General features: G+C 36.5%; 3 protein-coding genes and 1 long non-coding RNA gene across 4 annotated transcripts; 1 reads left to right on the forward strand and 3 right to left on the reverse strand.

The window, feature by feature from the left end:
* Positions 1-17,628: 17,628 nt before the first annotated feature.
* On the reverse strand, positions 17,629-22,451 carry LOC133877967 (double-stranded RNA-binding protein 2). The gene is made up of 3 exons (XM_062316431.1): positions 21,903-22,451; positions 18,926-19,145; positions 17,629-18,541 (listed from the first exon to the last, which is right to left on the reverse strand). Exons 1-3 carry the CDS (start codon positions 22,146-22,148, stop codon positions 17,838-17,840), a joined length of 1,170 nt encoding a protein of 389 aa, XP_062172415.1. The 5' UTR covers positions 22,149-22,451; the 3' UTR covers positions 17,629-17,837.
* A 6,020-nt stretch (positions 22,452-28,471) lies between these two features.
* On the forward strand, positions 28,472-30,327 carry LOC133877364 (uncharacterized). Its single transcript, XR_009901734.1, has 3 exons — positions 28,472-28,636; positions 29,822-29,866; positions 30,160-30,327. It is a non-coding gene; the product is annotated as an uncharacterized LOC133877364 (long non-coding RNA).
* A 5,648-nt stretch (positions 30,328-35,975) lies between these two features.
* LOC133877987 (vacuolar fusion protein MON1 homolog) lies at positions 35,976-50,780 on the reverse strand. The gene is made up of 14 exons (XM_062316464.1): positions 50,034-50,780; positions 46,609-46,688; positions 46,406-46,477; positions 46,236-46,275; positions 42,143-42,244; positions 41,667-41,788; positions 40,827-40,959; positions 40,562-40,653; positions 39,381-39,462; positions 39,123-39,187; positions 38,603-38,896; positions 38,397-38,488; positions 38,043-38,107; positions 35,976-36,150 (listed from the first exon to the last, which is right to left on the reverse strand). Exons 1-14 carry the CDS (start codon positions 50,538-50,540, stop codon positions 36,055-36,057), a joined length of 1,842 nt encoding a protein of 613 aa, XP_062172448.1. The 5' UTR covers positions 50,541-50,780; the 3' UTR covers positions 35,976-36,054.
* An 11,442-nt stretch (positions 50,781-62,222) lies between these two features.
* On the reverse strand, positions 62,223-63,158 carry LOC133878651 (protein S40-4-like). The gene has a single exon (XM_062317227.1). The coding sequence runs from the start codon at positions 63,034-63,036 to the stop codon at positions 62,524-62,526; it is 513 nt and encodes a 170-aa protein (XP_062173211.1). The 5' UTR covers positions 63,037-63,158; the 3' UTR covers positions 62,223-62,523.
* Positions 63,159-72,089: the final 8,931 nt, after the last annotated feature.

Genomic DNA, 72,089 nt, shown 5'->3' on the forward strand with positions numbered 1-72,089 from the left:
AATCCCAAAAAGAGGTAATTAAACAATGAGAACCAAAAAGAATGCCAAATGAAGGAGGAAATTTCAATTAGGCATTTTGTCGAACACTTGGTGTTCATATCAAAATGTGAGAAGAACAAAGCTATGTGTCACACCATTGATTTCCAAGCATTACATTAGAAAATTGATTCCCAACCACAGTACACAGGTAAAAGAAAGAAAAACAAATCATGTTAAAAATAAAATTAAAAATTAAAAATTAAAAAAAATATATTTAGAAAAAAGGGGTTTTAGAAAACCCAACAATGTAAATATCTTAGCCCTAGAAAATCCATAACCACAAAGTCTCAAATCAATCTAAAAACACAAAACTAATGGTATTCAAGCACATACCATGAAGATTTGATGAAAAGAACTAACAAGAATATCAAGAGAAAGCCCCAATAAATCGGTCAGCAACAACAAAAGATGAGAAGGCTAAAACAACTAGTCAAACAATTCTTATCATGTTGCACTGTCCCTCATAGCTTTTCCTAGAATAGGAACTATCATGCTTGAAAATAAATATTGACTTCTAATTTAACCAAGTGTGTGTGGTTGTGTGCAACAAAATATCTTAAATGCAGAATTTAAATAAGACAAGATATTTGTTACGAAGTAGAAACTCTGTGAAGAGAAAAACCACTCCGGGGAAGCCAAACCCAGGAACTTCACTATCCAAAAACAAAGCTAGTTACAAGACACTCGTACTCACATACCCTTATGCAGTAGTCATACCTTTAACTTTGACACGAAGCCTATCGTGAACACTTCCCAACTAGATCTCTTACCTGAAGGGGTTTTTGATGAATTCATTTACCTTAAGGCCGACCCTTAACATAAACTTCACACGAACTGTTGAGCACACACCAGCAACGGCTTGAGAGCTAGCGGATCTTCAATTCTCCCTAAACACCCTCTCAAAGCTAAGAGAATTCGATACCGAATTCTGTACAATTGACAAGCCTAGGGCCCTCTATTTATAGGCTTACAGAAAATCTAAAACTGTTGAGATTCGGACTTTGGCTGTCGAGCGTCCGGATGGAAGTTAGACACTTCCGGACGGTCGTCTGCGATTGCCTTTCGGAAACAGCGCAATTCTATCCTCATCAAGTCCATGTTCGGACGGCTTGGCCGAGCGTCTGGATGGTCTTCACTATAATACCTTTCTGCTTTCAAACGGAACACTGGAATATTCTGAAATACTGGACAGCGTCCAGACGTGTTGCCACGTCATCCGGACAACTTGCAAAGACTTCCCTAATAGTGTCGACTTCTGAAATCCAACTCCGTGTTGAATGATGATTGACCTAGCGTCTGGACAGCATTGCTCTATCATCCGGACGTCTTCAACGTAATCTGCTAGACACTGTCGGGCGTCCGGACGCCTTCAAAGGCTCGTTCGGACTATTGCACAGGAATTGGTTGATTTGGCTTGGAATTTGCACGGACTCTTCATGGACATCTTCTAGAAGCTTGTGATCAGTCACATGCTTTGATTTGAACACTGTCTGAATACATGAAGATTCTGAATTGAGAACCGACCATCCTGTTAATTCGCAACCATTACATAAAGTGGTTTTTGTTATCCAGAATATAACCAATATAAAATACTAACAAACTCCCCATTTGGCCACTCTGGGACAAAAACACTTGACCGGATTTGAAATACATTCCTGGTCTAAATACCAAAAAATACTCCTCCTTTTTGTCACATAATAACAAAGGGTAAACAGAGTATTAATAAAAACATAAGTGTTTAAGAAATACACAAAATGTTATCACAAATTAAAATAATAATAAGTAAGAAAAATAAAAATCAGTCCTCATCATCAGGCTTGGGGTGATGATATTGCAGGCACTCCTTGATGTCAATCTGACACTGTTCAACACGCTCTCCTATAAGATTAACTTCACCCTGGAGAGCTCCCATGGATGACATAAGCTAAGTAAATGCAGCTTCTATATCAAATGAAGGAGGCATAGCCTGTGATGATGATGCAGTTGCTGGTGGGGGAATTGGTGGAGGCTGAGGAACACCACCTTGAACCTCATGCCCCAACTGTGCATTCGAATTCATGAGGGTCTGAATGCCAAGAGGATCTGGAATCCGTGATCTGGGCTCAAAGTCTGAAATATCTGTCACGACCTAAAGACAAATTTAAGTGATTAAACACCTAAAAGACAGACTTGTGTTCTTCTTGTCTCGAACCTCGAGCATAGTGTGCAAGATGTGCTTGCACAAGTAAAAAGGAGTTTGCATCACAATGGCATAGAGAAGGGTGGCCTTCTTGAGAGTAAGCAACTCCGACGAGCTTAAGGCCAAAGGTTTGTCACAACAACCTTTGCTAAAAATCGGTGCATAGGAGCAAAAGTATCGATGTTGATCTGGGAGTGAGACTTGTCCTCTCTCTGTGGTCTCATCCCAAAGAAATCACGCAGAAAGCCAATGTTGGGTGCCTCATCACCAGCAGGGAAAGGAACGCCTGAGACTGGTAAAATAGGGACTCCAATCACAGCACTGATAAGCTGTGGATCAATCTGAATCGACTGTCCTCTGACCATGGTCTGCATAATCAGTCCTCTATCATTATCCTGGATGATGATCGTGTTGCCATAAAATTCCCTCACCAGTCTGGGAAAAGCCGGGCAGGCACAATTGTACAGGTACTCCCATTGGTTCTCCAAAAGCATCTGAGCAATGGGGAGTAGAAATGGATCCCTCATATCTAAGCAGAGAAGATTCCGCTCTGATAGGACCTGCCGTGATTGCATGCGATGCAGCCTGTCAGCAACTAACTCTTCAGTTCTTTGCCTGACTCGGTGAGGAGAGTCATCTGAAGACATATTACCTGGGCTAAAATAAAATCACAGAGAAATCCATGAAAACATTAATTCATGTTAGTCCAAAAAATTTGGGCATTATGATGGCTGTAAAATGGACTATCCCAGAAATTACAACTACATAAAACTCAACCAAACAATATCAAGATATCACAATTTAGAAAACGACAATATCACAACCCAACAACAGAGAATATGAGCATAAAAATCACGTGTTTAAACCACATAGACCCAAAAATAATTAATCCCTTAGAAATAACTATTATAAGCATAAAACTGATAAGAAAATAGTAAAAAAGGAAAAATCATACCTTAAGAGGAGAGAAATTGCAAAGAGGACAAGCGCACGTGAGAAGCACACATAAAAAGCAAGGAAAAAGAGCACAAGACAACAAAAAGTAGCAAAAAAAAAATGAAATGAGGAGACTGGGGCGCGGGGGGAATGCGATATAACCCTACAGGGTTCACCGTTCAGACGAGAGAGAAAAATTGCAGAAAAATATTTCCCAAATAATTTCTAGAACACGCATGTATATCAAGCTGATATCTCAGTTCAATTAGCATTTCAAAAATATACCAAGATATAATTGAGAGTTAAGAGTCAATAAGCACATAAATTTCCCTGCAGAAACATTTTTCAATAGTAAACTTAACTCAAGCAATGCGTGTATGTGTGTGAAGGCTTTCTCAAAAAGCTATAAATTTCACTGATATGACTTAAATCACCCAAATTTTCTAGAGAAGAGAGTAAATCAATGTTAGATCAGTCAAAAGTCAAACCTTATTTTACTAGGGCCTAGCCACCCACATCTGATACACTCCCTCAAAGCTGCAGCACTTTTTCTTTTATATCGTCCTTTAGTGACCGTCTTTTTCCGCAATGATTTGGTCATTGACTATTTCTATAGGGACAATTTCAAGAACAGATTTATAGTACATAAGCCGTGGATCTTTTTATTTATCCATATTTATTCAGTTTTGAATGCTTTTTATCACTTGGTACTGTAACCTAGAAAGAATGCCAGAATTTATGGGTTCTAAGTTCAACTAGCGAGTTGGTCATTTTGACCATCTTAGCAAAAACAAATCTCTCAATAGAATTTCCAGAAGCTAAAGGTCAGAGAGGAAAAATGTACCTTAGGGGAGCCTTGGATAGTACATAATTTCATCGCATGAGAAAAGTAACTATCTAGTATGGATGCAACTGGAAAACTTTACGGATATCAAGAAAAACTCTTAGTTATATAAAGGCAAAAGAATAAATGCATCAAAAACTAAGGCATCAGTTAAACATACATAAGATATCTGGAGGTTATATAATGGAACAACAAAACTCTGCATCCTTTATCCCCTTTTTTTATTTTATTTTATTTTATTTTAAAAATAAAAATAAAAACATGCTTCATAATAAAGAGGATAGTATAGTACAAGCATGTAAGATAAAAGCAAACCTGACCTCGAGGAGAAAGGTTTGACAGTACCATGATAGAAAACCAGCCGCTCAACGTGCTTTTTCTATCATCCATAAAAGACAAACAAGAGGGAATATCGGGATAGAAAAGATGGTTCCATAACAACATGCAAAGATTTCATATGATGTTATAAAAATGCTATGCAAGTGTACCTGTCATGCTCTAGGATTTAGGAACCAAAATCCTAGGCATGTGTGACCTCACCTACTGGGTAGGTCTGCTCCCCCTTGGGGGTTGGATGTCCTCTTTCTTGTCCTGTCCTTCCTTCTTTAGCTGTAGTGCTAGAAATCTAATCAAATCTTGCATGAAGGAACTGACAGAAGATGTTCCTTCATAGGAGATTTCCCTTCATGCAGTCTTTTGTTCCTCCATATACAGCTTCTTGCGGACCCAAGTCTTTCTTGCTTGAGTAGGCTTCTGCAGCTGCTGATGCCTTGGAACATGATTTCTGGGCAGAGATCTATGATGCCTGGGTGGCTTAGGTGGAAGACACCTAGGTCTGATATGACTGCTAACTCCACATTGGTGACACATGGGAGTTTTAGGAGCCTGCCACTTTTTCTTCCTCTGAACTTGCTGATGTGGGCATTTAGGTCTAATGTGCCCTGGCTTGCCACAGTGATGGCATGTGAGAGGGTTTCTTCTGATAGGAAGCTCGGCCAAAGGCTGAGGGATGACTAGTACTTCCCCATCCATAATAGTTTTTCCCTTATCCACGCTTGAGGGTGGAGACTCGAGAATAACTGGCTTCACAAAAATAGTCTGGAAGGTAGAAGGAATATTAGAAGCAGAAGGAGGAACATACCCGAGTCTGGTCTTATCGGTTGGGCACTTCTGAATAGAGAGCATGTGAATTAGCTTCTGGTCTGAAACTCTCTCTAGCTGTAACTGTGTCTCTAGAAGCCTCTCTTCTAAATTATTGATCTTTATGAGCATGGCAGTCTTCTCAGTCCTGAGGCTGTTAGGCTCTAGTACCTGCTACTTGTATTTCTCCCTCAGTTTTAAGAACTCTACATATTGAAGTTGATAGGCTGATTGCATATATTCTTCTTCACTATTCTCAGAGTAGTAAGATTGAGAATCCTCATTTTCTTCATAAGGGGCCATGAAGGCTAGGAATTTTTCTTCCTCAGGAGTTTCTTCTTCCTTCTCAAACTCATCGCTTAGAGTTGCATTAAAGGCTTTCCCTTTTAATTTCTTCTGATCTGCACATTCAGTCCTAATGTGCCCGAAACCTGAACATTCGAAGCATTGGGGACCCCTCGGATCTTTCTTCTCTGCTTCTTCTGACTTAGCTGTGTGGGGAGCCTTTCTTAGTCTGTCAGAGAACTTCTTCTTGAATTTATTATTTTTCATGAACTACTCGAAGTTCTTGGCTAACATTGCCACTGTGTCTTCATCAATGTCAGAGTCTTTGTTAGATGAGACTCTGGATTTCTTCTTAGGTGCCTTAGATGCTTTGAGGGCAATAGTCTTTGCCTTTCTGACTGGAGGTAAGGAGTATTCATATGTCTGAAGAGATCCTACCAGCTCTTCAATCTTCATCTCCTCCAGATCTTTGCTTTCTTCTATAGTTGTCACCTTAATCCTGAAAGGCTCTGGCAAAGATCTTAATATCCTTCAGATGAGTTTTACATTCGAGATTTGCCTCCCAAGAATCAACATCGAGTTTCTTAGGTTGCTAATCTTAGTGTAGAACTCTCCGAAGGTCTCTTCTTCTAGCATCTTAATCTCATAAAATTTGGAAATCAACATTTATAAAAGATTTTGACTTCTAATTTAACCAAGTGTGTGTAGTTGTGTGCAGCAAAATATCTTAAATGTGAAATTTAAATAAGACAAGATATTTGTTATGAGGTGGAAAATCTGTGAAGAGAAAAACCACTCTAGGAAAGCCAAATCCAGGAACTCCATTATCCAAAAACAAAACTAGTTACAAGACACTCGTACTCACATAGCTTCATGCAGTAGTCATACCTTTAACTCTGACACGAAGCCTATCGTGAACGCTTCCCAACCAGATCTCCTACCTGAAGGGGTTTTTGATGGATTCCTTTACTTTAAGGCCGACCCCTAAGATAGACTTCACACGAACTGTTGAGCACACACCGGCAATGGCTTGAGAGCTAGCAGATCTTCGATTCTCCCTAAACACCCTCTCAAAGCTAAGAGAATTCAATACCGAATTCTGTACAATTGACAAGCCTAGGGCCCTCTATTTACAGGCTTACAAAAAACCTAAAACTGTTGAGATTCGGACTTTGGCTGTTGAGCGTCCGGACAGAAGTTAGACACGTCTAGACGGTCTTCTGCGATTGCCTATCAAAAACAGCGCAATTCTATCCTTATCTGGTCCACGTCCAGACGGTCTTCGCTATAACTCCTTTATGCGTTCGAACGGAACATTGGAATATTCTGAAATGCTGGACATCGTCCGGACGTGTTGCCACGTCGTCCGAACAACTTGCAGAGACTTCCTTAACAGTGTTGACTTCTGAAATCCAACTGCGTGTTGAATGATGATTGGCCTAACGTCAAGACGGTGTTGCTCTGTCTTCCGAATGTCATGAACGTAATCTGCTAGACATTGCGTGGCGTTCATACGCCTTCAAAGGCTCGTCCGGACGGTTGCACAAGAACCGGTTGATTTGGCTTGGAATTTGCAAGGACTCTTCATGGACATCTTCTAGAAGCTTGTGATCAGTCACATGCTTTGATTTGAACACTGTTTGAATACATGAAGATTCTAAATTGAGAACCGACCATCCTGTTGATTCGCAACCATTACATAAAGTCTTTTTTGTTATCCAGAATGTAGCCAATATAAAATACTAACAATGCTTATGCTCACGGAATTTTTTCCGGGGAGCATATTTAGGCATGGAAGATTTTGTACCAACTTTACCTTTCTTGGGATTATGCTTCTTTGTCCAAGGTCTTTTAGAGCGAATCTGAAGACAGTATGGTCGAGTATGACCAATGATACCACAGTGAAAGCAAGTAGGAATGAATTTAGATTGCTTCTTAAAAGGTATTTCAGATTCAATTTTAACATGCTCATGAACAATAACATTTTTTCCTTTATCTAAACAAGCAACATGAGGCTCAGATATTTCAGGCTTAACAAACACAGTTCTAGAAGTAGAAGCAACATGTTAAGAGATGCAACAGATTTATCAAAGCCTAAGCCAGATTTGTCAAAAGAACACTTTTGATCATTTAGCATTTGAACAAGCTTGTCATTAGAAAAAAAATTCAAATGACTTTGTGATTCATTCAATTCATCTTCTAGACACCTAACTTTTTCAATCAATTTGCTTCTTTCAATTTCAAATTCGTTAAGCCTTTTCACATGTTGTTTGTTTAGATCTCTTAACTCAAAATATTTCACAAACAATTTATTGTAGACACTCTGAAGCTCATTTTGTTCAGTTTCTAACTCACTATTTTGTAGACTGTTTCAGATTACTACAATCAGCATGAATATGACCATTTCCAGAGCATTCAAAACACTTAGGACCACGGGGATCCTTTTTGTCAGATTCATACTTTTCTTGATCAGTTCCTTTAGGATTTTTAGAAGATTTAGCATTTTTATTCCTAAATTTTCTTTTGTTAGAGTTCATCATCTTCCTAAAATTTATAGCAAACAAAGCAAATCCATCTTCATCATTAGAATTCTCATCAAAGGAATTATTTTTTTCTTTTAGCAGCTTTAAGAGCAATGGGCTTAGTTTTCCTAAAGGGTGGCAAAGAAAATTCAAAAGTTTGAAGAGAGCCAACAAGTTCTTCAATTCTTATAGTATCAAGATCCTTGCTTTCCTCAATAGTGATAACTTTTATCCTAAATCTTTCAGACAGAGATTTTAAAATCTTCTTAATGATTTTAGCATCAGAAATTTTCTTACCAAGGCTTATCATAGAATCACAAAGATCACTTATCTTGGTATAAAATTCATTAAATGTTTCTTCTTCCAACATTCTAATTCCTTCAAATTGAGAAACCAACATTTGAAGTTTTGTCATTTTAACCAGTTGAGTTCCTTTATATGTGGTTTCTAGAACCTCCCATGCTTCCTTAGCAGTTTCACAATGAGAAATTCGTGAGAATTTTGATGGTGAAAGCGCTTGACATATAGCATTCATGGCTTTGTCATTCACAACACGAGTTTGTTTTTAAGGAATAGTCCATTCAGCTATTGCCATCTCTGGTGGAGTCCATCCAGTTTCGACAATTTGCTAAACGTCTATTGATTTTGAAAAAAAATCTCATGCTGGATTTCCAGTAGCCATAATTAGATCCATCAAAGGAAGGAATTGAAATTAAGGGGAAGAGACATAATAAAAAGCAGTCTAGGATTACATTCAAGAAACTAATCCAAATCGAGTGAACCCGCTCTGATACCAATTGAAAATAAATATAGACTCTTATGCAACCTCAACCAAACAGATAACCAAATATGCAAATCAATAAAGATAAATAGCACAGATATTTGATTACGAAGTGGAAACTCTTTACACCAAAGAGAAAAACTACTCCGAGGCAGCCAAACTAAAAAAATCAATTATCAAAAGAAATAGCTAAGTACAAGAAATTCGTACTCACAACCCTTTGTAGCAGTCACTCTCTTGAATTCTAACAAGCACCTACTTGTCTGCCTCTCTCCCAGACCCTTTTGGAGAGTTCTTCAATTGATCTTCCTTAACTAGAGCTCATCTCCAGTTAGAATTCAATGGTTAAACAGATACAAGCAACACTCTAAAAGAGATACATAAATCTGTTTAAGCCTAATAAACCTTCTCTTAGCACAATGGAATTCTCTACAGGAACTCTTAAACAAAGATTGCCTAGGCACCCCTTTAAATAGGCTCTGGAAACCCTAAAATAAGTCAGGAATGAGTTTCTAGGCAGCGGTGTCCAGACAGGCTAACGCGTGTCCGGACACATCAAAAAGAAAAACTTTTTATGAAGCGTGTCCGGACAAGTAGCCTTAGTGTCTGGACACATGCATGAAAAATACTTCTGTGTCCATAGGAGTGTCCAGACATCTTGCAGAATAGGGACTTTTGCTTGCATTGTATCATTTGCTCTACGTATCGGAACTGATAACATTCGAGATTATGCAGGATTATACACGAAAGATCCTTTTTTCTGGAAGTTATGTCCATTGGTCTGTCCGAAAATGTTGAAGAACAGGACCTTACTGTGACTCGCATCAGCTGGACTATCCGGACATCTTAGAGAACAGGACCTTGTTGTGACTCGTGTCTGAAAACGGCTTCTGGCTGTTCTAACACTGCAAAATCAACTTGTCTTCTGAATGTCTTTTGAGTGATCTGAGTCCTAAGTTCTTCTACAATTAAGTAACCTTTTGTCACATTCATGTAGCCAACATCAAAAGGCCAACAATGGGGATGGTTTTTAATTATGATATTTTCATTCCTTTTTCATCCTCTGTTCTTGGCTGGGAATTGGAGAGAGAGAGAGAGAGAGAGAGCTACGAGAACGAGAGTAGAGGCGTTGAAGGGAGAGAGATGTACTTTGTGAATAAACAAAAGAATGGGAAAGTTACAGTGCTACCTAATGCATTGGGTAGCACTGTAGCGTTCCTAATGTTTAGGAACATATGAGGAAGCTGCTGTATGGGGAATTTTATGGTTCTTTTGATATTTTCTTTATATTTAAGGAATAGAAGAGGCTATGAGGTATCTGTTGTGGGTGCTCTTACTATTATACGGGTTATTCCTTATGGTTAAGTGTTTATAATTTGTTATGATAGGCTTGGATCCACTGATTATTTTGTGATCAACGCACCATGCTTGAATGGAGGTCATGGTTACAAATTTGCTAGTAGTGTGGGCCACCCAAGGTCAGACTCAGTCTGGCTGCTAGTATATGAGGATATGCGTACATATCCGGTGCACCGATGTTGTATTATACGTCCCACGGGATAGCGCCAACTCCACCGAAAAATGGTTAATATCCTAGGTAGAACATATGAGACAAACTATAACATATATGCATACAAATATATTTTTGCATGATTTCCTTTACATTAAACTCTATGTATTGTCACTGGAACTATGCCTCCATAACTATTTCAAAATAAACCTTGACCTTTTAATGAGAGCATAGTAATGGGGGAAATACCCGTCATTTTTGCAAAATATTCATGTTTATGTTTTAGCAATTAAAAGTTGGTGCTTAAGGCTTATTTCATAACCAGTCTTGTAATGATTTATTTACTAAGTCATAGACTTACTCAGTGTTATCCTCTGTCTCGAACTCCTCTGTATGTTGTTAATTATCAGGTTGACCTTGGTTAGAGTTGGGAAGTTCACAATGATAAAGATGCCAAGTGAACGATCCCTTAATATCATACTTGTTTAGATTAGAATCAGTTTTTAGCTAACTCTCGGTCTATATTTGATGATAGCATTATTTAAGGTTTAACTACTTTTAGATTCTCAGATTTCATATTCTTTCATTTTTCACTTTTCTTTCACTCTAATTAGTTTATGGAGGGTGGTTCCACTAGGCAATTACAAGTTAACTTTTCTAGACGTACTACCAGTAACTCTCTAAGTTAAGTAAAACTATTACCTAATTTTGTGGGTGTTACAAAAATTGATTGAAAGTTTTGGTTTAAGTGTTTGTAATTGACCATATGATATGTTTTCTTTCCTAGATAATGATGTTACTTGTTGTGCACAAAATAGTGATGTGTTCTATAATCATTGTGGCATGACTATGAGCATCTAGAGAGCACACACATATTCACCTTGTATTCGATGTCATAGTGAGATGGTATTCACACGAGAGGACCTTTGGCACTTAGGTAGTGAGTAGAGATGAGAAATTGTGTTCGCTGATGTTTATGGAGCACATAGAGTTAGTTGACATATAGAGTTATGGCTAAGATGAGGTCTTTATTTTTTTAAGACTGTGCATAGATAGCCTATAATCCATGTGGCTTGTGATTAACTAGATATGAGACCTTAATTTGGTGCCAGAGGTGGTGAGCAAATGGAGGACTTGGGTTAGGCGCTTGGGTAACGACTAGACTAAGATTTGTACGGTGTATTGAATTTAGACATTTTGGAAAGATAACTCTAGCATAGCATGAATTTCATACTACATGTGCTTATTCGACTTACAGTGAATGTGAGTGAATTAATCATTGCTTCCTTACCATGTGAGTTCCATAGGTCATTGTTAATGACCTTATATATGCCTTATGTGACCTTTGACAATGTCAAAAGGTCTATGTTTTAGTGTCTGCTACTTTAGCATGTTGCCTATGACCATGTATGATGCGGTCTAAGTGGGCATTGCTCAGAAAGCGACTAGACCAAAACTGACTAACATAAGGGAGGAGGAAAGACTATCTGGTAACACATTCTTATTGTGTTTGTACTTACTACTGGCAAGTTGTGTGACTTCTTGGATGTTGCGACATAAGTGTGGGTACATCATGTTTTGTGGAAGTTAAGCATTGTTCTGAGATATTGGACTCGGGAGGGATTAAAGATGCTTAATTTGATGTGACCAAATGAGTCGGGGTATAATGCGACATATATAGGGAGGTTGCTATGTTGGTTGTCACAAGATTTGGTGTAGTGCTCTCAATTTCTTTTGCAGGTGTGCTCGGTGGTCACATAGTCTATTTGTCAATATGAACATGATTAAAAACAGAAAAAGAGATGCATGGCTGGGTCATGGGCCTTGTGCTCACTATGTGCTAGTGGGAGATGTAGCAATAAATTGAGGTGGTGCCCATTGGTTGGGAGCGAGCTTGAGAGAGCTTTATATGTACACAATGAAAAATTATTTTAGGCTCTATGCTATAACGTGGGAAAATACATCTCTCTCTTTCTAGTTTTCTTAAGTGTGGTGAGACATTTATACTGTGAATTTTGTAGGTATCGCTCTAATAACATACTTTCACCACTGGTAGAAGAATATGCTTGAGACTCAAAAGCTAATGCACGTGGAACAATGCAAATCAGATCCAGTTTCAGTGCATGAAAGGTACTAAATAATTTATATTTTTTGTTGTACAATTTTTTCTAACACTAGCCAAATGCCACATTAGATGATTTTGGTATAAAAACTTAATCTTCTTCAATACTTAGGATGTAAAATATTGAATTTTAACTCCAAAATATAAAGAATGGCTCCATTTCCCCTCTCCCCTCTCCTATATATTGCTAAAAAAGAAAAAAGAATGGCTCCATTTTCTACATAATAATTCTTATTTATGGAGGATTTATACCAAATTTAGATACATATCAAGTTGCAATGATATTCAAGTAGCTTCCTCCAACCCAATCTATAAAAATGACATTGTCCATTTGCATGTGAGAAGCACATACTGTTTTTAATTGCAATGGCAAAATTGGAAGAGCAAATGTATTTTTAATACATTTTCTTCCACTTTTGTCATTGCAATTAAAAAAAAAAACACGTGGTTCTCACATGCAAAAGAACATATGGCATTTTTATAAACTAAGTTAGAGGACAACTTTGTCCTTCTTAGAATGTTGTTAAATACTTGTATTAGTTATAAGACTCCTTTAATTTATTGTATTAGTTATAAAGGGCTCAAAATGGTCTGAAAATTTTCTAGGCAAAAATTTCTCATTGTAGATTTGCATGTTGCTAAACGTATATGTAAACTATAGTTTAAAACCAAATCGTTAAAAAGAAATAAGAACAAATGAAAAATTGGTCATTGTTGTTTGATGTTTTAACAAATAGCTCTCTGGAGATTAAAAAGTGATCAAACACTCCCTAGTTAAGAAAAAAACAAATAGGTTACTGCTGTTAGAAAAGTTGAAAAATTCATTAATGAGCCACATCAACACCAACCATATTGTAACATGTTTTATTGACAATAAAAATTAAAATATTAAATAATATGAAAAAACGAAATAATATATATATATATATAGCCAAAATCACCTCCCCCCGGCGGCCATTTAACCATTTGGGGGTGGTCGAAATCACCTTATGGTCATTTGGAGGTGGCTGAACCACCCTCCAAACATAGGGTTCTTCGACCACCCGCAATGTTTATATATATGTGTGTGTGTGTGTGTGTGTGTGTGTGTGTGACATGTGTCACAATATAATTGATGCTTCATTAACGGATTCTATCAACTTTTTTAACGATGGTGACCTATTTATTTTTTTCCAATGCAATAAGCTTTGGTTTATAATCATTAAGTGGTAATGTTCCTTATCCATGACCTTGTATTATCCTCTCCTTCAAAAAATACTCCATTTTAAAATTTCTGGTGTTAAAAGATTTTCCTACGTTTGTAAAGAAAAAAAAAAAGAGAAGCATCTTAAAATGAGTGTGAGAAGAGGCAAGAGATTTAAGAAAAGTCAACTACCATCCATTATATAGTCATAAAAAAATGACAATTTTGATTATTAAGAAATTATATATATAATTGTTGACTTTTTTATATTAATTTGAATAGTTTTTTGTCAAATATAAGATATGGTTAAAAATCAAAAGAAACAAAATGCGTAAAATTGACATGACTTGGGATAAATCTAAATCTGTGATACAGATAGAGAAAGAGGGGTTTGTTTGGATGTTGATAGTGGGAAGCCTTAGATTCAACCGCAAAATTCAAAAGAAGAGATTTTTGATCTCCCCATATGACAGTGCAATCCACCATATTCCAGACAATGCCAATAGGGCAAACCCACGTCGAAAATTCTTGAGGAAAATAAAAGTAAAGAATTTGACTTTCAACATTGAAAAGCCTCGCATGCTTTATGTACAGTCTTGTCGGCATTACTACTGTGCATGATCAGTAGTTCAGACATATATCTAATGTATATATGACTCTCTCTCTCTCTCTCTCTCTCTGTGTAAGAACTGATTAAGTATATTCTTCATGCGTAGACAAGATTTTTGTGTTCATTACTCATCCGAGAAAAGGAAAAAGCAATTTTTGCGTTCATGAAGTGGCTTTTCATAACACATGGTTCTTTGTATCTACACACTATATATGCTTGATTTACACATAATTATGATCTTAATTAAATGATATACAAGAAAGCCTTTAGTAGCAGAAAACAGAAACATATTATTTATGACCAACTTAGATCTCTCATCAAAGCTTTATGAGCCTTCTTTCTTCCATATCTGGTTAGTCTGGTTTGATCCTACATATAAAACAACACTAGGGTTTCTTCTGTGCACGACATACATATTACATATCTCTCTCTCTCTCTCTCTCTCTCTCTCTCTCTCTCTATAAAGAGTACAATCAATGATGTATGATGAGCCATATAACAAAGTCAAATGGGTATTATTTTCTTTTCCAAACTTTATTTGATGGGATTAACATCCTTCCACTTTGTCCCCGGGCCTCTTCCCCTTATTATTTATTTTTTCTTTTCTTTTCTCTTTTTTTGTCTTTGCTTTTTTTGATTGTTCTTCTTCCTGATGGGTGGAGGGTTCCCATCTTTTGCCTTGAGCCATTGCTTTTTTCTCATAGGAAAGGAATATAATGCCAGTGCTTCCCCCCAACCCTTTTTGGGCCCCATCTCGGGTCCAATCATGTGGGCCCATCCTGTCTCTGGGCCGACTCCATGCACCTCAAGAAAAGAAAAAGAAAAAAAAAAAAAAATTGTTGTTGCGTAAATCAATAGAATGCTGACGTGGCGTTGCTTTGAGGGTTGGTGTCGTTGAAGTGGAGACTTGACCCCACATAAGTCAGCCACTTTGTCACACTGTGGACTTTCCTCCTCCTCTCTCTCTACCTTTGCTTGTTTGGCACACTTATAATTGCACTACTACCTTTGTGTTTTTACATCATTTCACTCTCCCTCTGCCCTATTGTTTTCACCATAAAAAGGTTTAACCAGCAAATGGATAAAGATGCCACTGCTGCTTCTTTGGTGGTTAGGGGTGTTGCTGAAGCAAAAACTACTCACTTTTGGGTCACCCCGTAATGAATGTAACACCACTATACGACAAACTCTTTTCTTATATTAGTATTTATTTCTTTCTTGGCATGATAGTAAAAATTGTCGTTAGATTTTGGATGAATTTTTTTTAGATTTTGGATCAAATGGTAATTTTTATTGCTACGTTAGGGGGTAAGCACTCGAGAGTTTGTTTAGCATTTCTCTTATTAATTTCTTTGTTCAAATTGAGTAGTTGTGTGTATAACCACCTGATGGATACCCTAATCTGTCGTAAAGATAAGAAGAGAAGGGCAGCACTAGTGAGCTATAAGACATGGACAGTACCCTTGATGGGTTGTTTTCTGCAACTTGAATGGGGCAATTGGGTAGATTTTTCGCTTGTGCTTCAGCTTCTTTGGTTATTTTCAATGCAGTTTGGATGTCACTAATCACGTAACATTATGAAGAAAAAGTTGGAGAGTGGAGGACCCCCAAAGGCATTAAATGGGTCTGCATGGCCGAATATCTAGTTCATTTTGGACCACTTTGATGATCTATTTACCATAATTATATTGAGCTTTTCAATTAATTGGGACATATATATATATATCATGACAATGTCATAGGGGGTGCATGATTTTCAACAAAACAACATCCTCTCTAGTCCAGGTTACAATATTTTTCCCTTGAATTTACATCATAATTAATATATGAAACAAGAAGAAAAAGTGTGGCCCAGATGAAATTCAGCAGTGCGAGTGTAAGGCAATCTAATGGACAAAGACACGAAAAAGACACAAGAAATGAATGTGAATGGCAATATATATATATATATATATATATATATACATGTTGGGCATACACAAGGCTGAATTATGCAAAGCTCTCCACATATTCTTGTTCCTCTATTTGTAGAAAGGAGGGCCTGATTCATTATTGGCGTTTAAGCCTTACAGCAAGTGTAGGTTTGCAGCTGTCTACCAATGAAGAGTGAAAAATATGTTGATCGAGGAGAATGAAATGACCACATACCATCCATCTTACAGAGGGACCACGTACACTTGATTCAGATGGTTGGATTCCTTGGAATATTTATTGGTTTTTTTGTTTTCTTTTTGGTAAGTCTTTGATAGTTAAGGATAAATACAAGATTTATATATCAAAGTTTTACATCAAGTGAAGGTTGTTGCAATCCTTGTCAATGAATGATGATTTTCTGAATCTGAGATCCTTGATTTGTGCATACAGGGGGTTGGTGAGGATCTTTGTCAACCATTGGTATTTGGTGATGCTGTGGATAAAAGTTAAACAAACCTAAATTAACCTTCTATTTTGCATTCTTAAACCCCGTCGATTCTTCCTTTGAAAATTATTTTTTCTTACCAGCGCGCTCAAGCTTCTTTACAAACATCAAGTGCCTTTTTTGTTAAAATATACTGGGTTTATATTTTACTTATTAGATTATTTTGCATTTATGTGTGATTGTAATAAAATCCCAGTGATTTGACTACCTTATTTGTATTCTTTTTTTCACCTACCACGTTTATCCTATAAGTAGGAAGTCATCTATATTGTAAACATCATCAAGAAATAAAAGCACAATATAATTTCTTAAGACAATTTTTAGCTGTCTAGTGACGAACAACTTCAAAATTCTCTTCTCCTTTTCCCTATTGCTTCATCTATTTCTCTATTTATATTTTATTTTTCTCACTTATTCATCTGTAAGAGAACAAGACGAGATGGGGCTAAATCTTCCACACCCCAAGCCACCACGAAGTCAAAAGTCTGCCATATCCATAGACCAGAAATGAACCTAAAAGGCTAATCTTTGACGCCCCCAACAATCCAATCCTTCCATTGTGAGCTTCCTTCCGGCAGGCCATTTTGCTGATAATGGAAGGAAGCCCTTAGGGCTTGGGCCGTGGTGTATCGTAAATGTAAAATACTGAGAATGGTTCCTATAGCAACCTCTACTTCAGAGCAAGCTAACTAGCAACATTGATAAGCAACACAATATAAGAAAAAGAAGTAGAAGTAGAATATAGAGAAGCTTGAGATGTGATAAGCTATAACCTGGAATAAAAGGACTATTTCATCCTGAATGTCCGATAAAAAAATGTCTATACTTTAGGGGGTGTTTGATTGAAAATAAAACTGAAGAAGATAAACGACCCCAAGCCATGGGCCACGTTCAATATTTCTTCCATGATTAATGAATTCCCCAATCATTGCAATTTGCAAGCCCAATCTTCAAGAGCTTTGAACTAAATTCTCGCACAGAAGGCGAAATTACAATCACCTTTGCAAAATTCCACTCTCACATATAATACAACTAGAATGCACAAGCTGACACAGCTGTTGTTGAATGGCAGAGATATGAAAATGCTGATACTAATTTAACCTGCGCTGTAGCTTTTAATAAAACAAAGATGGAAACGGGAACCAAAAAAGAGAGCTAAAGTAAGAACACTCATATAACAGAGGAGAAAAGATAGACAAGGCAAACTTCAGACCACCACAAAACCCTAACACAGCTTTCCCTCAATTCAAGTCCTCCTTAACCATCATTAGATTTTGAGCTGTTCAAGGCTTTGTACTGTCTCAGATTCATTTGAATTGCTTGTAGTCGTGATCCGAGTTTCTTTTACTAGAGCTGGTAATTGACTTGCAGGGGCCGGAGCAGCAGCAGCTGGAGGTTCGTCTTTTTGAACAGGAGGATGATCTTCTTTGTGAGGTGGAGCAGCATGTACTAGAATAGCCTGCCTAATGGAGACCGGAGGAGCAATTCGGACAGGTGGAGCCTGCATCAATGGTGGATGTGGTGGGGCAGCGTAAGCAGGCACTGCACTCCTTATTGTCACTGGCGGTGCAACACCATGACAAGGTGTCCTAATTTGTCGGATGGGAACATAAGGAGCTGCTCCTGCTGCAGGGAACTTCTGAGGACGGGTCCCACGGGCTTCCAGTGCAGGAGGCTGCCGTGGTGGCACTTGGCTGTCGTTTGCTGTTGTTGATGGGAGTCTGTTCCGATGAGCTGTCCTCTGGCAAATTAAGGGGAGGATCTTTGATGTGGTAGCAGGGGGAGTCTGTGGACTAGTTGGTCTGTGGCTCTGGATGGGAAACTTCCTTGGAAATAGTATTAGAGCATTGGGGTTACTTATTGCCATCTTTTCCTTCGAACGGTAGTTCAGTAAAGCCCGTGCTATTGTGATCTGTTCCAGCTCATCACTGTTTTCGGGTTCAGATGAAGAACTTGCAGGTTCTTTTGCCACTGGCCAGAAAGAAAACAAGTTACATACATTCAGTAAGAAGTTCACAGGCACGACAATTCAAAAATAGTATCACTAATGTCATGGCATTTATTTAGAGCCTTCAATTGTGGAAAAGGTAAAATCCAAATGAATCAATAACTAGTCCACCAAATATTTTCATTTTGCAGTAACAAACATCTGGCTTCCTACTAAAATGATGATTGGTACACCAAGGCCAGTTCTATGCTTTGTCTGCAAAATTACTGTAGATCATTGTTTTCATTTTTACTGGAGTTCCAACCTATCTTCTAGCGGAGCGATTCCTTATAATAGTTTATTAAGGGAATGAATTAAATAACATTCTATTGTTGCAACTATTGAAAGAAAGTTCAATAAAGACTCACATTGTTTTAGAGATGACCAAGCTGCCATAGCTGCATTTTTCTCTGCTTGTTTCTTATTCTTGGCAGGTTCTCCTGTGAATGTGATTCCAGCCAATTCCACTATCCCTGTGAAAACGGGTTGGTGTCCAAGTCCTGATCTGAAGGTCGTGTATTGTGGTAATGGCGCTCCAACTCTCTGTGCAATTTCCTGCAAGAGGTTCTTGTAAACCCCGGTCTCATCCTAACCAAAATTAAGTCTAATCAGTACCAGAACAACAAAGCTAGCTACAGATGTTTGTATCATAAAACAAAATGCAGGCAGAAAATGCAAGTAAAGGTAGCTGAAACTTATAGGCTATACATAGTGCTTGCTTAGTTCCATACAATTACGTATACATATGTAGAGAACATGAGAAGGAATTTTTTGATAAGTAAGAAGGAATGCTTGTGAAATAAGAAGATAACTGCATATAATTCAATGTCATTTTCATGAAGGAAGATCCGTGTTTCATTTATGCATCCACCACATCACATATACAAGCAGAAATTTAATAGTCCACCAGATCAAGCCTCTGTTCCCTCTCATGCCATAGTCTAGCATCTTGCATTAAATTTAGAATCTTAACAAGTATTTTATTTTTATAAGTAAAATGATTATTTTTTTAAAAAAAATCAAAATATTTTTTTCTTTTGATAAGTGAACCTTAACAAGTATTGAGCAACAATTGAAGAAACACTTAAAACAGGATAGGTGCAGCCAATCCAACAGTCCTATTAAGAAATCCAGATGCCAATGAATCTAGATCACAACATGGGACTCGTATAGACAAATTTATGATGCCTTAAATCATCAAATACACTCGTGAGTGAACTACCCACAAAAGTCCAGAAACATAAAGGATATTCATTTTGGGACATGTATATTGGCTTGTTCATGTTAAATGAGGGTCCAAAAGCAATAAGTTTAGGCTTTGAGGCTTTTGGCAAATCAAAATCACTCCTTTTGAAATCGATAAATCTATTTGCTTCCATTAATAATGACTTCAACATATGTTTCCATTCATAAACATAGCAATGATTCATTAAAATCTCAAATATTAACATTTAAGAATTAAAACTTTCAATTAAATACCCTTATATGTGATGTTAAAATCTAATTTAAATGATGAAGTCTTCCATAACTATTAGTTTAAGCTTTTGAAACAAATAGTAATTTAACATAGTATCAAACAAAGCAAATGTCCTGAATTTGATCATTGTGTTTCTCATTCACCCCATTTCAATTAAAAATTCTACGTGTTGAGCCTTACAAGCCACACGTGAGAGAAAGTGTTAGAATCTAATTTAAATGATTAACTCTAGCATTTCTTATCAGCTTAAATATGGGATAAGTGATGATTTAACATGTGAGAACATAAATTGCTATATATAGCATTTAGAATCTACTGCAAACACTACTGTACTCTTCAATCCATACATAAGAAAAGCAAAACTTTGACTTGGTATTACTAGCTAACAGAAACCAAACTTTCTCCCCAAACCCCATTTTTATTCTTATTTTTAAAAAAGTTAGAGCATTCCTTTTTTTTTTTTTTTGATAAGTAAAAAAGTTAGAGCATTCCTAGTAGCCACTAAAATAAATTTTTGGTTATTTTAATGAGCCATTTTGGTAAAATTCTCCAAAATGACTCCAATAGCCTCACCAATTTGATGAAAAAAATTTGGTAAGTCAACAGTACTCACCTACAATAGTAAGCATTGTTCACTCACCAAATCTATAACACAAAAAACTATTAAAACTTTCTCTCTTCATTTTTTAAATTTCTCTCTCATGCATCACAAACAACCTCCATTTTGAAAAAGATTATTTAAATGAAATAGTGATAGTGGATAGCTAAAATTGTGAGGCTGCTGAAATGCTTTAAAAAAGTGGATGGCTAAAATAAAGAAAGTGGTTTTTAGCTATTTTAGCTAGTAAAATTCGACGAGACTACTAAGAATGCACTTATTAGGGAAGTAGATAAACAGCTTATTCAGTAATTTCTTTTAACTTCCTTGTTGTGTATGTAATGGTACAAGGTTTCTAGCTACTTAAAAACTTTTCCTAGAAAGGTGTAAGCAAATAGTTAAGAAACAAAATCCAAATCGTAGATTTCTCATTATCTGGAACCCAATACTAGAAAGGCCTATCATTTGGGACCCACAACCACTTTACTTGTTGGAGTTTATATCAAAATAATTTTTCTTTTCTAATCTTCTGGAAACTGTTTAAATAAAATATGATTAAATATTTTTACTTCGCCTTCTTTTTCCTTCATTTTCTTGGCAACCAATCAGAGGATCAACGCGGAAGAAAAAGGCCTACAAGTTCCAGTCATCAAACGCCCTCCTTCCCCAAACACATTTTCATTGACAGAAATGCCCCTCATTGAGCAAAACCAGGAGGCCCATTACAGCTGGTTCCCGGACATGAAAGACAAACAAGAACCAGATAGCTCTCTTTCACACCCACTTGGAAAAGCTCTCTCAGAAGCCTCCTAGTTCCCACTGTCTCCTAAGATTTGATTATACACAAAAGAGGAAAATAAATAAATAAATAAATTATTTACACGTCACTCGCAAGCCAAAGCCTGAAAATTCCAGTGCCGAAAGCGGAGAAGGGCATTTACGTCATTTGAATCGCAAACCCAATCTTCAAACCCGCCGGGAAAGAAAGTGGAGAAAAAAGCCATGTGCGCATGATAAGCCGACCACCCACTCGGCGCACAGCAGCGCAGAGGGCAATGAAGCACGCCGAGGGCAGAGCACAGAACACACGGCGCATTTTAGCAAAAATAATATAAATAGTTTTTATTCATTTTTGGCTTCTACAGATTTTGACAAGTGATGCGTGTGGTGCGAGGAGTTGATGACACTGATTGATGGGTAAAGAGGGAAAGCAAAGATCAAAGCTAAGAAATGAAGAGACGGAACCCTAACGGGCGTTAAAGAGACTGACCAGGATCCTGGCGGCCAGAGAGTGGGAGGGCCCGCGGTTGGAGAGGGAGTTGAGGGCGACCTCGGCGGCGGAGTGCTCGGCCTGGCGGAGGGTGGAGCAGTAGTGGGGGCTCTCGAAGATCTCGCCGTTAAAGTTGACGGTGGCCTTGAACCTGGGCGCGTGGTCCGGACCTTCTCGAATGCACGTGTAGGAGGGGAGGTTGAAGCAGCTCCGCTGGGCCAGCTCTTGAAGCTGGTTCTTGTACATTTCTTCAGCTCTCCCTCTCTCCCTCACTCTCGCTTTTCTATTCTATCCTCTCCTCACTCTCTACTACAAATCAACCTCGCCACTTTCTCAGAGTAGGCTTTTCTCGGAGCCAGATCGGATCCGCGGTTTCCCGGTCCGATTGAAACAACAGCGGTTCAGACTTTGAGACTGTATCCTCCGGCGACGGCGAGAGAGAAAGTGTGAGAGAGATGGAGGATGGGGGGAGGTCTGAGAGAGAGAGAGAGAGAGAGAGAGAGAGAGGGGTAATTTGGTAGTAGTGGAGTTGGGTTTGTGGGGATTATTAAAATGGGGGAATTTATTAGACTATTGCTTTTATTGCCGGGAGTCAACTGAACGTTAGGCTGCATGGATGTGATCTTTTCCCTAGATTTTCTCAATTTCTTTTTGTTTATTTCTGTGTATTTTAAACTAAAATAAATCGTTTTCTCATTAATTAGTCTTACACAAAATTTAATCTCTATCAAAATTCTCTTATCAATACATGCATGATACACTTATTTTTGTTTATAATGTGAAGCTAGTAGTTGGGTGTAAATGACTTAAATGAATAATAATAATATATACTGCACCAATATTTTGGAATGCTAACGGGCGCCTCTTATTGAATTGGTGCGATCGCACAGGAATTGAGACAGTTGAATTTCACTAATTCTATTAGGTTTATGTATCAATGCTAATTCATTTTTTTAGTGGAAATTTCAAGCTTTGAATCAAATCATAAAAATGAAACTATTTTCAACACATACAATATCATGAATAAAAACAGGATAATATTTCATCCAAATTTGCTCTAATGATTGCAAAATATACGCCTTTGCCCAACTATGAGTAGCCACGTTTGGTTCCCTCTTAGCATGTCGCACTTCCCATGAACAGAAACCTCTAAACAAAGTCTTTGCATCATCGATCAATTGACATAGCGGCTCCAAGATTGTTCTTCCATCCTCAAGGCATTTACGATCTCCAATGCATCTCCCTTCAATATAATCTTCAGCATGCCCAAATCTCTACTAAATTCTACCGCATTCCAAGCTGCATATGCTTCTGCGACTACACAGTCAACTATAAATTGTTTAAAGAAACACATAGATGCCAAAACATTCATCTCTTGATCTCTGACAATAATCCACACACCCATCATCTTTCTTGATTTGTTTATCACTGCATTCCAATTTGCTCATGTCCGGACAGCAGTTGCAGAAACTTAATTTTGCGGCTGGTAAGTCGCATATCTGGACAGCTACTTAATCCGTCCGGACAGCATGCGATATTAACACGAAATGAGCTCTTTTTCAGCTCATTTATGCACCCCACACGCCTCTCATCTCCGTTTCCTCTTGGGTTTTGATACAAAATCCATATTTCTTGATGATCCAAGCCCCTGAACTCAAATCTAACTTCGAAAATGTGATCTACAAAACCCGATTTATGTTTCCAGCGATTGATTTGAGGTAAACTCAAAATTTTAAGTTTCTCTAGATTTAGTGTAAATTTTGAAGTACTTGAGTTTAATCTTCATTTTTCTTTATGTTTTACACATTTTGGAGCCTCTTAAATGATCCCCAAGCTACGGGTTGCGTTTGGATGAATTTTGGTAAGTTTTTCAAAACCCTAACTTTTTGGGTTATTATTTAAAGTGTAATTTTAAGTGCTTAACCCTAAAATTATCTTATGGGTTAGTATCATTTGTGATTGGGTTGTTGAATGGAACCCTAGAAATTCTATAGGTATTCCATGGGTTAAGTCCTTGAGCGATTCAAGAGCTTTTGAATAGTTTAGTATTAGAAAATGCTAATATGTGGTGCAATGTATTGATACAATGGTACATTACAAGTCATTGGCTAGGAAACCTTAGTCGAGCCTACTATTCGAGCAACCATTGTGAGTATTCTACTCACTGAGAAAAGTTACTACGTTTTGAGTATTTTATAGAAATGATAAATGATATGTTGTTTTATATCGAATCGACAATTGTTGAATTATATGTGTTTAGATGATTTTAATACTTTCAAGTATGTTGAATTATGATAAGGATGTTTAAGTGAATTGAGATATGAGTATGAAAGAATGATTTGAGTTATGTTTTGATGAGTGTTAATGTATGATGAGATTGAGATATAAATTATATGATTTGTGTTGAGAAAATGACCCATTGAGATGTTTATGTATCATAAGAGAGTTATGTGTTAAAAGTATGATTATGAATGGAAATGTATGTTGATTCAAGCATGATAGCATATATTGTGAAAGATCACTAAGGTTGCGTCCCCATTGACACTGTCTTGTGAAAGACCACTGAGCTTGCATCCTCATTGGCACTGTATTGTGAAAGACTATTGGCCTTGTGTCCCCTTTAGCATCAAACCAAAGTGAAATGGAAACATGAATGATTTACATGAGCATGCATGATGTTTTATGTGATGTTTTAAGTTATATTCATGGCTAGATGTATCAGTATGCCTATGAGGTTGAATGAAACAATACATAAATATACAGTTACAGTTAGAATGCATTGATGAGTTTTCATGCTAAACGTATCGATATGCCTATGAGGTCGAATGGAATAGCACATATGTATATGGTTACAGCTAGACTGCATAAGAGGTTTTATGTGCACCAAGCTTGGTTGTGCTTAGATACTTGTGTTTCCAAAGGCTTAGAAATGTTTCTATCTTTGTATAGTTATGCATGATGCCACATATTTTCTACTTAGACGTACTTGTATGCTAGTATTTTTCAAGGTTGGAAAGCTTGTATACATGTATAGCTAAGTTACCTATTATGTATGTAAAAGATAATATGTGTAGATGGGCTTGTATATATATACTTCCAAGCGGTAGATTGGAATGCGCATATATATTCACAGCTACGCAGTATGATGTTCATGTGTTCTGAAATATCAGTGTTTACATTATCAACTACGATATGTTTTCAAGGGACGGATTTTTATTACTACGAAGGATAGCTGTTATTGCAAATGAATAATAAAATGAAATGTCGATTCTATGCAAAAACTTAGTGAGTATTATACTGCTAAGGTGGTGAACTCACTCATTCACCTATACGAATGTGGCCAACACCACGACAGTATAGATGCTGATACTTTGGCTGCAAGTACTACAGATGTATAAGACGGCCCAGTTGCCTTGTATTTGGGGTATTATGACTGAAGCACATCACGACGGTCATATGTTCGGACTCGGGGGTAGTCCGCTTTTTGTAAACTTTTGTTTATGACTTGTGACGCTTGTGTCACTTATTCTTTAGTAAAACCATACTTTTGTGATGTAATTAATATTTTGATGAGCCTTAAATAGATAAATGTTAAATGGTTCTTTTGTTGTAATTAACAATTGATGTTTTATAGATGTGATTTTCGTTGTTCAGATTTATATTTTTTGCTGCGATAGATGTTATACTCTGATATACTAGGTATATACTATGGAATATGTACCATATGTTGGCTTTATGACAAATTGACATGCCATTGTAATGACTCATTTTGTGTTTGTAAAAAAAAAAAAAAAAAAAAAAAAAAAAAAAAAAAAAAAAAAAAAAAAAGAAAAAAAAAAAGAACAAAAGGGTCATTGCAACAGCTGTATGAAAATCCTCGTTAGCACTACGAATTAATTGGGAAGGATGAGTGAACACTCCTCCAAACACTATTGTATTTTTACATAACCATATTTTCCTTGCTACTGTTACCAGGGGTTCTACCTCTTCCTTTTCCAGTTTCTTTACTAGACCATCGAGTATATGTATGAAATCTTCGTCCCTAACAGAAATTTTTTGAATCTTCCTGGTACAATCCCATCATATATCATTAGAAGATGAATAGCACCATAGGATATGACATTTATTCTGCACCTTCAGCCCACAAATTGGACACAAAGAATCCTGAGCAATCTTTTTCTTGAATAAATTTTCCTTGGTTGGCAATATATTGCTACAAGCCCTGCAAAGGAATATAATCACCATTCCTAGGACATTCAGGTTCGATATAGCTTTCCACACTCTACTTTGGGCAACAATAGTTGTACTTTCACCTACAACGTACACAAAATGGTTTTTCTCCATATGATATGCGCTTTGAACCGTAAATTCTCGTTTAGTTCTACCAATCCAAATCAATTGATTCATTTTGTCTAAGCGAGTTGATTGCCATACTACCTATCATCTTAGCCTTCTCTTCGTTGAAAATCTCCCTAATGAGTGTTACATTCTACCATCTGGTACCTTCATCAATAAGCTTTTTTTTACTCTCATCTCTGTCCAAAATCCTCACAGGCTATAATACCTTACATAATTAACAAGCTTAATATTTGAAATTTTGATAATAATAATAATAATAGAATAAATATTGATTGTCCAAATGCTAATATTTTTGCACTCTTTATTTATGTAAATTCTCTTACAAATATTTTTTTTTTGAAATTTATAAAAAGGTATTTAAAGAAACCCTATTCAAATATTATTTTTAAAACTTTGCGATAATTGAACGATTGAAGTTTCCTTCGAATGTTCATTATCACGAACGTTCAAAGTGTCATTTGAATGATCGAAATGGAACATTCGAAGTAGGATTCGGTCATTCAGTGAAGAACATTTGAAGTTGAATTCGAATGATCGAATATAAACATTCGAACTTTCCAACGAACGCTCGATTTTGCGAAGACAAATTTTTTTTAAAAGGTAGACCATTTTTAACCTTATTTACGTGAGGGGGCTCTATAAATAGGCTTAGAATAAATCCTAGACCTACCCATACGCTTTTCCAAACTTCCTAGACCCTGTGTGTGTGTGTGTGTGAGAGAGAGAGAGAGAGAGAGAGAGAGAGAGAAGGGGGGGGTTTTGTCTCTAACTTGGACAACTCCTACCTAAAGGTAATCTAACATTTAATCTCTTAGTTTTCATACGTGTTTTACTGTTTAATTTGTACCTAAACATGCTTGGTTGTTTGTGTTGGTGTTTATGTCTTAAATTCCAATGTACTATTGACATATAAATTTGTTATGAATAAATGTTGTTATTCAGTCATCTATTTTTGAGCATCAAGCGTATGATATTTTACATACTTAATAATGATTATGTATATTTTGCATGTAAAAAGCCATTGGATCATATTGAATATGGTCTATGGTGTGAGTAACGGGGTTATCACACAAGGTCTTAGTCCATAATCCTTTGTAGTATTAAATTTTGTATAGTTCGCAGACGGTAATAGAATTGGGTATTCCATTTGTGAAGAATGTTACATATCGAATCTTTGTGATTTATCTTACTTAGGCAAAGTTGGAGGTTTCGGGTTATTGTGTAGGTGTTATGCACTGAACAAACCATGGATGTTGTTTTTCCACTAAAATACTATCAATGAGAAAAACTCATATTCCCAAGACTTTTTATTATATTGATTCTAAATCCTGAGAGGATTGTGTACTCAGATATGAAGTGTAGATCACTTTGATGCATTTATGGGTAAGACCAATATGGTGGTCAACATTCTCAATGCGTTGGGTGATCGCAATTAACTTTGTAAGAAAGCTTTTTTCAAAAATGAATTCAAGTCATTTATTAAAAGGATAAGATCTTTTCCCCTTAAGATAAATTTTGTGGATTGGATTATTCTCAATCTCTAGCCAGAGTATTTTGGTATAAGATACCAATTAGAACGTACATGTAATAAATATTTCACGAGTACGAGAATAATGGATAAAATCAGTGACTGAAGGATAAAGATGTAGAGAATTAAATGACAGTTCTTGGCTTTAATTCTGCTACAGAAGATTTCATGCAGGAATCAAAAGTCAATATTAAGTAAGTTTAAAGAATTAATTGTTTTAAAATGCAATTACAATTGTTTAGTGAAATTAATTGTCATTAAATAGTGATTTGATGAGTCAGAAGAATTTTAGCTAGTTTTTTTTTTATTATTATTTTTCCTTTGGGTCTCTCATTATGCTGATTTAATTTAACCAGATTAGGCTTTTTATTTATTAAAAACATGGGTTTGAGAGAAATTATGTATGAAATTCAAGAGGGAATATTGGGTCTTGAGATAAAATCAAAGCCCAAGGAGATAGTAGATGATGCATGGGCTAAGGATTTAATCCCTAGCCAATGCGTCATGTACCTAGTGGGAACTAGAACTTCACCTATAGCTTCTCCCACATTGCTTATATCTCCCACTCTCCTAATATTCAGAGCTTATAAACAGATATGTATCTACCTCTTGTAAAATAAGTGACTGCAATAGTTTTTTAGTTTTTATTAAGAACTAATATTCTTGAGTTAACTCTCGAGAATAAGTTTAAGTTTTGAAGATCAAGTTGAGAGCTCACGCTTTTGGTTATCATCAGTCATTGTGAGAAGATCTGAAGGTCTCATAATCTTTGAGATCACAAGTTCTTTGTTGAGGAGCAAGGAGCAAACTTTTGCCCAAAAAGCTAAAGAGTGGCCAAATTTTTCAAGTAAGTATTTTTGGTTTGCAATTTATTTTAAAATCGAATTGTTCTTCACCTGTTCGATCTGGGCTTGAGAATTTTATTTTCCGTTGCACAAACCTGTTTTTACAAACTAATTCTCAACAGTTTGTCTATGAAAAACATGTGATTTATTAATGGGTTGTTTTCATATAAATGAGTCTCGTGACTCTTGCATGCTGGGCTGGTTCGATACATTTTGAGACCTAAGGCAATAAAGTTAAGTCAAACATTTTTTTAAAAACATATATATTATATTTGTATTTAAAAATTATTTTTCTCACTTTTTGAGATGCAAAATTGTTGCCTCTTTAAATTCTGATTAGAATTTTGGCTACTCAATGCTCATCTCAAGGCCCAAAAATCTCTACCCACAACATAATTGAATATTATTCTCTCCATTACTTCTAATAATCGAATATTTAAAGTTAGAAAATGGGTTTTATTTAAGAATGCTTTAATATTATTTGATTATCGTATTTAATACTATCAATTTTTTAAGAATTATTTCAACAATGGAATGTTGGAGAATTAAATGATATTAATGCATTTTAATTATTTATTACTATAATTAGAGGCCTTAATTAAATAATATTTACTATAATTAAGTCTTCAAATATATATATTTTTTTAAAAAAAAAATCTTATTAATATTCATTAATTTGGGGATTTTTATTTTTATTTTTTATTTTTAGAGGCCGCCCTGCTTTCATGATAACATGAGGATTTAAAATACAAACTTTATATTCTAGAATGAACAGTAGCTAAATGACCTTATCACATTGTTTTTAACCACTCTTGCATGATGTTTTGACATTGGGTTAGGTGTAATGAATAAAAGTTTTAACCTTTGAACGTTTTAAACAATGTATGAGAAGGGACTCGGTTGATATATGCATGAATGATGTATTATGTGTTCTAGGACTTTCGTGATTAAGTAGAAGTTAAGTTGTTGCATGAAACTAGGGATTTAGGTTGATTTCCTAGATTTATAGTTGCTGTCACAAGAGAATGAACGTTTGACTCTCGATGAATGAACATTCAACGATGTCCTGAAATGAATAATTAGGGTTTTAAAGGTGTATTAGAATTTTGACAGCATGATTAAGGTTTTACATGCAAAGATTAGGACTTCTAATGTGTTTGTGTCTAATATTAGAGTATGATTTGCAGTGACTTGGAGATTAATATGTAAGAGGTTGTGGATGAGCGATTGAGGTAAGTAAATGAATCCGAAACTATTATTTTTCACTATGCGACATGTTAACGATTTGAGCATATTATTATTTCATGTTTCAATACGAAAATATGTTATGAGCCTATTAAATTTATCAAATGTTTATAAATGCTTCAAACAGATATTTGCTTATTATGCAATATTTAATAATTAAACATATAGTGTGGATCGTCATGTAAAAATGACATGCATATGGTTGTATATGGTCTTGACTTGACTCTATGGTCAAAGAGATTTACTTTTATGTTTGGTATTGGATTCATTTGTTTTATAGGTGACCGGAGCACCATGTACAGATAGGGTCACAATTACGGCTTCATTAGTGATGTTGATCACCCGAGGTTAAAATCCGGTCAAGCCATTAACGAAGATGGTATGCGACAATATCCGAAACACCATTATTTTATTACAGGTCCCTTAGGACAATGCCAACCCTATCAAGAAGGCGTTAAGGGGTTGAATAAATGTATTTTGAGAATAGCTATAACTGTTAAATATAATCTACTCAGTATACATTTTGCTTGCATTCAAATATAAGTGATTTATTGCCAAAATTATGCCCACCTTACTTTAAAACAAAACCAATTTTCATATCGGCATAATAATGGTGGCATTATTACATAACTTGACAAATTTCATAATAATTTACTTACTAAGGTTGTTGAATTATGCAATTACTTTCCACTGCGAAAGACTTTGGTGTTTTGCGGGTTAGCAAGTTTATCAATTTTTAGAAGAGAGTATTTCGTTTGGCAGAAGATGCTAAGTGAATGTCTCTTTGGTCAGGTTTGCTTAGCATAGTTAGAAGTTATTAATTGTTCACATATATATGTATTCTAATTGGAAGCTCCGTGTTTATATTTGATGATAGATGATGAATTGTTAGAAGATATTCAGTGTTAACTCATATCATTTTTATTTCGCTTTTCAGTATAAGATATGCTTTGATAAGTTGGCGTTTAGCGTAATACCTTCAACTAAGTACTAGTTAATTATCATTAACGCGTTGCCAGTAACCCTCCAAGTTAATTAAACAAATTGTTTAATTTTGGGGACGTTACACAGACGACTGAGCAACATATGTTGAAGGACTTGGGAGCCATTTTTCTTCCCATATTTTGATAATGGATCCATTCCCCACTCTCCAGACCAAACTTGCTTCTAGAAGTTCCCTAGCATTCCAAATGCTTCTCTAGGCATATGATGACTTATGTCCAATTTGGGCCTCTAGGAAATTTTCAATCGGATAATACTTTTCCTTAAAGATCTACGCCACTAACATGTCAGGATTTTTAAATAACCTCCACCCTGATTTCACCAGCAGTGCTTTGTTGAAACACTCCAGCTAACGAAATCCCAGAACACCTATGGATTTTGACTGCCCCAGTTTAACCCAACTCATCCAAGCTACCTTGGAATTATTCTCCATGTGTCCCCACCAAAATTGGAGCATCACTGAGTTAATTTCCTTACACAAGACTCTGACAATTAAAAAATACTCATATTGTATGTAAGAATAGCTTGAATAACAGCCTTGAGTTGGATCTCATTCACTGCTTGTGACAAAGATTTTTCTTTTCATTCGTTTATGTAATTCCAAATCCTATCCCTAATACTTTTGAAGGTTTTGGTCTTTGAATTGCCAATCACATTTTATCTTTGAATGTACCTCAATCAAAGATAAAATGTGATTTTTAGTTCCACTTTGGTATTGCCATGGAAATAGAGAGAAGTCCTTTCCATGTTCAATTTTTGTTCTAAAGCTTTTTCGTATGCTGCAGCAACTTCTGAACGTTGCTCCACTCCTCAATATTTGTCTTGCAGAATAAAAGGCTTGACAAATTTTTCTAATAAATTGACATTGTCACATCAGTAAAGTGAAATACTTGTGAGATATTAGTTTGGTATATAAGAATACTTGGGTGTAAATTAATAGACTTTTTTAACTTCAGTAATTATCTCAAGTAAACACGGTGGACAAGCTGATTAAAAGTGTCCCATTACGAATCATGCCATGTCTGATGACAGGCTTCACTTCCCATATTTGTTGTGACATTAATATATTTTCCATTATGCCATTCTTTTTAATACATTTGTGTTTCATGTGGAAAACCAAAATATTTTATGTTATTTCTTGAATAAATAATTATTTTTTTTCTCCTATCAATAGTATTATTAGATTATAATAATGTTCTCCTATGTTGTAACTATGACTATGCATAGACTTTGTCCAATTTATATTTTTTATTTTACTTTATTTTTCTCTTGAACAATATAAATATATATCAGCATGAAACATATAATAATTGTATCAAGTTCCATTTGGTTTTAATTATTACATAGCTGCTTAATCAAGTTTCTATATATTTCTCTCTCCCTTCCAAAGTGGGAGGCCTTATTTGAATATATTTAATCCACTAAAAATACCACTTTGATCTTATTATGGGACAATAGTTAGTTATAAAATGAGAGTAATTTCCCCTCCAATGAAGACGGTAACTATTCTACCTAATTATATAACTATTACTAGCAAAATATATATATATCACTAGTCTATGCTTTTCAGAAAAACCTAACAAATTTATAGAGCTCTAATTGTCATTGGGTTTAAAGCACTTTATTTTAACAGAAATGCTTGATTTCCGTCTTTTGCTCATCTCTTGTCAATTTTCATACAAAAAATGGGCAAATGCACAATTGAATATATGGAACCACATGAATAGATTCAATAATAAATTTACAAAAGAGATGAGTAAAAGATAGATGTGTATCATCTATTGGCCTATTTTCAATTTTTTTTTTTTTTTTTTAAAGACATTGATTGATTTTGGATTTTTATTGGGTCCCCTACCAAATATGAATGTGTGTACAAAATATATACAAAACAGTGTGTATAAATATCATTTGCCAATAAATTAATGTCACATAGCTCTCATTCTCGTATTTGGATCCTCTTCGGTTCAAATAAACCGGTGAGGATCTAGTTCTTTAAAAAGTGAGGGTATAATTGTCCAACAAAATGTGAAATGACAATTATGCCGTCACATTTACAATAACTGGATACTCTCCGATTCATTTGAATTGGAGATGATCATTTTCCCTCATTCGCACCAATTAGTAGTGGTGGGCCACTCCTTTTTAAAAGAAATGTTTAAATTGTTTTAAATTTTTATTTAGGATATATTAATAATAATTTAAAATAAATGTGTCACACGACACGTCTATGATATGCTAAACGAGAGCTATGAGGCATTAATTGATTGGTCAAACGTGATATATTATTAATTAATTTGACGAAATATTGATGGAATGACCTATTTGAAAATAATGAAAAATTGAAGGACTTAATTGTTAAAATTAAAAACTTAAAAGAAACCATAAGAGCACTCAACCTGAAATTGCGTTGTGGGTAATGATGATAGAGAAGGTGGACAAGAAATAACAGCAAAAGGATTGCTTCATAATGGCCTAAACAAGGTGCATTTTGATTTTGCAGCTAATCACGTGCTGTGAATTGTGGTCACGTGCCCAACATATCAAAAAATATTATTGGGTCTTCATAGTGTGAACACGTGGAGGCCTCCAGGCTATCGTTGCATCCTCTTTAATAATAAACGATGACATAATATATATATATATAGAGAGAGAGAGAGAGAGAGAGAGAGAGAGAGAGAGAGAGATGGATAGATATAATTGCTCCTGTCAGAGAAGGATGGAATCTCCACCGTCGAGGATTGTAATTTACAAAAGTACCCCCCCGTATTCCTAAGGCTGATGGGGGGACGTATTAATTTTAGCAAGACTTTTATGGTCATTTAAACATAATTAAAAGCACTGGGGGTTTCATTATCATGGAGAAGGTAAGTGGGGAACAAACTTTTTTAATCTCCGAAATTGGTGAAGTTTGACTGTTCCAAATCACGAAAATGCCACTATGGAGTTAATACTTTTGACGAATTGAAGCTGCAGTCCACATTGGAGGTGGAGGTGGAGGTGGAGGTGGGCAAATGTAGATGACAAGTTTGAAAAGGTCTCCCCCCTCCCTCCCCAAAATCAATTCAATATTCCGCATTTAATGAATTAAAGAACCATTTAATATTACAGAAAGTGGACTTCTTACACTCAAAATTAAATTTCACAACATCTAATTTAATTTTTTAAATAAAAAGTTTAATAGTATAGAAAGTGGACTTCTTGTTTTTGCTAAGTAAAAGGAAAAAATAAGTTAGGTTATTGTATAACATTTTTAAATTAAGATAATGTTATATATCATATTTTTATTCAATAATTATTTTATAAGGTTAACGTAGCATTTCCAATTAACCCTTGATTATTATTATTATTATTATTTAAACTGATTCAAAGGTTGGTTGAAACTAACACATTAACATTGTAGGTTAAAAATATTGTTTCTAGTATAACTCTTTAAATTATTTGAGATAATAAACTTGGCTTTGGTTGTTAAAAAATTTTTATTTTGTCTTTTGTTTTCTTTTCTCAAAACAAAAACAATAACAAACAACCACCGAACCCTAGGGGTCCATGATGGGTCCCGAAGCCTTTTACCCTCAAGCCCATGCAGGGCTCAACGGCCAGCAGAACAGGCCAAGCATCGTATGAACTTAAGATTCACTAAGAAATTGCCAACTATATAACCTTTGAATGCCAGTTGCCTCTTGAGGCCCAACAAACCAATGACGACCTACTAGTGACTGATCACCAGGGGCATACACCCTCGGATAGCAAAATACATTAATCAACATAGCGGGTAGTTGTGTCACTTCTCACTCCCATTAGGGCTCAATTCTATTGATATAAAAAGGTTTCGATTCCGATTTTATTTTATTTTTTTTTTAATTTAATTTTATAGAAAACAACAATTTATGAAGATAATTTGATATCAAATCCTTTTTTCTCCTGTGGGTGCGGACCAAAAGCAGTAGAATTTTCGAGTCTAAGAAGGTGTATTCCCTATTAAGCAGGGTAGAACAAGAGTGTGGAAAAAGGGCAGAAAAACAGAGAATGAAGTAGAAAGGAGATAAATGAAGTGATGGGGACCCACACCCTATTAATTAATGATTGCAGACCGCAGACCGCAGACCGCAGACCTCTTTGAGTTAGCCGTTGAAGTGGTCTTGACCCAACAACACCACACCACAAACTCAGCTGCCATTTGCATATTTTCCCTAATAAACCCGCTCTCTCTCTATTCTATCACCAAATCAGCATCGCGTATACGGTATACCTATCTCTCTGCGTATTAATTTAGACATCACATCCCCACTATGGACAATGGACACAAATTGAACGCTCTACAATGCAAGCTGGAAATTCTTGATTGGGAGTAAATTCTTCACCACTTCCCTCAAATTGGCACCATTCATTAATGACTTTAAGTTGTATCCCCACCGTGAGTGCCATCGTCTGGTAAAAAAGGACAAAAAGTAAAAGAACGAAAACACACGCCACTCAAAGTCCTTTGTCTCCACTTGGCTTCCCTGCCTGGCAGTGTTATAATATTATGTTTTTAGCAAGGCTTCAGGCTTGTCGCTCGGAGCTGACAATCCCAAAAGACAACTTCCAGGGCAGTAACATGAGTTGAGATTAGTTTCATATCTATTCAAATGAAAGACAATTTCAAGGGAACCGTTGCTACAATGTACACCCCACCCCATCTGGTCTTCCAAGTTTATTTATCAACTTGCTCCCCAACTCCCCCATCCACAACATAATTTAACAAATACAGACACACACAACAAGAGCTTTGATACTCTTTTTATCTTCTTGAGAGCACCCACCGTTGAGGACTTCATTTCTGATAGCAGACTTGCTTTCTCTAACAGGGGCAGAAGTTACCAATAACCAAATCCAACTATCATATCAACTACACTCCCAAGTCCAACCTGACATTGTCTTTTGCACCGCGAATATTATGCTATTCATCTATATCTCTCCTTTTATTAGTAGATGCTACAGGACTGCTCCTGGCTACAAACTGACAATGACGCTGAGGAAGCCATCCTCTAAAAGGAGACTCAACAAATTAGTACATTACTATCAGCAAATCAGCATCATGCCAATGGAAGTGTGTGGGAACAAAATAATTGTGGGATTTTATTAAATAAAACAAAACTATAGTACATGCTGTATTACAGAATCATAGGGTATATCACCATGAAAAGGGGCTTGCTCCCAGCAAAAAAATTTCATTTTCCACATCTTTCACCCATTGGCAAACTCGGTTGCAAGTCTTTATCGCCAATGCCTGTAAACACGTGTAAATCACAACTCAGAATGCATCCAACAACAGTATGTAGAAAGAATAGGTAACAAATGATCAATAATAGCTCGACTGACTGCTCGCTTTTTCAACAGCAGGCGACGTCACCAACCCACTGTACTGTTTTGGATGATAACATATACTAAACACAAGCTAATTACTTTGGCAACATGGATTCATGATGAAACAAGTGAAAAACATGTAAACATCAACAGTTCATCTAGACTGTACCAGGTAAAGCTATCAAGAAGGTCAATATCTATTTGACCAAAAAAAGGGTACAATATTGTAAAATCCTTTGGCAGTAAGAAATATATTACCTACAGGCTACAGCATTGGCACTGAAGGTTACAACATTGGACCATCAAAATCGTTCATTGAGTTTTTAAAGTGAAGAACACTTATTAAGGGGAAGAATAAAGCTAGTTGTGTTGGGTCCAAAAATATCCAACACATTACTTAATCTGATCACTATAAATATATTTTTATACTATTAAGAACACTAGCAGCAGCTTTCCTAAATCCCATTTCCTTCCCTAGATGTAGGGAAAACTCTTAAAAAATTCATTAAATCAGATTCCCTTGTTGTTCTCTAAACCAAAGAAACACAAGGGAACTAAAAGTTGTACCCTAAATTTAGGGAAGCAAAAGTGGTTCCATTAACATTATTTTAGTATAAAAAACTTTCTCTTTCCTCTCTCATTCCTCTACCATTTATTTGAAGCAATATTTCAATGCTTTATCTTTCCCCTCTCTTTTTCCTAGCATTTAATTTAAAGAATAGTTAAATGGTATAGGGAAATGATAAGGAAAGCTATTGTGGAGTGCATTTAAATGTTTAGTTCCTTAAAGCAAAAAGTGGTTTAATTCCTTAAATTGAGAAAAAGTTTAAGGGAAGCTGTTGCTGGTACTCTAAACCCTACCTTGACAGTTAACTATCCATATAGATTTTAAATTTAAGCTCCTCATAGAGAAGAACTATATTTGGGTTGGGGTGAGCTGCAGGCAGGTTTTATCGGCCCGTTGACTCAAATCCGCCCAATCGCAAGCGTAATAGGCGGATTTTTCCCCCATTACCCTGGGTGAGCAGATGGGGTTTAGAAAATCCGCACATTTTTTGATAAGTAGAAAATCCGCACATTAATAGGTGGATATTGGGTATTGGGTATGCGGGGCCGTTGATACCCGCCTGCCCGCATATACATATTTTTTATGTTATGCTTTACAAAACGCAAAGCACACCCCCTGAAACGCACATTCTAGAAAGTCGTTTCCCTCACTTTCTCTCATTCCCCTCTCTCTTAGTCCTCTCATTCTCCTCTCTCTTAGTCCTCTCATTCTCCTCTCTCCCAGCATCATCAAGGACTTCACAACATTGATCTAGGAAAAGGAAGAGCGAGATCTAATAGTTGAGGGTGCTTTAGAGAGTCGTGTGACATGGTGTTTGGGACTCAAGTCTTCGCAGCCTTCAACTATATGTTTGATTTTGTAGATCTATTTTTTGCTGTTTTGATTTTGTGGTTGTGGATCTATGGTATGATGTGGTTATTGGTTTTGATTTTGATTTTCTGGATCTATTATTTGGTATTTGCTGTTTTTGATTTTGAGGATCTATTATTGTCTACTGTTAAAACGGACGGATTACCACCAATTATCTGTCCGCTGGGGGGTGGATATGGATGGATCCTGCCACCTATCCATAGTGAAAACTGCCTCCACTGGGGGCAGATACGGGGGCAGGGTAGGGCTGAAGTCCGCCCATAGGGGGCAGTGCTCAACCCGATATTTGGGTAACAAAAAAGGTCGGCAAGTATGTGAATAGTTAGAATAAAGCAAAAACTGAAAAAGAATCTGAGATACATGAACATGAATAATACCTTGTCTGCAAGTGGATCAAATGCTGCATATAGTTCAAAATCCTGGGTGACCCAACAGAGTAGAACTGCCACAAAAAATTGATCATGTAATTTACAAGGAAAGACTTCTAATGAAGCACGTAAACATGAACATGAAAATCTATCTGATGCAACCAAACCAAACATGTTAAGGTAAGTGATTAGAGAAAGAGGTTCAAACAACAAGAAGCCAAATTCTGATTATGGACTGAAATAAGATAGAACAAAGCACATACACCAAAACAGAAAACAGATTTTAAATATAACTTTTTCATGCAAATCTACCAACATATATTGCATATTTTGGCTGTAGTATGAACTGAGAGATTAAAATACCATAATTTTCATCTCTTCTAAACTGAGTTTTGTGAGGACCAATTCCACTATCATGCATAGAAGCATAAAGTTTCTGGTAAGCTCTATATAATCTGCAAAACAAGTAACTAGTTATCTTATAGACAACAATTACTTTTTTTAGCTTCACCACATAAAGGAATTAAAAGCTTGTCTAGCAGAGTAGCTGCAAGATTCAGCAGTATTACCTTTTCTGCTGTCGTGAGCTACTAATTGCTGGTGAGAACTCTGAAGATACATACTGATCCAGATATATGCTACGGTATATGAAATGCCAAAGTCCAGCAGGACCACCAGTGCCAACATATGCTTGTCTGAATCTCTCAGGAGAATCTTTAGGTTGTCCTAGATGCGGAGATACAGATGCAGAACGAGGTAATGGATCAGTGGGCAAATCCTCAACATGCATCCCACCATCCAGCATGGATCTCTGAACTTCACTAAGAACATTTGACTTCAAAAGAACCACTTCAATACGAATCCTATGAAATTACAGTAAAATTTCTCAACATAAAATAAAGAGCGAAAAATAATACAGGAAGCTTGGATATATTTCTTTTGTAGTGCATGCGTACATCAATATATAGTTAGACTCCTCTTCTTTTTTGGTCACATCAGTGGTACTATGCCAAAAAATATGGTATTTTTCTTCAAAGAAGATGCAACATAATGCACTCCAACTGAAATTATTCAAAAAGCATAGTTTACCTGCAATCCTTAAGATGATAAAAGGCATCAGAACTTGTAGTGAGCAACATCAAGTATGTGTCAACCTGCCACGAGTAAAATTTGTCAAATCATTTTTGTGGGACTGATCTAACCAGATATAGTGCAGATTGAACGTAAAATTTGCATTTAAAAAAAAAAAAAAAGATGAAAGGCCAGCCTTTTTTCCTACAACCACTAGCCAGAATCTTATACAATAAGAAGTTAAACTTGAAAGCGAATTGTGAATCCAAGACTCACATCAAAATAATGGACATAAGCATACAAAAAGGCCATGGGATTATATCTTGGAAGGCAAATTGGTGAAAAAGATTCAGAAGTCCTGCATAAAGCCAAAAAGCACAAATAAGGCTAGTCTCACAAAAATGTTAAGAAACAAAATGATCTACTAAGATTTAAGTCTAGTTGGACATAATCAAAGAATAAGTATAGCTTTCTCATTGTGTATTATCTTTTGTACTGTCAATTTGAAACATATCTTAAGAATTATGCATTGAGCTCACGTATCAACAGAACAAAAAAAAAAAAAGAAAAAAGAAGAAGAGAAGTTGAAGATGTCATGCAGGAAATTAGATAAGAATGATCGCCCTCATTTGGTAACCCCCCCAAGTATGAGGGGAATTTTTATTTTTATTTTTATTTTTTTTTTTTTGAGGTGGCTGTAAAAAGTGATTAATGTGATATAAAGTAGAAAGAATTTATTTGGAAAAGTGAAAAAAAAAATTATATTGTAGTGGGTTTTTTTTATTTAAATAGTAATAAAAAATTGTTGATGTGATATAAAAAGTGAAAAATGTTTTGAAGTTGATATTTTTTAGGAAAAGTGAAAAGAAGGGGAGGGGGTTGTCAAACGGGGCCATGATACCATTCTTTTGGGTGGTTATGCTATTGGCATGTGCCCATCAACTAGAAGAAAATGTTCATAACTAAAGAAAAAACAAACTAGGCATGTTTCATGAGAAACAAATTTGGAAGAACATATGTCAAAAGTAAAAATTAGCGTGAAAACGTGGATGTTGAAAGTGTGGCACAAACAGGAAATGCATAACTAGTAACAAATGCATTACTCTTGGTAATATAAAGAGTTCTACTTTTCAATTTGAACTTTATGACAGCGATATTTTGCAGAAACCATAAAGTAAGACAAGACAGGAATGCTGACAATTTCATTTACCAAAACATAAATTAGCTAAAGAGCAGACCCGCCAGACCTAGTGGAACCCAGTTGAGCAATTTAAAAGTGCCAGCACCACATAAATTTTCTATAGCAAAATGTCTTAAAAAGACACAATTTTATCAACAAACAATAAAACTAAGGAATAGTTCTGTGTCCCTCTTAGTCATGTTACAAAATAAAATTGTCCATGCCAGGATGATCATCAAAAGATGACATAAGACTTATCAAAGGAAAAATAACTTGCCTAAATGATTCTGATGACATAACAAAGTTGGCAAGCAGTAGCATATCATCAGGATGAAGAGAAGCTTTTTGAGCACCAACAAGACTGACAACCTGCAATCAAACTTCAAGGCTTTATATTGCCCTAACCAGTAAATTATTAATAAATTAGACAAAAAAAAAATGGGAAGAAAGGAAAAGAACTAACTCAAGATATAGTTCCCTGAGGAGGAAAAGATTCAGACAAAGAAAAAAAGGGACGAAAAAAAGAGGGAGGGGATTTTAACCTTGTGCTTGCACATTAATATTGCAAATAGAACACCTGAATCGGCAACATCTTGCAATATAGCACCTGCAGCTTGTCTCGTTGCATAAGCAAGGGGAAGACAAGTGTATGCATGAAGAAATGTGGCTGGGTTCCTGAAATCAATAAAATAGCAAAATATGAGCACCATTAAACTAGGATGGTATTTTCTTTTGGGGGGAAGGGAGGGGGCATGGTCCTTACGATTTGCAACTTAACAGAATAGCAAAGGAGACCTTGGGAAAAATAATTCAAAAATATGACAGGCATTTTAAATTCACGGAGTACGGAAGAGATCAAGAACTATCATAAATAGCAACACATATCCATACAGAACAGAGAAGTAACATGGAGGTTAAGACATATTATAAGGTATGCTGTAGAGCACTAGAACGAATGAGACATTTGTACGACTCGATCACTGGCTTTGCATCCAATGTAGCATAAGAATAAAGACTGTATTGAACCTAATTAGCTGTAGAAAGTTAAATATACAAATTATTCAATTCTCCACTATTGTACATATATATCTTTGAAAAGTGGATACTTTAAACCTGACCATTCACAGTTTTTTGTTTTAAATTAGAAAAATTTTCTTTATTAAGACCCATATACATTTACTAAGCAATACAAGAGCATCTACAAATGTACGCATTAAGATTGTTTCTCTCAATTACTTCTGCAGAATATTTTATTGTTTTTGTTTTGCTTGAGAATGGAGCTCATAAATTTGTATCCCCCCCCCCCCCCCCCCCCCCCCCCCACCAATGCAGGTGTTACAACAAAGGAATTCCAAAATCCAAAAGGGAATAGAGAAACAAACCAACTGAAGGAATGGATTAAAGATGAGAAGACAACATCTGTTCCTCCAAGCAAAGGTGTCATATCAAACTTTGGATTCTTCTCGAAACATCTATTTACCGACTTTGTTAAAATAAGAAGCATCTGCAACCATATCATAATCAGTCATGTGAATTCGAGTGACTGTCATAAGAAAAATTTATATAATAATATAAGAAAAAGGATAGTAATCAAAGTATTCAAAAGGGCATAACATGTCAAACAGTGAAACACATCAATACTGAGAAGGATTATTGCACTCATAGGTTTCCCAATTTTTTTCCCAAAAAGTAGGTTCCCAAATGATGTGTCCCCATCCCATGTAATTTATTATTTTAGTAAATAGGGGCATAGGTGATGGGATGGTGATGGTTTGGGAACCAACTTTTTGAGAAAAAATTTGAGAAACCTAGCATTTCTCTATTAAGAGGGGGAGGCGGAGGGGGGATGCAGTCCTACCTGACCATAAATTAGTTCCAGTTGCCCCCTCAATGACTCGTAAGGCTCTTCTGTGCAGCTAATGCAAACTAAGTAAATGGGTCCCTTCACAAGAAAAACCACCTGAACATCCAAATATTTACAACAATTTATTAACTGATTGCCAAAAGAAGGAAAAAGACTTGAAAGAAAGGACTTGAAAACCCTCTAAATTGTGAAAGTAAACTTATTCATGCTTCCATTTCTAGGCATTATATTTCTCAAGCAACATCTGGACTTGGTTCTAGAGGTCCATATGTTTTATTTTCTGACAAGGAACTTGCATTAAATGCTCAATCATCCTTTATACTAGTCTTTTAGGCAGGAATCACATATGGTTTCTCTCTTATCTGATGATATTTTCTATAGGTCTGTGAGCAGTCTAAACTTTGTTTTTGATAGGTAATCAAAGAAGTTTATAAAAAGCGTAAAGGCGCCCCTAAACATTTAGGAAGTAAATAAAAAGGATACCAAAACAGGAAAAAAGAGAAAGGAAATATACCCGTAAAACCCAAATACAAGAGGAAACCCAAACCCCCCAACAACAAGCCCACAAAACCCAGAGACCATTACATCACAGCTAAGGCTCCCTTGCCTTCCCCCGGCTAGAACCCAAACCCCTAGCATCATAATTAAGTTCAAAAAGCCCTTCACATTCCCCTTTGTGGGAGACCCCTAGAGTTTGAAAGTAGAAACTAACATCAATCGCTACCCCGGGAGAACCACCAACCCCTTCAAAACCACCTCCCCTCGAAGATTCACCCACCTTTGAGGAAGACAATAGAGGAGGGCACCCAAACACAGATTGGACCGCAAAGAGAGGAGCCCACCCACTTCTAACAGAGGAAGGACTGCACCGCTTGGGAGAAGGAAGCCACGTTGAAGAAAAGGCTGACTAACCTCGTCTCGAAAAGGCGCAGGTGTGACACTACCCCATCCCTCGCAAGTGCTAACATGGGCTTGGCAATGGCCCCAATCAAAGGCATAGAAGGAGCCAGGGGAGCACTAATTACCACCAAATCCTCAGCAAGCAAATGCTCATGCAATCTGCCAACCTTAGGCTTCCGGAAGTATCCAAACACCGGGTTGGATTCCAACAGATAAATAGACGCCCCAGATTTTGACATCACAGGGAGAGAACACAGCCTTTCACCTAACGCATCCACACTTGAAGAGCAGTCACTGAAAACATCAAGGAACGCTAGACCACTCCCAATGAGAGCCGGAGATGGAGCTAGCTCCGGCGAGGCAAACTAGCTAGGCTTCCAAACAGAACCCAGATCCAGCAACTCGGTACTGACCTCTAATGCAGACACTAGAGGAGGCTGCTCCCCACCAGCAAACCTCATCAAAGAGGACCCAAGCAGCCGATTGAACAAAAGAGCCTCGAAAACAGACGAGGCAGAGGGTGCTATCATTGTGGAAATCGGCATGGGCCTACCAACGACGAGATCTGAACAGGCCGGAGAAGACTCAAGATGCCAAATATCAAAACCCACGTTTGTATACGACGACTGAGGTGAGACAACGTGACCATACCCGTCAAGTCTCGCTGCCAAAATCGGGGCAATAGAAACCACCGTCAAAACCAAAACAGGACCACCGCCAGAACCATCTTAGAGATGGCGAGGACAAGATCGTCGAAGAAGCCATCATTGAGTCAGTAGCCTAACATGAGGAAACTGCACCCTCCACCACCCACAAGGGGACCCTAGACCGGCCCGCCCTCTTAGATTCGATGCAACCGAAATTGAGCTAGGGCTTCAGATCCGCAAAGCCCGCCTTGCCAGGCTTCAAGCCCGAGACTGATTTGAACTTAAAAAGAATAGCCCTACCTTTCTTCTTATCAAGCTGCACACAAGCCAAACCTTTCCTCTTGCGAGAAGGCCCACTATGGGAGGAGGCGACCCAGCTCCTCCAACCCGCCCAAGAAAAAACGAGCAGCCCGCTCCACAGGAGAACACAACTCTATAAGTTTAGTTTTCAAACCCAAAAAGGAAGCTTCTTCCTCTTTCCAGAAAGTTCAGCAAACACTCTAACATTCTCAACTTCGAGGGAGTCGGACACTCCAAAACGACGCTCTTCCCCAAAGTCTGCAACCCCAATGATACCTTCCCCAAAGCCTCGAGCGCACCCTAGAAGAGGATCAAAAGAATTGCCCCACAAGTCCCCATCAAACGCTTGCTCAATACCCATCAGATCAAGACCAACAGACTTAGCCGAAGAACACACCTATTTAGCGCTCTTCCCCAAATTCTGCACCACTATCGTGTACAGCAACACACCCCGCCCACCGCTGACCAAGTCTTTGACCCAAGCTTCTTCTCTGCCAGAGTAGATTTGACTGTAACCGCAAGAACTCTCGTGGCTTCAAGAAAATCCACCGTCTTGGTCAACTCCCCTACAGCACGACTCCAACCCCGCCCTTCACGCCCCTCAGGAAGAAGGATTAACCCTTTCCGGCCATCCTCTGTGTACACCGCCAACTCCAAAAAGTGGCTAGCCCTATTACTCCCTTGTCAAACGATCCAAACCTGTTGGCCCTCACGGAAGGATTTGACGAAGTTCTGCGCCTTAGGGTTCGGCAGCGCTTATTCCAACATCTCAACCGACCAACTAATACAGATAATACCCAGTATAACAATACCGGTAAATCCCTTCCTTTTTTCTTCCAACCGGACCACCGCATCGCCTTCCCTCTCTGAGAAAACGAAGGTTTTCGCCTCAACAAAGAATTGTTGTTCTATAATCCCCTCCCATAGGACCCAACCTCATGCAAACTCCACGCGCCTCTTACATCAACGCCGACGAGCAGAACGACGACTGACTCACACTAAAAACCACCCCAAACAATGATCCCACAAGAGAAGGGATGCCTCACCTAGATATGCCTAAGACCTACTAAACAGAAGCCCCAAGCCTCCACGCGTCGCTCACCTCGTCGCCTGAGAGATAAAGATGCGAGCTAACTTCAGTCGAGAAGCCACCCCAAACAAACCCAAAACCTAAAAAACAAAGTCACCTTCAAGCTCCGACGAAGACCCACCAATAGATGTCCAACTGCTACATGAATTGACCAAGAACGGCCCAAAACCACTCCAAAACGATAGGGATCCCGTAGTCCAGAGCCTGCCAAGCTCTTAAGCGGCGAGACGAAGTGAAGCCCTAGCGGGACGCGCCACCACTAGGGTAGAGAGAGGGAGAGAGGGGCGTGCCAAATATCCCTATAGGTAGCCATGTGTCTTTCTTAGCCCGTAAAGAAACATAAATATCAATCTAAACTTTGACCCTTATTTCTTCCAATTATGTTCTTGTACCCAAACCCCAAAAAAATATCAAGAGTCTTCTAGAGGATAATTTAACACTCATCTCACTAAATAAGTAAGAAAGTGCTCCATAATGGGTCTGGTATCAAAATGGAAACTTTTTCCCTTTCTGCTTTGTCCAATTCTAAAATTGGAAAAAGAGGAACAAAGACAAACTCGTGCCTTGATAGACATATACATCTTACAATGAAAAAATAAAAGGTCAAAAGTACACATTGAGTAAAAGTCTTTCTGAGACAGCATACATCGCTTGTGCACTTCAAAGTCCAAAATGCTAAGGATAATATCATTACACACAAGCATAGCTAATACGACTCATAAGAAGAGAATTTTACATCAATACTTCAATAGATTAACTAGCAGCCTCTTCATTGACATCTTTTAGGTATTCAAGATGGTAAAATTCAGAATTTTTTTTTTTTTTTTTTTTTTTTGAGTAAGAGAAATTTCATTAAAAGCACAAAGTGTGATCAAGTACACAGGGAGTATACAAGAACGACAACTAAGAAGAAGAGGAAAACAATACAAGAAAATCATTATAACTAATAACTAAAGGGGCAAATAACGCAGCCGTCCAAGAGAACAAAGAATAAAAGAAAAAAGAAAATCATTCAGAATTATCACCTAAAAGTTACATTATCAGGAGAATGAGAAAACAGTTCAATTTTCTGTCCCCCAAAACAAGGATTGCTAGCAAGCAGATAATTTGAGAAACAAAAATTTCAAGTCAAAGAAGAATGTGAAAGGACCTGGTGCTTTCCTGCCCTCACCAATTTGACACGATCCCCCCTGAAAAGTGATTAAGGAAGAAACTATTGAGGGCTTCTATAGATTTGGCTTCAAATTATTACTCTAGGAATAGGAGTATATTCAAAGATAAAGAATTCATAATATAAACCAAGGTAGAAAGAACAGGTACCCGTTCTCCACAAAGGAAATGATAGCCTGCAATGTTGCTGAAAATCCTGCTAGCTTGTGTTCATCTCCATATCTGGTAGTTGATAGATATGAAACAACAGATGGTCCAGAAAAGAATTTATAAGCTTGGACTCTGTTTTGCATTGACATTAATGCAAAATGTGCAGTTTCTGATACTGATATATGCAAAAGTCAGACACAAACCTGGAGTATATTGGTTTGCCTGAGTTACTAAGAATAAAAAAGTGCTTCTTCCTTTTTCTCCATGATATGGAAGCATCATCCTGCACTTCAGTTATTAATCAAGCAGTACATAATAGTGTAGTTTTTGATAAACATAATTTTGTCAGGCACAGCAGCAAAAGTAAAATACATGAATATGCCACTGATTTTTAAAATAAATGAGCACAAAAAAAAAAAAAAAAAAAAAAAGATAGAAAAAGAATGCTGCATGGAGCCTAGGCCTATTCGCATCAGATAGAAGATCAACCTCTGGAATTGATCTAATATCTGATAAAAAAAAATTCGTTCATCGCCATGCTCGCTATATAAATTTTATAATTTATTTTTATTCTTTACTGCGGGTTCTTACATTTATGCTATTTTAGTTTCATTAGGGAAGTAGCCTAGCTCAGCTGGGAGAAACTCCTAATGGAAAGAATACTCTCATTAAAGCAGGGTGACATGTTACCATTGACCTTAGACCTCACACCAGATTTCCTTTTCCTGATCCCCCAAAAAACGGTAGATGCTCCTGCAGGTAGGAGCCACTTCACTTTCACTGCTAGGTATCTAAATAAAGTTAACTAATTGTTCATTGCAATGAAATGAGTATGTAGTATAATAAGTAAAAGCGTTCTTCAAGTATCAGACACCCCCACCTCCTGTTATGCATTCAAATATGTTTCATATATATCTTATTCATAAAGAAAAAAAATATGTTCCATATATATATCTCCTCAACTTATAAGTAGAAGGCCCGAGTTAATACATCTCAAAAATGAGGGTTTGGCAGACTTCATGTGTACAAGACCTATGCAAGGCTGATAAAATCAGGACCATACAAATTAAAATGGGTGTTGTTCATGTACTGTTGTTTACAAGGGGAAGGCAAAAATCCTAATTCGAAGCCTTGCAAATTTATTTAGGACAAGCCAATAGATAGTTTACTCAGTGTTTCATATATGACGTTTTCCCAGTGGGTTTGGGCTTTGATCTTTTGGGTTTGGGTTCTCCAGCGCCTTCTCCTCCGGCGTTGGTAGAGCATTCCTCTTCCACTCTGGAGACATTGTTTTCGGTGGCCTCGGCGGCGTCTACTCAACCTCTTGATTTGGTTCGGCAGGATGGGAGTCAGCCGGAGTTTACCTTGCTTGCTTCTCAGGCTATGACAGCGGGTTCTCTCTCCGTGTCATTACCTGAGCTCTTGCTTTCTCATCAGCGCAAGTTCAAGGTCTCTCCTTTCACTGGGATCATTTCCATTCCTCCTTCGGAGGCTTTTCCTCAAGTGAGTGTGGCCGCAACGGATAAGGTGGACCTGTGTGGTGGGTTTGCTCCGGAGTTGGCGGTGGGCTTTGCCCAGGATTCATCCTTGGCTGTCTTGGTGAGGTTAGGTGCTCCCAATGGGTGCGTCTCGCCAAATCCTCTTTCTTCCTCTACTGATTCGGTGCTAGTAGTAGCTAGTGCTCTAGCTCCTGTGGTGTCGTCTTTGAAGATTTTTGAAGCTTCAACGTCTTCGAGTCATTCTGTTTGGAATTTTGGGTTTGATTCGGTTGAGGAGGATGGTATTGATTGGGTAGAGGAGGGTGATGATTTTCCGTGAGAGGGTGTTGGTGCCTTTCCTCAGGATCAAAAGGCTAGGGACGATGCAATTGCTGCTATGTTTATGTCGGGTGCTTGGTCTTTCTCACAGGTTTTGGAGGGGCTATCTTGGGTCCCTTTCCCTTCTTCGAAGGCGGGATCTGCCTCCAGGCTGAAAGGCCAGAGGGAACTGAAGAATTTGCATTGTTCTATTAATTATGAAGGGTCTAGTCGCAGCAAAGGCAAAAGGAAGTAGTCTTCCTATGGGTTGTGGGGTTTTTTCTTTTGTTTGTTTCCTGTTGTTTTTCTTTTCCTTTCTTGTTTAGGTGTCCTTGTGTATACTTCCAGTGTGCTTTAGGGACGCCTTACGCTTTTTTATAAATTTCTCCTACTTATCAAAAAAAAAAGCAAAAAAAGAAAAACCTTACTACAGACCTTCTTATCTCACAACCAAATTGGAACAGGCTTATTTATGTATCTTCTTTTAGTTATATAGACCATGCATCTATGACAGCTTCCTAGCACAATAACAGAATGCCCTCGTCTTTTTCTACTTCATTTTGCTTTCCAGCTCCATAAGTTTTATACCATTGCAGGTTCAAATTTAGTGCTCCCAGATTTATTGAAGTTTTAACATTTTTTTTTGTAAGTCAAATTTTATTAAAAATAAAAGGCACCCCAAAGTATATAGGCAATATACAACAGGAAACACCTAAGTAGAGCAAACAAAAGAAAAACCCAAACAACCCAACACCGAACAGAACCCAACCAAGAAAAACCCACAAAAAAAAGCTTCGATCCCGAAACCCCCAAACACCAACAGCCCTCAAATCCAAAGCCCACACGAAGCACTCAACATTTAATAGAACAAAAGTAAAGCCAAGGCATCTGTTTCTGCAAGTGGACACCTAAAAGAGTCGTGGCTATTTTTACCAAGGGAAAGTGAGCACTACAATCAGTTTAGTCTGTGATTTCTACCAAGAAGGGCAGAAAGAAGTTCTTATGGACAATGTGTAATGTGTTTATATAGGAGGCAGCCTCATTAAATGTATGACTCGATCTTCTTGTCTTGTCCTAAAATTCTCTATTCTTATTTAATTGCCTCTTTAAATACTCTATTTTTTCGTGATATATATCCTATAAATTAGGTTGGCACAGAGATAATTGAAAACATTCAAAAGAAAATATAATCATGGGAGACATTTGGTTTTGATAATTTGGAGGGATCTAGCGTTCTAATTCAAATTTTACATCGATCTACTAATTAGAGACTTACTAATATGTCTTGTCAAAGCCTCATTTAAACAAATTATACTTGGGGCTAAAATCCAAATTCATCTCCCCAATCTTAAAGTCCAAACACAAGATGAAGTATTTACTCCTAACAGCCTTTAGGCAAAGACTAATTAAATTTGCATCAAATATTAGCAATCTAGAAACATATACTGATTTTCTGTTGTTGTGAAATACACATTTACTGATGAAACACGGATCCAAGACCGATCCGGAAACACCTACTCATAGCTTTGACCAGCTAAAACTTGAATCTTAGTCAAAGAACAAAGCTGTTGGAACCATACATTGTCTAGTACAGCTCCTTAACAAGAGTATAAATTCACATTGTCCAGCAGCAATGCACTACAGAGTATAAAAAGTTTTTGCAAATACATTAATAAATCCAAACGGGCGCCTTTCTGTTTGTGAAATGCGCACAATTGATCCAAAAAATCATTGAAATCTGATTTTTTTTTTTTTTTTTAAAAAAAAAAAAAAAAATCAATGCAGTTGAACGACAAAAAAAAAATCCACAAGAAGCTCCCAAACTGCAGTACCTCATCGAGGTGCCGCTTTCCGGGCACCCACGTGGCCGGCGAATCTGAAAACCCATTGACCGAACCCTCATTTTCCACTTCCTGTATCTCATCCTCGCCAATCCCATCAATCCCCGACCCACCACTACTCGCACCGGTACTGCCCCTTTCGCCGGCATACCCACTACTACTCGGACTCGACGGCCCGTCCACTTCCAGCTCCGAATTCGTCCTGCTCCACACCACGCCTCGCTCCACACTCTCCCTCGCCTCCTCCACCTCCAAATTGCTCTCAATTCGTCCCTCCACACCGCTAACGGTTCCTTCTCGGTCAGTGCTCTCGATTTCTCGGTGATTGTTCTCCGCCAGAGGCCCATTTGCGACGCCGTTTAGGGCCTCTTGACTCTCTGGCACTTCATTGTGGGGCTCGGCCAATGTGACCGATGCGAACTGATCTTCGAGTGGTTTGGGGGTAGGGTTAGGGTTAGCGTCGGAGGAGTCGTCTCCAGAGGTCGAATCTGAGGACATTGACGCAAGCGAGGCTTTGAGGTTTTTTTTTGGAGTTTAAAGGAGTCTTCTATAGAATAGAATAGATAGGATTTTGCTTTCGGGTTTGGTGTGTGAAATTTGTGAATTTCTCAGGGAACGAGAGAGAGGAGTTTGTGGGTTTTGTGGGGACGGTGGACGCGTCGCCTACCAGTCGTGGAAACGAAACGCAGCGCTGAGCCTCCGAGGCAGTCTGACCAGTAGGTGGGAGACGTGGAGTGGATCCGAATTGCAGTCCTACGGGCCGGGTTTTATTCTTTTAACTCTTCTTTGTTGGTCCAAAATGGGCCACGGTCCAAAACTAGTACGACTGGCAATATAGCATTTCTTTTCTCAGAAATTTCCATATTGCTCTCACTTTGGGCCTACGGATAAAGAGACGTACGGTTTTTTGGTTTTCTTGTTGTTTGTTTCTGATTTGTTTTTCCTATGACATTGTGATGACAATCTTGTTTTTCTTGTTCAGGACAAAAAGAAGTTGACAAGGTGATAAATGTGGTATGTCGGGCATGGGCCCATGAGAGGCTTGAGAGCAATAATAATTGGGCTCCGACGGATGCCCATGGGTTACTCGTGAACCTTCAATGTTCTGAGCTTTTGGTAGGTCCATAATTTATTTGATGTTATTTTCAGAAGGAAAAAAACAAAATATAATCATATAATTTTTGGAGTTTTGACAAAAAAAAAAAAAAAGTGTTATTTTATAGGAAACATTGCACATATTTTCCTCAAATACCACTAAATTGACAATGCCCCCAAACCTCTAATTAGGACCTCCAAAATATCAAAAAATTGTTAATGTCCCCATACCCTAAGGTCAGAAAAAAGACAAAAATATCATAATTTTTTTAATAAGACAAAAAGTACTCCTATAAAGTCAAAAAAAAATTTAAAACAAAAAAAGGTCATTGGTCATATCTTTGGCAATGTTTGGTCGCATTTCAACCTTAGTCTCTTTGCCTACTATCTTGCTTCTCATGTAAGCCTAGTTATCGCCAAATGTATATTATAATTAAGGTTGCGTACCTTATTTTAGGAAGAAAAAAAAAATTATATTTAGCTCCTATGTTTTTATCTGGTTTGGATTTAGTTATTAGATTTTCAATTTTAAGAATTCGGTTCTTAGGTTTTGCCCAAGTTTAAAATAAATCATTCTATCAGTTTGTTGTCAAAATTAACGATTTGTCATATATCATGTATGCCTCATTTAACACTTCAGTATTCATGTCAGCATCCAATGCAATGCCATGTTAGCAAGTGCAAGTCATTCAATTCATTAAAAAAAGAAAAGAAAAAAATATCCACAAAAACTAGTCGACAAGAGTCATGTGGTAGAGATTTTTTCACATCTTTATCAATGTTGACATTTGCTCCCGTCAGCCTTTGACGTCGCATAAACATGTTAGTGCAATTACTGATTCACTTTTTGTTTTCTCATGGTTTTGTTAGAAACAATCGTATGGTGGAGGCACTCTCGGATTCTGGTTCGGCGAATGCACTCACGCTTGAGTCGGTACGAGAGTCTTTGATCCGACAAGAAGAGACCATCATTTTTAGCCTAATTGAGCGGGGCCGATTCCCCATCAATTCTCCCACGTACGATTTCTCTTACACTAACATTCCAAGGTTCTCTAGCTGTAGTGGCCCAAATTATTAATACGATAAAGAAGGTCTTAATTGAAAATTAGGACTTTTTAACTCTCTACGTTGACCGAACATTCACTGAGAGTAACAAACGATCAAAGTTCCCACTGCGAACGATCGATTTTCCCACCACAAATGTTCGATGATGTGTTCTAATAATGTGTGTTAGAAGGAACATCTCATGTCGTTGATATGTACAACAAATAGTACACAAACATTCGAAGACCGTACATGAACATTTGCAATAATACATGAACATTCGAGCTTGGGTACCGAACAATCGATAGGAGGCAAATCAACTCACCATTATCTTTTACGATTTCTCCCCTATAAATACCCCACCACCCCTTCGGTTTATTTTGTGTAATCCGACCCTTTGAACCCTGTTACTATAGTGAGTATGTGAGAGTGATTCGACATGAGGAAGACATTTCGTTGTAACGAGGTAATGCTCTTAGTTCAAGCTTGTTATTTTGTAGCTGTTATGCTGTCGATTTATCTTTCTAGCTGTTTCATCCCCTAGTTGTTAGTATGGACATAATACTAGCTAGTCTAGCTAGATAATTGGTTTAGTATCTTGATGGTTTAGACGTTGTGATTCTAGCATGATGTGTTATTATGGCTTATAACTGTGTTAGGAGTATTGTTAAGATCCTAGGTTATATTAGTTTTGGTTCCTGCCACGAATGAACGTTTGATCCCTTGGTTGAATGTTTGATCTTTTGCTTCAAACGATCATTCCTCATGCAGCGAACGTTCGAGCATCGTATCCCAAGTGTTCTACCCTTGATCACGAACGTTTGTGGGTCAGGTAGAATACCTACTTGATGCAAACCAAGGAGCTGGACATGTTGATCATACACATGGGAATGGAGCTGAAGTTGCGCAAGACCCTTTGTCACTTCCTAGTGGCCCAATTACAAGACTTAGAGCCAAATGTTTCAAGGAAATACTAAATGGGCTAATCCAAGAGAATTGGGCTGATTCTAAAAAGACCAAATGAGCTCAAATAATAATCAAGGCTTAGTCCATGTCATCAAAGCAATTGAAGAGGATAATTAGCATGCAAAAACGTGACCAGCATGGTTTGACCATTAAAGGGTGTGAACTTGTTGAGTTTCAAGGATATTAAATAGGGGAATGAACTTGGTCTTGGCTGGTTATGTTAAATACATTGAATTTAGTCATTTAGTTATTTTGGCTGCCTCTAGAAGTCCAAAGAGACCTAAAAATGTGGGGACTTGTTTATGTTGGTGTTTGTGTTGCTTTTAAAGCTATAGTTAAGACTTTTCCTATTCTTGGAGGGTTGTTCTAAGTATATAGATGGGCATTACGAATTTTGTAAGGGATAGATATTGTTTTTAGAAAATTATCATTATTGTGAGGTCTTGTGTTCCTCTTTGTTCTTGAAAGAACTCTTTGAACTTATCAAGTTAATCTTGTGGCGTTCAAACAACCAAACTTATCACCTTGATTCTTGAGAAATTCTTAGGTTTCTTGGTGTGGCGTTTCAATCCTTCGTAGTTTTGGTTTCTCATCTAGTTAGGTGACAGGTCAGGGCTCAACAAATCTTGTCTACACGATCTTGGGGTTTCAAACCATCATTGTTATCGGGTTTCATCACAATTGGTGGTGGAGTTCATATCACTACTTTGAACTTTTTAGAGAATAGAATCAATTTGAGCATAGAAGTATGACTGATGATAGGTTGTTCTCAGATTTCGAGTTTGTGGAGCCTCAAGAGAACTTTACAAAGAAGTCATACGATACAAGTGAGCTACTACGAGGTATGGGCTGTACTGAGGAGCAAAGACTCAAGTACACGGCCTACAAGTTTTATGGGAAAGCGAGACGATGGTTGTATCACAGAAGAGATTTGTTAGTAATGGAATTAGGAAGCGATGAGGCCATTACTTGGACCTGATTCAAGGAAGAATTCTACCGAAAGTACTTCCCGAACTCAAGGAAGATGATACCTTAAGAGCCGCAATTCGGGAAAGGAGCAGATGAGTTGGTGTCATAAATGTGAAAAACTACATTTTGGGAAATGTTGATTGGGGACGAATTGGTGCTATCGATGTGGCAAGTGGGACATTTCGTGCGAAGCTGTAACCAGACAAATAGGAACGGTACTAGTCTACCTAGATGGAAATAATGGAAGGGTACAAGAAAAATGTGACCATTTGAATTGCTTAGGGCACGTGGGTTTCGTTTTTTTTTTTTTTTTTGGAATACAAGGATGGGTTATTTTATGTATGCTTAGTCAGCGGCTGAATTTTGTTAGGAACATGCGCATAACTTGGAGTTTTGAACTTGAAAGGGTAATATTAGCCAAGGATTTTATGAATGCATGATACTGATTGCACTAAGTTGGATGTGCTAAGATTCAGAATTTTGTTAATTGCCCATTTTATGAGTGTTAAGGCACAAGATTATTAATGCTAATTGGGGTAATATTGGACATTGAACCTTGATAATGATATTGTGATTGTACGAATGGCGTAGTATAGGGAAGTGACTCAATGAGTAAGATGATCGTGTGCGTGACTTGGGGAGTAAGAAGGACAATTGGGTATTGGATTCTGGAATATGGTCGAGGTCAAGGGTAGTTGGTGAATCTTTTAGCTTTGGATTATATGATTTATGCATTATGAGGTAAGGAATTTTTAGAGAATGTTTCGATACATTTAAATGAAGGGACCGAAGAGCTCTTAGGTGAAGGTATTGTTCATTGAGGACTTTGACTTGTAAGATAATGATTTTTTCTAAATATTGGGAGAACAGATCACGATGGCAGAAAGGATTAAGTGAATAAGCATATTGGTGAAGAGTGTCATTGTAAGAACGAGATAGCTATGTATTTTGTAATGGGAATATTCAGGGTACCATCTAAAAGATGACACTATTTAGTAGGGATCGATTGACAAGGATTGCGCACTTCAATCCAATGAAGGATAAGCTGGTACGACTATATGTCTAAGGTGTGGTACAACTATCAAAGAATCAAATACCGTTGTGGACGAACGTGATTTACTATTAAATTTTCTGCCAAAGTTTGAAGTATGAGATTGTACGGAGTTAAAGTTTGAAACCGCTTTTCATCCATAGATAAATAGTCAGTTTAGAGGGCTATTCAGATAATTGGAGGACATATTGTAGGCTTATGTCTTGGACTTAGGGAAAGTTGGATTTAGTGTCTACTGCAAATTGGGGTTGCTTACAATATGAGCTATCGGGCGATTATTGGAGTGCTACTTTATGAGACACTATACGGATGGAAGTGTTAGTCGCCATTGTATCGAACTAATGTTGGTAAGAGACAATCATAGGAAACTTGTCTAAATCACTAGTGGATAGACTTAATGGCATACCAACTTTCCTTGCTACCGGCCCTAGTAGGAATGCATGTTGTCTTGCTCAATATTGAGGTTTAAGGATCTTGTATGGTTAATTTTTTGGACTGTGTGCCTAGTCATTATGGTTTATCAGTAATAGCTGCGGTTGGATTATCTAAGAGTAGTCAATTAAGTTTACTCATGTCTAGGTAGCATAGTATCATGCTGTTGGCAATTCATTTGCAAAAACATGTTTGAAAGCGAAAAATAAAATTCCCAAGCCAAGATCAAACTTTATGAAGAACAGGTGAAGAACAATACTTTTTAAAATAAATGCAAAGCAAAACCACTTACTTGAAGAATTCGGCCACTCCTTGGCTTTTTGGGCAAAACTCTGCTCCTTGCTCCTCAATGAAGAATGTGTGATCTCAAGGATTATGAGACCTTCAGATCTTTTCACTAATGGCTGATGAAAACCAAGAGTGTGGGCTCTCAATTTGTTCTTCAAAACTTAAACTTATTTTCGAAAGTTTACTCAAGAATATTAGTTCTTAGTAAAAATTAAAGAACTATTGTAGTCACCTATTTTACAAGAGCCACAAGTATGTCTATTTATAAGCTATGAATACTAGGAGAGTGATAAATATAATCAATGTGGGACAAGCTGTAGTAAAAGTTCTGGTTGAACTAGAACTCCCACTAGGTACATGATGCATTGGCTAGGGATTAATTCCCTAGCCCATGCATCATTTGCTATCCCTTTAGGCTTGAGTTTTATCTCCAGACTCAATCTCCCTTCTTGCATCTCATACATAGTTTCTCACTAGCCTGCATTTTTAATATATAAAAACAATCATCCCAACAAATAAAAAGCCTGATCTGGTTAAATTAAATCATCTTGGTGAGGGACCTAAAGGAGAATAAAAAAACTAGCCAAATAGTTCCGACTCATCTAGTTACCATTTAATTACAATTGTTACAATTGATTCCACTAAACAATTGTAATTGCATTCTAGTTTATATTTTTTATTAAAACAATTAATACTTTAAACTTACTTAATTTTGATCTTTGATTCCTCCATGAAATCTTTCATAGTAGAATTAAAGCCAAGATACTGACATTTAATTCTCTTCCTCTTTATCCTTGAGTTATTGATTTTATCCATTATTCTTGTATTCGTGAAAAACTTATCACACGTACATTATATTTTGGTATCTCATACTAAAATGCTCCGACCAGAGACTGAGAATAATCAAATACATAAAATCTATCTTAAGGGGAAATGTCTTATCATTTTTAATAAAGGACTTGGATTCCTTCTTGAGAAAAGCTTTCTCACAATGTTAATTGCGATCACTCAACGCACCGAGAATGTTGACCATCATATTGGTCTCACACATAAATGCAGCAAAGTGATCTAAACTGTACATTTGAGTACACAATTCTCATAGGATTTAGAATCAATATCATAAGAAGTATTGGGAGTATGAGTTTTTCCTATTGACAGTATTTTAGTAGAAAAACAACTCTCATGGTCTGTTTAGTGCATAACACCTACACATTAATCTAAAGCCTCCTACTTTGCCTTATGAGGATAAATCACAAAGATTCGATGTATAATAGTCTTCGCAAATATAATGCCCAATTCCACTACTGACTACAAAGTATACAAAATTTAAGAGTACAAGGATTGTAGACTAAGACCTTGTATGATAATCCCATTACTCATAACATAGACCATATTCAATAAAATATTTCACGTGTTGAGCATCACCTGTTAAAAGGGAATTTGATTTAACAAGTGAATGAGAGTATTAATTAAAATGATTAAATTTATTATTTCCTATAAGCTTAAGTTTTTTAGTTGAATGATAATTTAACATGATATTAGAGCGGAAGTCTTGAGTTTGAACCATGTCTCTTTCATTTACCCCAACTCAATTAAATATTTCACGTGTTAGGCATCACCTATTAAAATGGAGTTTGAGCCCACATGTGAAAGGGAGTGCTAGGCCTCTCTTGTTCACAGAATGGGTATTTCATTAGGAAAATGAATAGTTATTACTGGGAATGAGGAAGAGTAGAATAGAATAATTATTCTAATTCTTTAATTTGGTGACAACACATATTCCACAATTGAAATTGACTCAAAATTAGTAAAAAAACCTACATAATTTCTTAATTTTTTTTAAAAAAAACCTCAAATCTTAAAATAATAAAAAATAATAATAAAAAAATAAATGTTGGACCTTAAATCTGTGGGTGGCCACCCATAGATTTGATCTAAATTCTTTGTTTTTTTTTTTTACAAAAAAAAAAAAAAAAAAAAAATCTTTAATTTTTAAATTTTTTAAATTTTTAATTTTTAATTGTTTTTGTTAAGTTTAGTTTGGAAAAATTAAAGAAAAATATGGTTTTTTTTAAAAAAATGTTGTCTATTCCCCTAGGAATAGCTATTCCTCTAAAAAATGAAAGGAATAGCTATTACTCTTCGTAAGGGGATAGTTATTCTCATGGAATAACTATTCCAAAGAATAGGTTCCTACAAAATAAATGAATAAGTATTTCAATGGAATAGTCCTTCCATTCTAAGGGCTTATTCTGCAAATCAAACGAGGCCTTAAAGTATTTTGATTAAATGATTAAATTTATCTCTTCCTATCAGCTTAAAATTTTAGTACAAATAGTGATTTAACATATATACAGAATAATATGCACATCTTAGGGGCGGAGCCAGCTTTTAGGTTATGGGGGGGCCAAATTGAAAAAAAAAAAAATTTGGGGAGGCCAAAACTATAAAATTTTTAAAAAATAGGGGTAAAAATTATATATATATATTTTTTTTTGTTTAGATTTTTTTTTTTTTTGGGAGACCTTCGCACTCAAGCCAAAGTGTGGCTGCGCCCTGTCTATAGAATGATATGCCCAATGTTGTTAATAAACTTCAATAAATAAGTAATATTATTTATTAATGCTCCGTTTGTTTCGACGTAAAATGATTTCCGTCGTAAAATGATTTCGACGAAATTATTTTCAGAAAAAATGATTTTCTTGAAAATATTTTTCGGTGTTTGGTTCGCACGAAAAAATTACGAAATGCAAAAATCAGAGTTTGACAAATGTCGCCGGAATCCGGCTACGTCCGATCGCCATTGCCGGATTTCGGCGAAAAGTTTGACCGGATCCGGCCAAAATGGCCGGATTCTGGCCGGAATCTTCCGGATCCGGCTTGATAAATGGCTGGATCCGGTGATATCCGGCCGAATCCCGGCCGGAATCTTCCGGATCCGGCCGGATTCTGGCCGTTTTTGGCCAGATCCGACTGGATCAATAGCCGGAACCGTCCAGATCCGGCCGGCTTGCCCGGAAACCGGTAAATTCCAACCGGAATTTGGTCATCCCGTGGTCGGATTCCGGCGCCGGTACAATTCCAGTGACCTGATTCCGGCGCCGGTAGGATTCCGGCGACCGGATGTTGTCGGACTCCGACGCCGACCGAATTCCGACGACCGATAATTGTTAAATTCTGACGATCGGATATCAAACATACATGTAAAGACGAAGAGTTTCATTTCGGAAAACAATTTACGGTTTTAAAAATCGTAAATCGTTTTCCGAAAATTAAAGAAGCTTTTACGGTCAAACCGAAAATGATTTTCGTTGACCATTATTTTTGTCCCTACCAAACACCGAAAAATGCCGAAATCGTTTTTTAAAAATCATTTTACACCGAAACAAACGGAGCATAAGTTAAAAATGTCACGGAAATTGTCATTTTGAAAAGTTCCAAGTAACTATTTTTATAAAATTGCAATCCAATTCGCCTTTGTCAACGCTAGCCTCTAATTCAACTATTCAAGCCCACGCTCTTTGAATGGAGTTCCGGAAATTAATTTTTAAGAGCACGTGCAATGCGAGGGTTGGGGAAGAGTAAAAAACAGTAAAGAAAAGTAAAGAATAAAAAATGTCCACAATTTCTATGCCTCGGCCGCTGGCTTCACCAAAATTCCATGACGCCCATGGTGACAGCATCAGTGTCACGGCTCGCGAACTTCTACATTACTTCCATATCGCCATAAAGTGAGAAAAAGACGAGACGACGAAAACGACGGGCGAACTTAAACAAAACGCTAGGGCTGGTAGACGATAGATATAATAATAATATTATAATAATGGTTAACTAACCCTCCCTATCTGTGGCTCCCACCAAACAAAATCTAACGGACTGTAATCTTCCGATCTGCCTTAAAAGCACTCCTGCTTGGCTTGCCTTTGGGCATTGGCTTTTTCCACGAAGACCGGCGTTACAGAGGAGGCCATTGAATTCTCCTTGGTTTCTATTGGCTTTGTATAATTCATACAAGGACAAAAGCATCCCCAATTTTAGCAAGAATTATTAAGACGACGAGGACTTTCCTGTCCAAACATCTCTATGTGTCGTTTTCCTATAAAAGTTGAATTCTGATATGACCATATTACCCCCCACTCGAGCTAACAACGAAGTCCATACATTTATCGGTTATTTATAGGCCACTCTTTACATTTAAAGTTTTCAATACGAAACTAAACAACTTTTTTTTTTTTTTTTTTTTTTTTAAGTCGCTCTTAGGAATTAACGTGACTCACCATCTCACCCACCATTAATTGGTCCATCAGATTTATTGGTACTGAAAACTTTAAATGCAAAATAAAGAAACGGGATAGGGGAGATCTCGACATTTCAAATGAAATTTTATGGTCAAAATTTAAAGTTGATTAACCCATAAACGGGCTTATTAACATATTTTTCCACAACACAACCTTCTGCCACAACATCTTTAGGGGGTTTCACCATTAGTCTACTATTCTCTAAATACGGTTGGAATAAATTCAGATCCATAGGTGAAGAAGGAATACATGTCTTAAAGTTAGTTGCCGATTGAGGATGAATGAAATTTTTGACTACACCAGCATGGTCTTTTAAATTTTTTAATAATATAAACTTATATACCCTGTTAGATGTAACTAGAAATGTAGAAACATTTAATATAACTTGAGATTTATATCTTCTTTAGAGAGTAAATGTAGCTGTAATTCATTTGATAATTTTTTTTTTCTACACTTTTTTATTTATTTCTTACAAGAGATTTGTAAATTCACTATTGAATATGTGAGATGGTCTTATAAATTCAAAAAAAAAAAAAAACCAAAAAACCAAAAAACATATATAAAAAAAAAAGACACAAAACAAATCTTAATTTATTTGTGGGCGGCTTTTTAGGAGCAGAGGGGTGCAATTAATTAGTAGGTCAGTAGATGTTTCAATGACAAATGATATTTATACACATTTTGTGCATAAGCGCAGATTTAGTGTGAGACCTATTTCACATGCATAGGTTTCACACCAAATATAAGTATGTAAAAAAAGTGTATAAAAAAAAAATGTACAAATAACACAGGAGATATGATTTTTTTTGCTACAACCTCTTGACCACCTTACTTATGTGATAAGGTGATCCCTCTAATTAGCTTTAAAATTTTTTGTAAAAAATAAAATAAAAATTACCACGTAAACAAAAATAATCAAAAAAATTATATCTCAAAGCGACAACATCTCAAAACACAATTTTGTGTCCCAAAAAAGTTGGGATGGTAATCCAAAGTGGATAACATTATATCCACAAGCAATCAGTTATCTAATTAATTAGAAAAATAAAAAATAAAAAAAATCAGTTATCTAATGGTTTACGAGATCCGATGTTACGTCAAGTTGCCTGATTATCCTCTCAACCTCCTACGTGTTCTTTGGATTTGGATTTGGATTACAGTAGGCCTTCTCAAGTGCCACCGCACCCTTTATTATCCCCTATCCCAACCAAGCACCTCAGCCAGGTCATACTGCACCATATTTATGAGAAATGCTACATTTTTTTTAAAAAAAAAAAAAAAAATTAATCCTCAAATAATATTTTATAATCTCATATAATTTATTACTTTAAAAAATATGTTTGGCATTTAAGGATCAAAAGAAAAATTAAAAAACTCTTATCATTTCTCGATATTTATTGCCTTTGGAATACAGGGTCCTCGATCTTCCTACAAGTCCAATTAATATATTTTTTTGAAATTGCTGAGAAATTCACCAAAACCACCACAACCACAAACTGTACAAGGGTGGTAGACATTTTTTAGATTACGATCCCTTAGTACCCTTACTATAATTATTTATTTAAATTTTTTTAAAAAATAGAACAAATAATTATAAAAAATTCAATTATAAAATTTACCTGATAAAATTAAAATTAAAATATTCAACTATTTATTTGGTCAGATAAATTTTACAAATAACCTCTTACAACCACCTGATTAAATTATCAAGTGATTTTTTAAATTTGAATAAATTATTATAGAACTTCCTTATCCATATCTTTTACCATTAATTTTTTTTTTTTTTTTTTTCAGGCTCGTTGCGGCAAACTAAATTGTAGCCTCTGCTTTTCGTACCAACCCTACCGGCCCAGCTACACCACAACCCAAAACCTACCAATCATTGAAGAAACGGGCATACTTTCCATTTATATTACCAAATTGCCCCCCGCCTCCCCAATCTTCAATCAATCTTCAACAACCATTTCCATTATCAACTTTTTTTTTTTGAAAGGCCATTATCAACTTTTAAAAGCTTGAAAAAGAAGACCAAACACCTTTAAAAAATTATATATAAAAATTTGAGGAAATGCAAACCAAATTTCCTCCGCAAATTCGATTACAACCTCTAAGTTAAAATTACATGCGTCAAAATGTTCATTTTGATCGAGTAGAGCGATCAAACGACGTAAATTCAAAAATGAAAAAAGAAGAAGAAGAAGAAGAAGAAGTCTATGAAACTATTCCTACGTCGGAAACCCCCCCCCAAAAAAAAAGGAAAAAAAAAAAATCTAATCTAATAAATATCCGTAATTTCTCACAGTCATTTGTGATTTTTCCATTTCCCCTTCTTCTTCTTCTAATCTTGGAAGCCAGTTTTTTCCCAAATTGCGTTTCGGACCCTACTTAGATCCCTCCCTTTCAGAGTTCTACCTACCCCTTCGTGCACGGAGAAGGAGGCGATCCTCGTCCTCGCCATCTGCCTCGCCAGAAACTCGTGCGGCGGGACCCTCACCCCGTTCTCGCACTCATCGTCGCCGTCCGCGTCGTCGTAGTCAACGCTGTCTCCGTGGCGATTATCTCTGTACTCGTCCCTCAGGATCTTCGACCAATCCGGAATGTTCACCGGCAGCGACGACGCGGTGGCTCCGGCGACGACGCGTTCGGCCGAAGTCTTGGAGGTGGACTTCTTCGAGAGGCGCGAAACCGGTGCTGGCTTGCGGAACTCGGGCGAGTTGGAGCGGACCGAGTTGTAGATGTCGGACTCGTCGAGTTCGAATGCCGAGTCGTGCGCGATGGGGGGGTGGTGGTCCCGGTCACTGGGTAAGAAGCGGTAGCTCGGGCGGGCGTAGTAGCTCTTACTGGCAGCCATTGATGTTATTGAAAAATTGTTTGCACTGCGTTTCTGGGTTCTCTCTCTCTCTCTCTCTCGATCTGTTTGTTTCTCGCTTTGTGAAGGGGGCTTGGTTTTGGGTCTTGTAAAGGAGGTGTTTTGATCGGCTTTTATAAAGGTTTGGAGTCCGGGCGGGGTGGCTTTATGGATAAGGCGCTGTCTCTCTCTCTCTCTCTCTCTGTGTGCAAGTTCCTTTTTTGGAAATTACCAACACACCCTGCGCTTTTCCTAACAATCCCACCTCAGTCCCGGTATATACGTTGGAATTTTATCTTCTTCTGTTTTTTTTTTTTTACGGGAATATCCTCTTTTAGTATTAATTCTCTCATAGATTTTACTAATTTTTGAAAATTATTCGGGGGAAAAAAAAAAGAAAAAGAAAAAGAAGTTTAGTGCACCTACAGGAAAAGCGGGATGTAACAGATGGTAGAGTAACTGAATCCCAAAAACAAAAATTAACAGCTAACTACTTTATCCATATAAAGTGAAAAGCTAAAACTACACTTTTCTCCAGCACTCTCGGGTTGGATCAAACGGACACGCGGCCGTCCTCTGTAGTTTAAGAAAACGTAGATGGGCGCCACGTCCTGTGTGTAAGCGTAACGTAAAGTTGTTCCTAGTGGACAAAAAGGGGGGCAGTTTGGGAAGACAAATTTGTCTCTTACAGCCCCAGTGGGTGACGAAATTTTGTCGCGACATAGAGAGGGGGATTCACCCCGACCTGGTCCTAGAAAAGAGGACAGAGTGGTCCTGTTTATACGTTCGAGGATCTCGACACGTGTAACTGTAGAAGTACGTTATCCACGTGGCCGCTCGCTGTTTAACGTAACGGGATGGGAGCATGATCGCACGTGAAGTAGGGCCCAGGGCGCTCGGATCTAGCGCTTCCGCTGCCAGCTGGTCGTGGCCTGGCCTGTTCTTTGTCCTCTCAAACGCGGCACTCGAAAATAACAATTAATCGCGTAATATCATTTCGAAAAGCTTTCCTTGTGCGTGGAGTTCGTGAGTTGTGGGTTGAAGTTGAACGATGAACGGAACATCATGCTTTACTTATGAAAGTGAAATTATTCGGTCTTTTTCTTTGATGAGTTATTGAGTTCAGTCCACTCTCTGTTTTTGTTTTAAAGGGACACTATTATTCCTGATAATTGAAATATTACTAATAAATTAAATGGTCCAACTTAGTTTCAGTGCAAGTCATAAAGTTGGTAAAAGAAGTGTGAATAATGCATGATTTAGAAAAAGGTGATTCAACATATTGATTCCAGCAAATGACTTGACGATTTTCAATTTGCACGACAATGAATTTTGCTGGCTTCCATAGGAATATAATTGGTGGGTAGCTAGCGTGGTCTACTTGATTAATTTAACAATGACACTTGTTCATAATATTCCTCATAATATATATATTCTTAATTGGTTTTTTAAATGAAACAACAAAAATGTTTTCTTCCCCGCACACAAAAATATATATATATATATATATATATATATATATATATAGAGCTAAAGCATTTGTATTGGCTATTGCATTTGCCATTTCTCTAAGTTTTTATTTTTTTTTATTTTTCAATGCATTGATACGAACGAGGACATCGATCGCGGGACGAATATATTTTTTTATATTATTATGGGTATGCAATGCATATTTTGTCCACATCAAGATAACTTAATTCAAGAAAAATCTTCATTTCACAAAGTATTTGTGTTCTTTATTCATTTATAAAAAATGAGGATGAATTGAAGTTCAAAGAGATGGACACCAATACAATTAATTTTGAGGACCTAAATATATAGGATAAAACATTTTGCTTTTCAAATTTTTGAATCATGTGGGGATTGTTAATAATAAATGGTAATTATAAATCTTTTTGAAATACTACGTTAATTTGATTAAGTTTCTTTATTTTATAAGGGGGCTAGAATCCACCTCTACGGGCTTCTAAAAAAAGAGGAATCAATGTTAAGGCTTGGCATTAGATGTTTTGCATAATAATGAAATCCATAGCACAATAAAATAAAAACAAAGAATTCAATATTTTTTAATATGATATAACTAATTTTGAGTATATATTGACAAATATTTTTATAGGTATTATTTTTTAAAAAAAATAAAAAAATAAACCTAAAGCCTGGGAAGGTAAATATAAATTTCTAGCAGTTTAGGAAAATAAAATTAAATAATGTTACTCTTGTGGGGAATGGGGTTTTCAAGTTCCAAAATATAATTGGTTAATCCGTAAATCTATGTTTGTTGGGTGGATAAAATTATTTTGGGAAACTTCATTTACCCCTAACTTTCTATTACTTTTACAATTGCACTCTCAAAATTGAAAAAGTTGCAATATCATGTAGCTATCAGGGTATGTCTGAAAAATTTACAATTTCACCACTCTATTAGAATTTTTTATTAAATCCTAACGAAGGATATCAAAATCCTAAAAATACCTTTGGTTTTTTTTTTTTTTAAAAAAATAAAAACAAATTGACCTGTGACCCACGCCTTTTTTTTTTTTTTTTTTTTTAAAAAAAATAATATTTAATTAAGGTAATTTAGTAATTTTATAAATTGTACTAAGATATAAGGGACATTTCATTTATTAACCGTTTGATTTAACCTTAAATCATAATGGCAAAGGAACGATTGCAAATTTTTCAAACATGGCTACTCAACATTGAAACCTTTTTATGTTTTGGATTACAATTGCAAAAGTAATGAAAACATTATGAGGGTAAGTGAAGTTTTTCCTATTATTTTGCACACCTATTATGCATAAAGTTGTACATTTTTACATTAAATATTAATTGTTAATGTTAATTAAAAAAAGATATAAATAAAAGATATGTAAAAGTTGTAGGAATAACAATTTTCTTGGTGGACTGTTATATGAATGATAGGTTATGACGGAACCTAAACTTTAAATTATGAATGAACTTAGACTTTTTTAAACACAAGGTTTGAAATTAATTTTGCTTACCTCTTTATTAATTAATCACTTATTAAATAGGGGATTATATGACTACATGACTCAAACTAAAAGACTTTGAGATAAACTCCTATAGGGAGTTAATTAAAAATTGCACGGCAGTACTACAAGTAATTAAAAGACTCTGACTTAAAAAGATATTATAACTATCTTTATTTAATTAAACTATGATTTCTCTCGGATAAATTACAACTGCAAAAACTTCTTAGAATACATGTTTGTGAGTCATGTTAACGTCTTCTAACTGCCAAAGAATTTTACTTCCGTAACATGAACGCATAGATATTTGATGAGTTTAATATGAACATTTATTTTGTCCACACAAGAATAAGATTAATCCGTGGATGCCCTCAATGAACATGGACTTGTTGTAGTTTCACGGGGTTGATCATGATCGATGGAGTTGTTTATATATATTCTAAAACAAGGCATGACCAAAACAAAATATTATCCTCCAATAATGCTGCGCTAGCTAGCTGAATAAGACTTTTAAAATAGCAACATGATGATGATGATGTAAGCCTCAATTATAACCAGATATCTCTATATATCCTTATTGGTTCTTTAGTAAGAAGATGATTAATTTAGCAATAAATAACTTATTACAGCTTCTGTTCATGCCCCACTTGTATGGGGCCTTTTGCCACACAAAGCAGCTGCAGTACTTTCACCTGAAAGGCTCTTTATCCAATTACTCATTGTTTTCTTTCAAGAGGCATGGGTTACATCCAAGACAAAGAGGATACTAATTAACCCACTAGTTAGTTAATAGAATATTAAACTCATCGATCGTTAGTGTTTGCTCATAAAAAGTTGTACACTTTGTACACTATTCAACAATCATATAAATTTTTTATAAACGGGTACAAATTAACCCGTTTTTTAAAAAGTTATATATTTTTTTATTAATACTATTAAAAAAATATGTGATTCTTACGTATTAAGAGATACATGTCACTTTTTTAAAGCTTGAGTTGTAGGAGTTCCTATAACCTAGTTTGTAAGAAATTTTCGTCTATTATATTTTTAGTAATGCTATTAAAAAAACATGTAATTCTTATATATTAAGGAACAAATGACGTGACATTTTTAGAGACTGAATTGCAAAAAATTTCTGAATCGGGCTTATCTCACTGGCTTTTGCACCAAAAATTCAAACAAAGCGATGGTTTATACTATGCTTTGATTGGGGGATAAGAGACTGAATTGAAGAAATTTAATACGTAGGGTCTTATCTCACTTGCTTTTGCCAAAAATTCAAATACAGTGATGGTTTATGCTAATACTATGCTTTGATTCGGTTTATCCCAACTGAGAAAACGTATTTGGGCAGGTATTTTCTAATCATGGAATTCGTAACAAATCCAAATAATTGGTGATTAATTGGAGGTCTATTATAGTGAAAGTGAAAGTGAAAGGGAAGTATCCTTTGTTTTCTGTAATATTCTCTTTTGCATGGATCTGTACGCTACTTCTCAAATCTACTCTTGTTTAAGGCCAGCAATAATGCCCCTTTTTGGTAGTGGGTATTGCTTATTATGCATAGGGAATTACGGATATGTCAGAAAAGCAAATTCGCATAAAATAATTTATTATTATTATTTTTTAAAAAAAAAAAAAAAAAAGAAATTCCAAAGCAATAATTAAATTCCTATCTTTTAAGGGGAGATAACAAGTGGGAGGCTTAGGTAGAATCCCTATTAGATAACAGGTGAGGGACCGGGAGGCATTTAATATTATCTAGTTTCTATATTAATTATTGAAAAAGAATTATTAAAATGAAATTAAGAGCAAGAAATACAAACAAAAATATACGTATATAAAAGGAATGACAGGTGTTGGGTTGTTGAAAATGAATTATTTGATCCAAACAAGAACAAATTAAATGATTAGACGCATCTAGTGGTGGTAGAGCAGGCTAACCTCATCCAGTCATCCTGATGGTCGTCTCACGTCTGTTCTGTCTTAGACGTTGCGTTCAACGTTGGAGCTTCTCTGGCATCATTATTTTGGGTTGATGACTGACTGACGCTTGCGTATTCGTACATGAAATGACCTCCATTATTCGTGTCTACATTTCCCTTCACATCTTAATAGCTGTCACTTGCACCAAGAGCCAAAGCAACTTTTTTAAAATCAATAATTATTATTATTATTATTATTATTTAATTGGGTATTCTAGATCTTTCCCTAAATCCCATGACAAATCCAATCCACATGGGTATAGCATTCGGAGCTTACTTTATTACTCAAATCCAATCCACACGATTACACTAAATCAAAGGTTTTGTGATCCAATATATATACTGCTAATCTATATATTCTTTTGATTAATGCCTAGCTTAGCTAAGCTTTATCTAAGCTAAGCTAGTCAATGAATCCCATGCAGGCTGGGGCCTTCGTCCCATTTCTTCCTGCTTCTCTTTCTCTTTCCTTTCTTCTCATCTTCGATCTCCTCGTACGTATTACATCCTTTTATCAGTTGCTGAGAAAAGAAGCGGCCAGCCCCGGCCATAAAATCCAAAATTTGTCTCTCCGCTTTTATGGGAGGATAACTAACTAAGAAGCGTAGTTATTTTCCGCCTTCTTACGGTTATCATTTTCTTACATCAAAACACTAGAAAAATCTTTTTGTTAGTTCATTCTTATTTCTCACCTCAGCGTAAAAGGGCTTCCGATCCCGGGACCAACCGAGTGGATTTTGTGGCTAGTAATGAGAAATTGTTTAACTCCCGGCCCGGAGATCGTTTGGCCAAATGGGGCTATAATTGTGATGTTAACTGCATTTATTGCCTAAATAGGTTGGAGACTTGGGTTGGGCAGGGACGGAACTAGAATTTTCAATGAAGAGGAGCTAACTTACGGGGACGTAGATGGCGGTGATGATGAACGGTTAACTTCCGGTCCTATAAAAATTTATATGATATTTTACTTAATTTGATGAGAACGTTAGGTTGAAATTCTCATATGCGAAGTTCAGGTATAATAACCTCAAGCAATAGGTCAATTGCATGAATTGAATTAAATAACCTCAAGCAATAGGTCAATTGCATGAATTGAATTAATGCTCTGTTTGTTTCGGTGTAAAATGTTTTCGGCATTAGTTGGGACGAAAATAAGGGGGATTAGAATCATTTACAATTTCAAAGAATTAATTTGAGATTTTCAAATTATGTGAATTCAAACCATTTTTTACGTCAAATGACATGAAAACTGTTACATACTAAAGATATGACATGTTATCGAGGTAACCAAAAAAAAAAAAAAAATATCATTCCAAAATGCTTTTTCTTCACTTTTGAAGAGACGCTTCTTCTTTACTAAACTAAAAGACAATTTTTTGCTCAAAGCTTTTATATGACATAAAGTGTAAGAACCTGATAAAAATATATTCAATTCTTATTGTTAACATGTCACATTTTTAATATGTAGCATTTTCATTCTGTTCGATGCATGAAATGACCTAAATTCACATAATTTGAGAATCTCAATTTTTTTTGAAATTGTAGGGGATCTTGATCTAAATAATGGTCAACGAAAATCATTTTCAGTATGACTGAAAAAGCTTCTTTAATTTTTGGGAAACGATTTACGGTTTTCATGCACGTTTTGGCGAATCCGCCACCGCCGGGAATTGGAGTTTGTTGGTAGCCCGACTCTACCGCCGAAGATCCTCAAATTTTGGTTTTTGATTGCCGGAATCTGGTGACACTAGTTGGGTTTCGACCAGTGAGCCAAATTCCGGCAAAACAGGCTGGAATCCAACCAGTGATAGAATTTGGTCTGCCAGAATCCAACGGACCATAGTACGGCCGGAATCCAGCTAGTACAATCGAAATCAGGAAATAACTATCGAAATACGGCGACGTCGCTAGAATTTGACCAATACATCTAGATTCTGGCCAATTTGGCTGGAATTTGGAAATTTTTGTCGAATTCTGGCCAAACTAGGCCAGATTTCGGCCAATTTAGCCGGAATCCGGTGATGGCGGCCGGATGTCACCGAATTCCGTTTTACGCGGTTGGTGATTTTTTCGTACGAGCTAAACGTCGGAAAATATTTTTAAGAAAATCATTTTTTTGAAAAATGATTTCATTGAAAATATTTTATGACGAAAAATATTTTACGTCGAAACAAACGGAGCATAAGAATGAAAATATAGAAGAAGTAAGGGAAAAATACAATTTACCCCCCAAAGTTTGTCCACTTTTTCAATCTTGCATTTAATCTTTAAAAATTTGCAATGTGGCCCAATGAAGTTTCCATATTTTTCAATGTGGCAAATCCGTTACCAATTTTTGTTAGACCAGATGGAATGGGCGTCATGTGCTACGCACGTGATTTTTTCGATGCAAATGTCTCCATTTTGCCCTCATTTAGACGCTATCAATTACCGAATTGACCTTCACACATTTCACCTGTTTTAGAGACAATTTAAAGAACAGGACCACGACATGGTTTATTTTAGGCTTTCTTTGTTTCAAGTTGATGGATCCTTCAACTGAAAATGCCTCATCCGGGTCCACGTACAGCAGGGCCACATCTTCAGTTCAGCGCATTTGTTTTTGTGAGTGGCCAATGATGTGAAAATCACCTACACTGAAGAAAATTTTGGTAAGAGGTTTGTGGGTTGAAAAAAATTTGAAGGTAAGTAACTTAATCTTCTTCTTCTTCTTCTTTTTTTATTTTTTTTATTTTTTTATTTTTTTTTTATTTGTGTGATGAGTATGTAATAGTTCTTGCTTGTTTGTGTTTGATTCTTATGTGGGTCTGTATTTATCAGTCACTGTTAATGATGTTTACTGATAATCCCTTTGTATACTAGTATGTAACTGCTCTGTGTTTTAAGTTTGTAAATGGGCTCATTTTTTGCATGCAATGTTTTAGTATCAGTTTTATGTTTATTTACTGAGTTGTAAAAAGGTTCAGGAAAATTCATTGAGAAACATTTTGTGAATCTAAAACATGTTCTAGGCTAGTGGGATAACATGTGTCTGTCAAAGCCAGCATAAGGAAAAGGATTTGAAAAGATGTTAATATGACAAATCAGCTTTGGATTAAGTAAAAGCCTTTTTTCACACCAACACAATTGTTCCTTTGCTTGCATTAAACATTCATACACTAAAATGTTTACTAGAAATAAAAAGAAGGGTTAAATACGTTATTAGTGCCTGAGTTTTGAAAACTTTATTTTTTGGTACTTAAGTTTCAATTCGCATTACAGATGGTACCTCAGTTTTGAGAAAAGACAAAATTAGTACCTCAATAAAGTTTTCCATATAAAAACTAACGACTCGCCAGGTGTCAACCTGAGGGTTGACACGTGTTTTAGTATCAAAAATTAAAAAAAAAAAATCTTTAAAAATTAATTTAAAAAATATTAAAAACTAAAAAAAAATTGAAAAAAAGAAAAGAAAAAGATGAGGGGTGGCTGGCCACCGGCCACCCCCATTTTATATATTATTCTCGTACCCATGAAAGTTTTATCACATGTATTTTGTATTTCAGTATCTCATATCATAATGCTCTTGTCAGAAACTTAGAATAATCCATACCATAAAATCAACCTCAATGAGAAATTTCTTATCTTTTTAATGAAGGACTTGGATTTCTTGTTGAAAAAAGCTTTCTTACAATGTTAATTGCGATCACCCAACGCATCGAGTATTTTGACCATCAATTTGATCTCACCTATTAATGCATCAAAGTGATCTACAATTAATATATGAGTACACAATCCTTTTTCGATTTAGAATTAATATTATAAGTAACATTGGGGAGTGTGATTTTTTCCTTTTAACAATATTTTCATGGAAAAAGAACTCCCAAGGTCAGTTCAGTGCATAACACTTACACATCAACCCGAAGCCTCCAACTTTGCCTGTTTAAGATAAATCACAAAGATTCGATGTGTAACGGTCTTATAAATGGAATGCCCAATTTCATTACCGACTGTGAACTATCCATATTTTTTAGACTATAAGGATTATGGACTAAGATCTTATACGATAACTCTTTACTCACACCATAGACCATATTCAATG

This window comes from Alnus glutinosa, chromosome 9 (assembly GCF_958979055.1).
Source record: "Alnus glutinosa chromosome 9, dhAlnGlut1.1, whole genome shotgun sequence".
NCBI classification, from domain to species: Eukaryota; Viridiplantae; Streptophyta; class Magnoliopsida; order Fagales; family Betulaceae; genus Alnus; species Alnus glutinosa.

Excerpts from the sequence above, each read along its gene's own strand:
- LOC133877967 (XM_062316431.1), bottom strand. The coding sequence starts at position 22,148 with ATGTACAAGAACCAGCTTCAAGAGCTGGCCCAGCGGAGCTGCTTCAAC. Across the intron at positions 19,146-21,902 it reads CTCTGGCCGCCAGGATCCTG|GATGAGACCGGGGTTTACAA; the intron begins GTCAGTCTCTTT and ends AATTTTGGTTAG. Across the intron at positions 18,542-18,925 it reads TTGGTCATCTCTAAAACAAT|TGGCAAAAGAACCTGCAAGT; the intron begins GTGAGTCTTTAT and ends CTTTCTGGCCAG.
- LOC133877987 (XM_062316464.1), bottom strand. The coding sequence starts at position 50,540 with ATGTCCTCAGATTCGACCTCTGGAGACGACTCCTCCGACGCTAACCCT. Across the intron at positions 46,689-50,033 it reads GAAAGCGGCACCTCGATGAG|GATGATGCTTCCATATCATG; the intron begins GTACTGCAGTTT and ends ACTGAAGTGCAG. Across the intron at positions 39,463-40,561 it reads ATGTCATCAGAATCATTTAG|GACTTCTGAATCTTTTTCAC; the intron begins GCAAGTTATTTT and ends GGCTTTATGCAG.
- LOC133878651 (XM_062317227.1), bottom strand. The coding sequence starts at position 63,036 with ATGGCTGCCAGTAAGAGCTACTACGCCCGCCCGAGCTACCGCTTCTTA.